This window comes from Nicotiana tabacum, chromosome 18 (assembly GCF_000715075.1).
Source record: "Nicotiana tabacum cultivar K326 chromosome 18, ASM71507v2, whole genome shotgun sequence".
NCBI classification, from domain to species: Eukaryota; Viridiplantae; Streptophyta; class Magnoliopsida; order Solanales; family Solanaceae; genus Nicotiana; species Nicotiana tabacum.
Window position 1 is genome coordinate 142,907,483 of NC_134097.1, and position 72,089 is coordinate 142,979,571.

Consider the following 72,089-nt stretch of genomic DNA (forward strand, 5'->3'; position numbering starts at 1 on the left):
ACCAAATATGTAATTGAGTATGATTCAAAACGTAAAGTTGTTGAAGGGAATGACATGATCAAGTTTTGGCATGATTTATTGATCCCAGTACCAAATACCACTTAGTTTTAAGGTTATTCTCTACTTTTAATCAATGCCTTAATTGCCAATAAGTTACTAATTTAATTCACATTAGTACCCTGGAATCAAGTTTTAGTATAATACAAGTTGTTTGTAATGGAAAACAATAGAAGGACTGAGTAGCTATATTTGGGATAGTTGAAAGGGGTTAACTACTGCACAAAGATAATTGGAGGTGGAGAGTTGACACAAATAAATAGTTGAAAGACCTCTTTGACACTTTTCCTTTAAAACAAGGGCGGAGCTAGGAATGGCAATAAGGTGGGGTAGGATGCGGGGCGGGTTGGAGCTTAACCGGCAAAATTTCAACCCCTTCCGCCTTGCATAGCAGTTTTTTCTATTTTCAATCCACTCCGCCCTTAAAAGAAAAAAAAATTGCTAAAAAATACAAGTTTAATATTTCACTTTTTTTTAGTTTCTTAAATCCCTCGTATGGATTAAATAATTGCAGAGTCATATTCTCCAGCCACACTATATTTTTTGCTTGCCTTATTTTGTACCGTCTATAGTGTTTTCATGGAATAATCCGCAACGAAACCCGCCCTGCCCCGCATTAGTCTTTGAAAAAATAGTTTTAATCCGCTCCGCTGCCACTGCCTCATTGTCATCCCTAGGCGAACCTAGAATATAGCTTAATGGTTTTATCGAACTTTGTTCCAATATTTAAATTGTACAAATTACTAATTTAGAATACAATAACTTCAAAGAACTACTATTTTAAACCCATAATTTTTAAATTCTAACTTCACATCCGCTAAAATATAACCCCTGTTGATACATGTATAACTGCATAGGAAGTGTAAATTATAGTAGCAATTGTATTGAAGTTTAATTATTAGCTAAAGAATAGTATTATTCATTTCAAGGAAAAAAATTGTTTCTTGCAACAATTTAGAGCACGTAATATTTTATGCATCAAGTATCGATGAAAATAAAGTATTCACAGTATCATATAATAACATATTAATTCTAAGTGATAATACATAATTGATAATACACTATTGATGCAATAAATATTAATAGATCTTTTTGCCTTTAAACATTCGGTATGTGAAAACTTAATGGCTCGATTTATTCAAATTAATGTTGCAAGAGTATTACTTTCACTTTTACTTCCCAATTTATATGATACTTTTTGCTTCCGAAATTCAAACTATATAGAGCTTGTTTGGACATAAGAATTTTTTCATTTTTTTTCCCGAATTTTTTCACTTTTTCCGAAATTCATGTTTGGCCATAATTTTTTTTTCCACTTGAAGATGAATTTTGGATTTTTTCGAAAATTTGAAAAACTTCAAAAAACTATTTTTCAAAATTTTTACCCAGATCACTCACAAAAATTCAAAAATAACCCAAAATCATATTCATGTCCAACACAACTCTAATTTTTAAATACCATTTTCACTTGAAAAAAATTTCACCTTTTTTTTTTTAAAATTTTACAATTCTTATGTCCAAACTCCAAACGCCCACATAGTAATTTCTTATCAATATTTTTTTTAATTATATTGACACGAGAATAATTGTAATTTATAATAGACTTTTTGTATAGTTTTTGAATATTCAAATTTAAAATTTTAAAATGTTGAATTATTAGTTCAAATATTAATTTAACTTAATTTCAGAGATGAAAAATATCACATAAATTGAGACACATTATATGTTGTCATCATTTGCTTCATTTATCCTTTTTCATTTTTTTACCCACAATTTTCTTTTTTCACCAACTTTCCAAATACATGCTTTAACCCCCAATTATTTTTTACATAATTGTCCACTTTCTGTCATTTTTTTCCTTTTCCTCAAAAAAACCTCTGCAAGATTTCCTATTTTGCATCTCTGAGTCTCTGACCAGACCCCACCCACTCCCCCTCATCACTCCACCCCCTCCACTCCACTCTCTTCCTTCACCCCCACTAGCCCCCCCACCCCCTAAACCCACCCACCCATCTCACTCTGTGAGCTGAAATTACTGTTTTTCTCTGTATTTTCATGTCTTCTTCCATTTTTGCTGCTGCCTTGCTCTGTTCTACTCATTTTTCATGTGCTCTGCTTCACCAGATTCAACCACTCTTCTCTGATTGCTTACACTATGGATTCCATTTGAGGGTTTTGTCCAATCTTGGAAGATGAATGATCAAAAGGTACTCAAAGACTTGACCTTTTTTGCATTAACTCTTCATTTTGAGGTGTGATTTTTCTACCCTTTTAAGGGTTTTTAAGAATTGGGAAATTTGATGCCCTTTTTACTGCAAATGTTTCCAAAAGGTACTCAAAGACTTGGCCTTTTCTTGACATAATTCCACATTTTGTTGTGTGATTCTTTAATCCTTTTAAGGGTTTTTCAAGAGTTGGGAGCTTTGATGCTATTTTAGTACGATGATTCCAAACACCCCAAAAAAAAGTAACCCAGTACACTAAGCTCCCATCCCGATAATAGACAAGGGTCTATTGTACTCAGTTTTACCCTGCATTTTTGCAAGAGTCTGTTTCCATGGCCCGAGCCTTGGCCTCCTGGTCACATAGCAACAATTTTACAAGTTATGCCGAAAACAAGAATTAATAAAAAAAAGATCTGCTTGGTGGGTTATGTGCTGTTTGTTGGGGTTTGGTAATCTTGACTAGCTAGGAGACTTTGATGCTAATTTTCAGAAGAAAAGGAAAAAGATAAAATTTTGCTGATTTTCTTTTGGGTTTTATATGGTCGTGCTTGGTGTTATTGAAATGAAGAGAAATTGAGGAAATCTTGAGTAGCTAGAAATGATGCTAACAGTATATTTTAAAGGAAAGAACAAAAAGATTTGGAGATCCCCACTTCGAATCCCCAGCTACAGCACTGAGTGATGCTGCATCTACTCTGGCATTGGTGGACTTGCTTGTGAGTTGTAGCAGGCTGTACGATGCAGTTGCACGGGAGCTGGCTAGGACACCACTAACAATTAGAAGCAAGAAAAACAAACAAAGACAAAAATGAGAAGCGGAGGATTTAAATGGAAAAGTCTTGTTTGTTTAACCTTGATTCTGTATGGTAGCTTCATGTGTTAGAGAAATGGGGGAGAATTTGTAAAAAAAAAAACACTACTCCTTTGCTTGTGTGCTTGTGGGCTATAGGAGGCTGTCTTGTGGAGTAATTGAGGTGCGCATAAGGACACCACTGTCGTAAAAAGGGGTAAAAAGCAACCAAAAAAAAAAAAAAGCAAAAAGAGAAACAAAAGTTCAATGACAAATTCTTTTTCCCCCCTTAACCTAGGTTCTCTATGGATATGGTAGCTTCGTCGTGTTAGAGAAATGATAAAAATTTGTAAAAAGCTAGAAGTTAATGGTGCATTTGCAGTCATCTGGTGTCTATTTCTGAGAAATGTCTCAACAAATAGCAAAGTTTAATTTAAAACGACACAGGTTCTTGCATAGGTAATCTATTTGATAATGAGCTGGTTTGCTGCTGGTGAATACCGAATGGACATAACCAACCATTTGTTTTAGATTTTAGATGAACTTAATAGTTGTTCTTCTTCTTTTTTTTTTCTGTTCAATGGAGCTTTGCTTTTATATTATTTGAATTACTTTTATGATTTTAGGTGACAAAAGCTATGACTGTATGGAATAAATAACTCTGAGCAAATCTTCTACAATTGGTGAATACTTAACTAGTTCATTATATACTTGGACAATTAGGCTTATTTAAAAACGTTAGAGATTGTTTAGCAGTGTAATCTTGATTCTGGATTATTGTTAATTATGTTTTGTTGTCTGGAGGAATTAGGATTCGAACAATGTAGAAAGACATTTTTTTCATTTTTGCCATGAACTATTAAGACTAAGTTGCAAAATTGTTCTGTCCATTTTATGTTCCTTCCCCCTTTTATGCCTTCCAATTTCTTGGTAGATTAGGTGACAATTAACTCTCTATTCTGAAAATTCCTTCGACTACCAATGCGACATCTCTCTCGAAATCAACAGCTTCACAGTTTCTACAATATCTCCGACCTAATCTGTCATACTTGTGTGAGTAGTTTACTGGCTTGTTCTTTTTATCCTTTGGGAATCCACTAGTTTGTTTATTAGTTACTGATTTGATATGAAATTGCTTTGATGCTATTAGGACATCTTCGCACTAGCAAAAATTGTGTTCTGGTTATGTTGCTTTGCATGCTTTCTGTGATTCTGTGTTTATGGTTTTTAAATACATTAGAAAGTGTGTAGCAAGGTAATCTTGATTCTAGATAAGAGAATTTATTTTTATTGTTAATTAGGTTTTGTGTTGTCTGGAGCAATTAGGACGTGAACAATGTAGAAAGACAATTTCTCGTTTTTGTCATAAACTATTAAGACTGGATTGCACAATTGTTCTGTCCATCATATATTCCTCCGTTTTTTCTTCTCTCTTTCATGCCTTCCAATTTGTTTGTAGATTGGGTGACAATTAATTTTCTATTCTGAAAACATCTCTCTTGAAATCAACAGCTTCCCAGTTCTACAATATCTCTGACCTAAAGTTCTTCGTAGTCATACTTATGTGAGTAGTTTACTGGCTTGTGCCTTTTCTCTCTTTTTTTCCTTTTCGGTAATCCACTAGTTTGTTTATTAGCTACTGATTTGAGATGAAATTGCTTTGATGCTATTAGTACATCTTCTTCAAACTTAGCAAAATTGTGTTCTGGTTATGTTGCTTCTTGCATCTCTTCTCTGGTGCTGTGTATTTGTTTTTACCAACTTTTTTTCTCTTTTTTTCATTAGGTGTTAATTTTTGGGTCATTTACGGAAGATGAGATTAAAACTTTGCAAAGCCAGCCAACAACAACTGATGTAGGGATCACATTTGGTTCTTTGGATTCTGCAACTCTGAAATCTGTGGGCCTTTTCAACGCTAAATTGACCGACCTTGATCATTCTAAGAAACCTCAGCCACCAGAGCTTGCTCATAAAGAGAATGTCGCCGAGGGTCATAGCAATATAGTGAAAACCATAAAGTCAGCAGGCAAAACTATAAAGGAATATGGTAGTTCTAGTTTTACAAATCCTGATTACAATAGGAGTGTGACAGATTCGAAAACTTTCCATGAATTACATCCAACAGTAAACACCCGAAGTGCTTATTCATCAGAGAAATCAAGCTTATCTGAATTGTCTAACAGTGTGGAAGACGTTAATTTGACAAATCAACTCAAAAACTATAACTTGCTGAATGGTAGACATAAGTCTTTAAATGGGTCTGCTGTGGTTTTCAGAAGTTTGTTAGCTCGAGGGTTGGTCAACTTGGGGAACTTGTGCTTTCTTAATGCAACTCTTCAGGCTCTCCTCTCGTGCTCTCCTTTTGTTCATCTCCTGCAAGAACTCAAAACACGTGATATATCACAGGTATGGTGATAACCTACTTATTAAAAAATCTTCTTAGTTATAACCTATTACAACCTTAAATTTCAAATTTTGGTTTTGCTTATTACAGGCTGGGTATCCAACTTTACATGCCTTTATTCAGTTCATATCTGAGTTTGGCATATTCAGTGATTCTAGCATGAAGAAAAAGGAAACAATATTTCCAGAAATTGGGCAGCCTTTTCGACCTTTAATGTTTGAATCTGTCCTACAAAACTTTACTCCGGATGTCCCAAATAGCTTGACCGGTAGACCGAGGTATGTTACTGACAGCATAAAAGCTATATCTTGTTTCTTACTTGATTATTCTTAGGTGCTCTGAGCAACATTTCCAGTTTTTCTCAACTGGATTCATTTATAAAGATGTTCAAATGAGTTTTTTTAAGTTGAATTGCACGTAGCAACTGCTGTTTGAAGAGAAATTTGATTGATACAATAATTTGATGGAGCGGTGGCCTGTATTTAATTTTCTGTATTTTTACGGTGGAATGGCTAATTACAGGCAGGAAGATGCTCAGGAGTTCCTCAGTTTTCTCATGCATCAGATGCATGATGAATTGCTAAAGTTAGAGGGTCAAGTACCAAATGGTATCGGGAGAAACTCCTCTGTGGTTTCATCAACAGATGATGAGGAAGAGGATGATGATTGGGAGACTGTTGGCCCAAGGAATAGGACTGCAGTTACTAGAACACAGAGCTTTGTCCCGTCAAAATTGAGTGAAATTTTTGGAGGCCAATTGAAGAGTGTAGTGAAGGCTAAAGGTAAACCGAACGCATGGCATTAGATCAGAATACCTTCGTATTTATTTAGTTATATATCTGCTTATGTGTTTGGATTTCATCTTGGTTGAGTGAAATGACACTGGTGATCATTGATCCACTACATTTTCTTATTTCTCTTTTGTTCATGTAAGTTGTTTACTGTTGGGGGACTCTCTTATCCATTTGTCTAATAGCTCTTATTCATTGCTTTAACAAGGTAACAAAGCCTCAGCAACAGTACAACCATTTCTTCTGCTCCACCTTAACATTTTTCCAGAGCCTATTTGCTCAATAGAAGATGCACTTCGGATGTTTTCTGCACCAGAGGCACTTGAAGGATATCGAACATCAGGAGCTGGAAAGGTACTCTATCATGTTATATGAATTTTAGAATCTCTAGATGATTAAGCATACAGGTATGTACTCATTCTGTGGGATTCACCCTTTTTAGTATACAAGAATATGAACATACTCTGGGATATACTTTTTTCCCCTAAAAGGGTTAAAAAGAAGAAAATTTATTTATTTTCTTCTGTTTTTAAGTGACATAAAGAAAACATATTAGTGCTTACTTTTTCTGGAAAAGTCAACTAGGAAATAATTATGCTTATGGTACTTTTGTTCTGCCATTTTCAAGAAATTCGGACTGTCGAGGTGGTGAAAAGCTACAAAAGTGTCCCTAAACATGCTATGTTTTTCGATAATGTAACAAATCTCAGGAGCACAAATGGTGAGCATTAGATGCACAATTGAGATTAGGACGTGTCTAGGAGGTGCGCTTGTGTGGGTTCTTTGTTTTGTTTTTCCCTTTAGATGTCTGGTATGTTCTCCGCAAAATTTAAGACTAAAAGGTGCGGTGATTATCTTATACGACAAAACAAGTGAATCATTACAATTTGAGATCTGGTTATATTTATGCTTGAGTATGTTATAGACAGTATAAACCAGAGTTCATGATGTAAGTATTATTAAGGTTTTCAGTAAGTGTAATACCTTTAGAAAGATAACGACAGTTTTTCTTACCATCATGAAGCAGCCAGCATTCAAAAATGTGATTTTTTTCAGATGGCTATGCTTTCCTTTTTTTCTGACATTGCTGTTAAATTCAAGTTATTTGTGGCTAGTTATTTCCAATTTTCGCAGATTGCTTTTTACGTGTTGGGGACTTAGACCCCTGACTGAAGTGTCTTTTCTTTGGATGTTAAATCTTGCAAATATCTTAGAGAATACTTAATGATTTTCTCAATTAATCATATCTCAGGCCGAAGTAGTCAGTGCCAGCAAGTCTGTTAAGATTCTGGAGCTTTCTGATATAATGGTGTTGCATTTAATGCGCTTTAGCTACGGAAGTGAAGGGAGCACCAAGTTGCATAAACCCGTGCACTTCCCTTTGGAGCTTGTGTTTGGACGTGAATTACTTGCCTCTCCCTCTTCCGAGGTGAGATTATCTCCTTGTTCTTAGAAGCGTGGCGTTGATGAGTGTATCTATTAAAGCGGATATTTCCATTTTATTACTACAGGTTAAGAGGTATGAACTCGTTGCGACGATCACTCATCATGGAAGGGACCCTTCAAAGGGTCATTATACAGCCGATGCCCGTCATCCAAGTGGCAAGTGGCTGCGTTACGATGATGTGTCAGTCACAGTCATCCCCAAAAGCTCGGTGCTGCATGATCAAGCGTACGTTCTCTTCTACAAACAGTTGTAACTTGTATTTGGTACTTTCAAGTTGCACTAAATTGGTTCAACAATGAAAAAAGAGAGATTAGGGAATATATTCTTGTACATGTATAAGAAAAGTTCAATAGATAACAGATGCAAATATAGGAGCAAAAGATGTAGAGGAAGAGAACCTATAATCAGTCACAACTCAGAAGAGCAATTTTGTGTTCGAGTTGATGTTCGAAAAAAAAGTAGATGTAGATGTTCGAAAATCCCCTCACCCCCGCCCCACCCTCGAGCACCCCCTTTTTTTTTACTCGGTTTTTACAGGACTGAAGATTGTATTCTATATTCTTGATGTGAATTACACTGGGAAAAGAAAAACGAGAAAAAATTATCGATTTTATTTTGCCTTTGAATGGAGGTTTAGTATATTTGGAATGGCCTAGTGATGGTGGATTTAAAGAAAGAAACTGTCTTGTGTTAGCTGCAGAATGATTGTATCATACTAATTATGCTAATTTGTTGTTGGTGAATAGCCTTGATGAATTGCAAACTATAAAAATCAGAGTAAATTCTGGGGAAAAACTAGTTCTTCTCAATTGTTACAGATTGCTCTTGGTTTGATATTAGAAAGGCTAGTTCTTCTCAATTGTTGAACTCAATCTACCCCTGAAATCATTATTATTTTCTGAAAATAAGTACATAGAGTAGAAGACAAAATACTGTCATTTTTTTTGGCAAGATAACACAATTAAGGTTTTAATAATGAAAGTAATATTATTAGTGATACAAAAAACAATGAAAGTAATATTACGAATAGTAATTATTACTCTCTGTTTCAACTTAGATGAAGTAGTTTGGCTCGGTATGGAGTTTAAGAGAAAAAAGGGAGATTTTTGAAATTTGGGGTCTTAAAAGCTTAAGGGGTAAAAGCTTTGTGGCTCCATGACATTTGTGTGGTTATAAGTGTTTCTTGTTAAGGGTAAAATGAAAAGTTTCAAGTTGAATTATTTCCAATAATAGAAATATGTTATTCTTTGTGGAACAATTTAAATGTGTCATCTAAATTGAAACGAAGAGAGTACTAGATTATAATTTATCTATGAGTTTCGAAGTCCCTGTTACCTTTATGCTGATCTTTTTTTGTTGTTCATTGGTCAATCATGCCAATTATTTGAAAAAGAAAAAAGGGATTGTTACACAAATATTCGGTTATTTTCAATATTTATTTTTTTAACTGGTATACATAGATTATACATTGGTTATACATATATTATACATAAAGCCGTAGGTGAGAGTCTATTTGATTTAATTCTTCAAGAAAGAAGTCGGACCAAGTAAACTTTGCACAATGTAACTGAAACTAGCATACAAAAATGGTAAAAAAATAAATCAGGCCAAGTAAACTTACAAAATGTAATTGAAACTAGCGTACAAAATGGTAATCTAATGGACATAAATGTTCGTAAAAAGTTGGGAAACTTTTAGAAACCACTATGTTTTAGTGGTTATTAGCTAGTTGTAGCTATTATTTACTATATTATTTTTTATAGCTATGTTTTCAGAGTTTTTAGAGTGTATTCCATTTATTTAAGCTACTGTATTCATGAATACAGTAGCATTTCTAGGCGTGAAACATGGGATTACAGCTAGACAGATTATTGTATTCGACTATATTCACGATATGTATTTGTGAATACATTAACGTAAATAGCGCAATTCATGGTCTATTCAGCTGTTTTTAAACGGAAAGTGAATCAATCAACGTAATAGACTCCTAATATAACTCAACAAACTCAATTATAACACACAAAATTTATATTTTCAGTTATAAAAAAGATTCTCAACCGAAAAATACCCCAAAAACATAGCAATCTTCAGAGAAAATATGCTGAATATTTTTTCCAGCCGATAAATACAACAAAAACAGAGCAATTTGAATACATATATACATCTGAATACATAAATTATACTCCCTCCATTTCAATTTATGTGAACCTATTTCCTTTTTAGTCCGTGCCAAAAAGAATGACCCCTTTCCTTATTTGGAAACAATTTACCTTTACACAAAGATTTATAGCCACACATAATATATGTGCCTCATTTTAGACCACAAGATCAAAAGTCTTCTCTCTTTCCTTAAACTCCGTGCCCAGTCAAATGAGTTCACATAAATTGAAACGGAGGGAGTATTAATTAAAAAAATATATTAATACATTCATTCATGGAATACAACGAGATAGTGAATACAATGAAATACATGGAATACAGCGAGATACATTGAAATACAATGAAAAAAAAAGACAATGAATATAATGAAATACATGGAAATACAACGAGATACATTGAAATACAATGAAAAAAAGACAATGAATACAATGAAATACATGGAAATACAACGAGATACATTGAGTTATATTAACAGGAAATTCAAGTTGCTCAGACCCAAACTCCATCATCTTTGTTCAAGAATAACCCTAATGTCGTATCGTCAAGAAGACCACGATTCTGACTCGAAACGCCACTGTTCCTGTTACCATAATACCCTCAAATGCGCTTCAAAAAACCTATTCTTTACAATTGAATTTGAATGACGCTTGTGGATTGGGACGGAAAACTCCAGATTGAACAGAACCCTAGAACAACAAAGAGAAGAGGACACAACATAGCACATTGAGTTAATTCAACTTAATAGGCTGTAATAAATCATAAATTACAAATTAAATCATCACACCTGTGGCATTTTCAACGTCCACATGAGTCTGTTTAGGGTTGTAAGGGTATTTTGGCGGCCTTTTCTGATTCATGGCCGTATCAAATATTGAAGCTTTTTGATTTTTGTCCATAGTTGTTGACTTCACTTCTCTCTCCATTCCAATCTTGCTAAAAAATTTCAGATTGAGAGTCAAAGCTGCTCGTTTCGATCTGTATTTGGGAGAATTGTGGGGTTATTCATGGAGAAAGACTGGAGTTGAGAGATAGAGGGTGGAGAAAAATCTGAAAAAATGAGAGAGAAAAATAATACAAGACATATTTTATGGCTTAAGAATAGGAGGTGACCATAAATAGATATTTGACTATAAAAATCAAGAGGTAGCTATGGAATATAATTTTTTAAAAGGGTATTTATTTAAAATAAATAAGGTATGAACCTTTGCTATAGGAGGTAACTATACCTAAAAGTTATCCTTGGGCCATCTTGCCCTGCTATTATATTCGGGCCAAAAAAGATAATAAATGAATCAATACTAATGAGTGTGTGGGATCCATGAAATCCTTCTTTAGTTAATTAAAGGTCTCGGGTTTGGGGTTTGGGAATAGATTCAAATAGAGAGCGTTCCCCTCTAATTATATGGTTCAAATCTAAATTAATAGTCTCTAACTTGTTTGGATTGAGGCATGGTTATTAGGGGTGTCAATGGATATTCGAAAACTGACTAAACCGATCGAACTGTACCGCACCGAACCGACTTTTAGGTTTCTTTTTAAGAAATCGTAGGTTCCTATATAAATCTATAACCGCACCGATAATAAGGGTAAGTTTTTTATTTTATAAAAATAAACCAAAAAAATACTGAATCGTACCGAATAAATTTTACATGTGGAAATATATTTATCTAGTAAGTTTAAAAATAATAATGCACTAAATTTTTCATTGGGCCTTTGAATTATGAAAACTATTACAAGCCAACAAGTAATTAAACTCAAAATACTAATTCCTAAAACATATTATGCTACTTCTACTTAAACTAAGTTATTTCAAGTATCTTTATTAGCAAGACACAAAGTATTCTAGCGATTATGAGTAGCAAACTACAATGTATTGAATATATTTTCTTTCATATAATTTAGATTTATCTTTTTGTATATTTAATATTCTATTGACTTTATTTGAGTCATATCTTGGTTAATATCTTTCTACTCGTGTGATTTATACTTTCTTTCCCTTTGCTTGGTTTCTTTTACGTTGTTGTAGAATAGTTGATGGATCTATACTCTAGCCATCTTTCATTTTTTTAACTCATCATCCTTTAAATAGTAAAAATGTGAGGTTTACTAAGTCATATAAAAGAACGTATGTTATTGCATTCTACTTCTACTGGTGAATTTTATATGATATTTAAAAAAATACCGAAATTAACCGAACCGTACCGATACCGAAGAGAAACCGACATGATGGGGACAGTTTCGAAAAGTCTAATTTTGGTTATGCATAATAGGATAACCGAAAAATTGGTATGATACAAATTTTATAAAATAACCGACCGAACAGAACCATTGACACCCCTAATGGTTATTGTATGCATAACAATCATATTCATTTATAAATATCCAACTATTTCGTAATATCCCTTCTTCAATCAATATCTAGATGTCAAATTTTAATACTGAAATATATATCTTTAAAGCACTATACCATACATGGTCATTCTTATACCATATTACTCCTTATACGATTACCACATGTCATTTATGTTTGACCAAAAAATATGAAGCTCTTTTTTAAACTAATTAAGTAAAAAGATAAGGGATTAATCCTAGTTAAAGAGAATAATCATAGGTCTAGAATTAGTTTATGTGGATAATGTGAGACCACGTTGAAATGGACTTAATGTAATACATAATAAATGTTGTTGTTATTAATGGGGTGAGAATAAGTAATAAATAACGATAAATAACACTAAATGTAAATAAAGATGATGATTCACCCAATAATGAAATAGGCGAATGATTCCTTCTTTTGGTAATGTTGAATGACAAGAATATGAGAGAATGTTATACACTTTCTCTGATCTGGTGGAAATGACAATGGATAGAATGTAAAGATCGAATCTCTCTCAGAAAGTTATTTTTTGTATTTATCTATAGAGCAGTTTCGTAAATAGTGAGCGCTACGTTGCTAATAGCGTGTAGCGACGCAAGGCGAGGCAGCTGCGCCTTTTTGGTCTGTTGCATTGCGAATCAGAAAAGCGAGCGCCTCTGCCTGTGTAGCGAGAGGAGCTGCGAGGCGTCGCTATTTGAAATAACAGAAGAAAAGTAAGCAATTATACTAAAACACAAAATTAGGGCTTGGGTTTCACTTCTTCTCCTTCAGTGACGAGCAGCGACCACTTCTTCTCCTTCAGCGACGAGCAGCGACCACTTCTTCTCCTTCAGCGACAAAATTAGGGCTTGGGCTTCATCTTCTTCTTCTTCCATCATCAGTCATCAACAGGTATGTTACTTTCTTTTCTTTTCTTCTTCTATTTCAGCTCTGGTCGACTTCACGTCTTCACCATTGCTGTCTTCTTTTTTCTTTTTCTTCTTTCTTTAGTGATCAGTTCTTTCTTCTTCTTGTCTTTTTTTTGCTATGTTTTTCTTCTTCTTTCTTTACTCTGTTTTTTTTCTTCTTTCTTTCTTTCTTTCTTTCTTTCTTTGTTCTGTTTTTTGACCGGATCTTTTTTTTGGGGTTCTGTTTTTTGAGATTCGACCAGAGGCAGAGCAGAGGGCCAGAGGCAGTAGCCTTTTTTTTCTCTGATTTGTTGCTCTGTTTTTTTAATTATAGACTTATAGTCTTATATAGTAGAATTAATTACATATTGACTTGATAATGTTTTTCTATAAAATAATATTGAAATGACGTCATCCGATAGTAGTAAAATGATATAGCTTGGAATTATGGTATACAAGGCTCAACAAGATCCGCAATTAAATGTATGTTTTGTGAAAAAAATATATTATTGTGGAATAACTCGTCATGACCAACATTTGATAGGTGGATTTAAAAATGTAGTACAATGTCCTTTTTGTCCGCCCGAGGTTAGGGAGGAAGTAAAAGCGTTTGTTGATAAGAAAAATGAAGCATCGGTGAATCTAATTGATGAAGGTGATGAAATGGATGAAGGTGGTGAAATGGGACCTCCCCCCCCACCCCAAACTCATAATATATCTTCAAATAGTTCTAGTGGGTCATCCACGACACGTGCAGTGACAAAAGGTCCTCTCAATCTTTATTTCTCGGCAAAACATCAAGAAAAGAGAAAAGGTGATTCTGGTTCAGGTTTAGAAGCCAAGAAGATTTTGAGGGGTCGTGGTGTAAGTGCCTTTGCAGTATGGATATACGATGCATGGCTTCCTTTCAACTGTGTTAACTATAAAACTTTTGATAAACTCATTGAGGCCGTAGGACAATATGGCCCAGGAATGAAACTTCCTAGCTATCATGAAGTTAGAGTAACTCATCTTAAAAAAGAGGTGAAGAAGGTAGACCAAGTTATTGAGGAGCATAAAGTGGAATGGAACAAGTTTGGATGTTCCATTATGATGGATAAATGGACAGCACAAAATGGAAAAATGATCATAAATGTGTTGGTGAACTCTCCAAGAGGAAGTGTTTTTCTTGAATATTACGATGCTAGCAACTCTTCTACGGATGGAAGCAAAATGTACAACTTGTCTAGAAAGACTATTGATAAAATAGAAAGGAAAATGTTGTACAAGTTGTTATCGATAATGCTAATGAGAATTTTAGTGCGGATAAGATGATGGAAGCTATATATCCACACATCTATTGGACTTCATGTATTTCTCATTGTATCAACTTGATGTTTGGTGACATATTCAAGGAAAAGCCATATTCTTCAGGTAACTTTAATATAGTTATCTTTAAAGCTTTAACTTTATTTATACCTATGTGACTATGTCCTATTAAGTATTAACTATAAAATTGTTATTATTACTTTACAATTTTCACTAAGGCCGTCAAGGTATATTCTTACATCAGTCAGAGGTTGTTGTTGTTGTTGTTGTTGAATTTGATGAGGAAATTCACAAATGAAAGAAATTTTGTTAGACCGGCCAAAATTAGATTTGCAATGACTTTCTTAACTTTGTATAGTTTTTACTTGCAAAAGAAAAACTTCAAAAATCTAGTTCTTTCACATGAATGGAAAGATAATAGATATGCAAAGGAATATGCGGAAAAAGAAACTGCCAAAGTTCTTATTTCTCCATCATTCTGGAATAACGTCGTTCGGGCTCTTAAATTTGGTGGTCCTTTGATTAGGGTGCTTCGTATGGTGGATGGGGAGAGAAAACCACCAATGGGCTATCTTTATGAAGTTATGGATAGAGCCAAAGAGACAATTGCAGCGTCATTTGAGGGAGATGTTAGGAAATATGAGATTTTTTTTGAGATTATTGATAACAGGTGGACGGATCAACTCCATCGACCTTTGCATGCAGCAGGTCATCTTCTGAACCCAGGATTATTTTACAAGAACACTAGAGATGACACTTTGGCTTTAGAGGTGTGGATTGGATACCATGAATTTCTTGAGAAGTTGGTCCCCAATTTAGCGACGGTAGATCAAATAGGGGCAGAGTTTGGTAGGTACTCACAAGTAGATGGCCTATTTGGTATACAGGCGACCATTAGAACAAGAGACATAAGGTCGCCAGGTAACTAACTTTAATATAGATATCCTTATAGATTTAATTTAATTTATTTGATTTATACTTATTAACTTTTAAAATATTTTTCTATAGTTGAATGGTGGATTCAATTTGGACATCAAACTCCAAACGTGCAAAAGTTTGCCATCAAAGTACTAAGCCTAACTTGTAGTGCATCCGGATGCGAGAGAAATTGGAGCGTACTTGAGCATGTAAGAAGCAGATTTATTATATTAATATATTGTATATTGTATTATTATTAGTATCTATTACTTAATCTAAACAACTTATGCGCAGATTCACTCCAAGAAAAGGAATAGGCTTGAGCTGTCGCATCGCAATGATCTACAGAATATTAAATACAATAAAACATTGAGGTGACGTTATGAAGATCGCGATACCATTGATCCAATTTTATTGGATAACATTGATGAGGCAAATGAACGGTTAACTGGAGCCCCCAAAATCATGAAGATGAACAAGTGTATGAAGGAAATGATCTTGATTGGGGTAGTATTTCTATGGCGGCTGGAGTTGAGGAGAATATCTATGGTCTTAGAGGGAGTTCTTCAAGTTCAAATTACAAGGGAAAGGGATTATCAAGTTCAAGCCGGTCCCTAATTGATGAAGACTCCGAGAATGAAGAATATGATAGCCAATATAATGCTAACATTCTTGAAGTTGTAGAATTTAAAAATCTTAAAGAAGAATAGATGTTGCTTGTTTAAGACTTTTTAGACTTTAGTTTATGAATCTACTATGACTATCTATTGAGTCTTTAATTTTTGAATTGATATATTATTAATATATTATTGTTATTGAGTTTTTAGTTATATGTATATAATATTTTGTGTTTTTGTATAAATTGTCGCTTCACATAAAAAAGGCGAGCACTTTGCTGCGTGCCTCTTGCCTCAGTGAAGCGGGCCCTCATCGCTATTTGTCGCCGCACGCTATCCAAAACACTGCTAGAGAGTTTACTTTTCAAAAGTGTTCTTATCAAATGGAATATCCCCATTTTTCTTTTGTCTTATCTCTCCTGCTATTTATATGGGATATTCCCAAAGAACCCTAAAAGGTACAACAGAAGGAATATTCAATGGAATATTCCCTTTGAAAGTTCCAAAGCTATACTAGCCATTATTTATGCACACGCTGCTCGACCTCGGCCCTGATGAACCACTCAGTGACTTGTTCTGTTGACCAATGATCGACCTCGGCCAAGTTGTCTATGATAAGTTACAAATCTAACGTTAATCACCTCTTCGTGCCGAATTTCTTCGGTCGGATTTTGACCCATGCAGTTAGTCCCTCAACTTATCGAGGTCGTCTTTTGGTCGAGCTCAATGAGTGGACTTCATCAATCACAGTTTGAGAAATTCCGATAGGGAGGTCGAGTGGTGAGAATCGCGACCAAGATGGTGATGTGGTATTTTGAGGGCCACACTTGATGACTTTGGTTCATAGTGACATTACAGCTTCACGCGTCCTCATTACGCATCTTTCCTATGTGTTGCATCCTTTCTCGTGTCCCTATCGTTTCGATCTTTGTGCATTTGACGGTTAATTGCCTCGACTTGGGCGCTGGTGTCCTCTATAAATAAATGGGGGAAACCTTTTGAATGAACCTTTACAGTTTCTAATCTTTTGAACCTGCACTTTTTCTTCTCTTCTTCTTCTTTCTGTGTTCCTACTTTCAGCAACTTTCACCATTATCATTTCTTTCGCACTTTCAGTTCATTCACATATACATAACAAAATATGACTAGTGCATCTTCCAATCCTGAGTTGACCTCTAACCCGGTTCCATTATTAGTGGTTATGCCCTCTTATGATGAAGGGGAAGCCATTGTTGCAGAGGATGAAAACTTTTCCACTGTGGAGGAAATCATTCCTCGTAATTCAGGCTCTAAGTCAGATTTCTCTGAGTTAGCTACGGATGAGCATGTGCTTGTGAAGTCGGAGATGGAAGCGGCCCATCTTGCCGAGCTTAGGTCCAAGTACAACATCCCTGCTCACGTCGATCTGGTCCCAGCTGGGAATGACGTGGTCCAAATTCATCTCCCTAGGTATTGCACATTTTTACGTGTACCCATTCCAAGTGGGCTATTCTCTTTCTCTTTCCCCGTTGGCGGAGGAATTCTGCTGTTACTACGGCATCTGTCCGGCCCAGCTCTCCCCCTATATTTACAAACTCTTTCTTATGTTTATAAAGTACGCAGAGCTGGCTAACCGGGTGATTTCTATCCATTATCTACTGCATCTTTTTGAGTCAAGCTTTCACAGGGGTATGATGATACACCTGCGCCACTATGGGATCAAGGGACTGGTGTTGAAAATGGACGATAAGGCAAATCATCGATTTTGGTTCAACTTCTTCTGTATCAAGACCGAGCATGTGGTGGCAAACCTAGTGGATTACCTAAGACGTAGAACTTCGCCCGTAAGTATTTTGCTAACTGTTTTTTTGTAGTTTCTCATCGGTGACTTAATCGATCTTCTTCTTTTTTTGTGCAGCCGAGAAGGATCCTCCTAAGTTGGCCGCCGATATTCGCGACTGGGTGACTCAAATTTTACCCCAAACAGTGGGGATCCGTGAGTGGTCGTCGTTCAACAAGAAGTTTGGGCGTAAACCTTCTTCGACCGGTGAGTTAAGTTTTGATCTTCAGTTACATCGACCTTAATACCGTCTTCTTTTTCATTTCATGTAATTTTTCTTTGTTGTTAGGTCAGAGGGTTTCAAGGAAAGCGAAGGCTCCCTACCCCACTTTTCGTCAATCGGGTGCCTCGATCGAGTCTATGCTCGCTGCGACTGTAGGCGAGTCTGCACAGACTGTTGCTCTTTCTTAGGCCCCGACCTTACGTAGGTCTGGTCGTTGGGCGACTGCCCCATCAGCGAAGACTCTGTCTTCTTGTATATTGTATTTAGTGGACGAGTTGTCACCGAGTAACGAGGAAGCAGTTCCGCTAAAAAGGCGGAGAGTAGAGGTCGGCGGTGCGGCAGTAGGGAACGAAGAGCCAACGAGGGACAATACCAAACTGGACACAGTCATCCCCGAAGGTGGCATAGTTTTGGACGTAGAGACTGCGTCCCCTTCAAATGTGGAGATTGATCCCTTGTTAGAGGTCTCCGTTGAAAGAGGAGGGCGATCAGAGGCAGCGGAGGTCATTCCGAGGAGTGACCCATCGACGTTAGAGTGGGCCGACATTCCTTTCTCTGTCGAGGAAAGGGCAAAAGGTGTGGCTGTGGATGGCTATGAGTTTGGGTCCGACATCGACCACGAAGAGGAAAGGATGTTTGATGAGGGGTTTACCCAGGTAGAGGTTAGAACAGAGGGATCTACTCGTTCTAAAGTCATTCCCTTGGATTGCAACTTGTTAACGAACACAGAGAGCATAGTCCCTTCTTTGGTCCCTCTTTGCTTTGACACCGAGAACAGGACTTTACGGTCGTTTAAGGATGTCGATCTGTCATTAGGCATATACGTAATGGCTTTGAGGGTAAGTTTGTATTTTTGTTTTTGTTCTTGTACCTTACGTCCTTTCTCCTTTTTGTTTTTACCGACTCTTTTTGGATCTTCCTTTTTCTCTTAGACTCTCATTTTGGAGATCAAGGGCGCCCGTCGAGAGGAGAAACAGAATGTCGTTTTCAAGAAATTAGTTTTGAAGTATCGCAAGTACCGTGACAAGTACCGGGAGATGCGCGACCGGTAATTTCCAGTCCCTTAGAGATGAGTTGGGGCAGATGGACGATGAGCTCGTGAGGTTCATCAGAAGATGCAGTGAGCTCGAGGGAGTGCTTAGAGCCAAGGAGGACGAGCTCGAAGTGAGCAAGGGGGTCGTGCCAAGTGTGTCGACCTTCAAGCTCAAGTGGCATCCCTGCGGGCAGAGCTTGAACAGAGCTAACGACTTAAATGGTAAGTTGATCGAAAAAGTGACAGAGTTGGAGAGGACTGAGGAGGCCAGGGCGGCGACTTTGGCGAAGGTGGCGGCATTAGAGGATACTATCCGTGTCCTCAGATCTAAGTGGGCGAATAATGCGAAGATGGCCGCGCTCAAGGAGGCGAGGTTTTACGAACGGATTGGTGGTCTTGAGAAAGAGATTTCGGACCTAAATGGGCAGATCGTCGTTCTTGAGGCCGAAAAGGTGCAGCTACTAGCTCAACCGTCTTCATCTCATACTTCCACTTATCTCGATGTTCCACAGGATTTGTATGAGAAATGGATTCATGCCGACTATCAACTAGCCATATTCAGAGGCTTGATGTCGGCAGGGAGGGCTTCTAAGGCTGAGTTTGAAGATGCTCGTGCTAAGGCGCGCGTAGCTCGGGTCGCTTGTGGTTACGATCCTGCTACACCGGGGCCTAGTGATGGTGAAGATGGCTTGGATGTGCTTGAGCCAAGTGCCTGGTATGATGACGAGTACTCTGATGGCGAGAACGATGGTGGGGACAATGTTGCCGAGTAGTACTTTTTGTAATCTTTTGTTTACTTTAGTGGACGTGAGTTTGGCCCTTGTAAGATACCTCTTGATTTGGAATGCTATTTTTGTTGTTTATTTCCGAGTCTTCCTTTTTTCCTTGACTATTTTTCTCAATTGATTGTTTTGATTAAAGGAATTGTGTCGGTAGGCGTTAGCTCGAATGTGATAGAGTGTCTTTGATTAGTTCGAGCAGAGTCACATGTTGACATAATTAGATTGAATGGGGTTAACTGTGAATCAAGTTCGAGCTAGACCGAATGTAGGTTGAATTCAAGCGAGGTCGAATATCACTCAACTAATTCAAACTAGATCGAATGTGTGTCTTAATTAATTCGAACGACATCGAATATGAGTTGATTCGAGCGAGGTCGAATGTTACTCGTAGTTAATTCGAACGAGGTCGAATGTGATTCGAGCGAGGTCGAATGTTACTCGTAGCTGATTCGGACGAGGTCGAATGTGAGTCAATTCGAGCGAGGTCGAATGTTGACTCTTAGTTAGTTTGAACAAGGTCGAATGTTACTTGCAGTTAATTCGAACGAGGTCGAATGTGAGTTGATTCGAGCGAGGTCTAATGTTACTTGTAGTTGATTTGAACGAGGTCGAACGTTTAACTCAATTATTTCAAATGAGGTCTAATGTGAGTTGATTCGAGCGAGGTCAAATGTTTAACTCTTAATTATTTCGAACGAGGTCGAATGTGAGTTGATTTGAGCGAGGTCTAATGTTTTAACTCTTAATTAATTCGAATGAGGTCGAATGTGATTCGAACGAGGTCGAATGTTTAACTCTTAATTAATTCGAATGAGGTCGAATGTGATTCGAACGAGGTCGAATGTTTAACTCTTAATTAATTCGAATGAGGTCGAATGTGAGTTTTTTGATTGGTGCCGAGTTAAAACTTGGTGGAGACACGCGAACATCATGTGTTTGTATGCTTTGCTTACATATATACATTGAAGAAGTTTACACATTTTTTGGGCTGGTATTCCAGTCCTAGTCTATCTAGTCCCTTTATTGTTCGACCTGGAGGACCATTCGAGGGGTCGATCAATGAACTTGCTAAGTAGTAATCTCACCTGCTCATGCTTAACTTCGAAATGTCCTCCTCGTCGCCTCATTAAAACCTCCCCGAGAAAACTCACTTGGGACAAAACTCAGGTGAGGGAAAAAGAGTATGGCTCGGAGAACAACTTTCCTTTGAAGTTGAAGTACTTGAGGTGGGCGATGTTCCAGTTGTTTGGTAATCGTTTTCCCTCCATTGTTTCAAGTTGGAATGGCCCTTTGCTTGTTGTCACCGTGATTTTGTATGGTCCATTCCAATTAGTCCCTAGCTTTCCTTCTCGTGGATCCTTGCTCGCCTGTGTTTTGACTTTGAGTACGTAGTCTTCGACTTTTGAGCAGTCTGATCTTGGCTTTTTTGTTGTAGTATCGCTCTGCCTATTGTTTGAGCGACCATTCTTATGTAAGCCATATCTCTTCTTCTTCAGCCTCGTCGAGGTCTTGCCTTCTGCTTTCATCATTTCTCGGCCCGCTCTCGTATGAGTACCTTAGACTTGGTTCTCCAACCTCGACCGGTATTACTACATCAGTCCCATAGACCGATGAGTACGGTGTTTCTCCTGTGCTTTTTTTCGGCGTTGTGCGGTATGCCCATAGCACTTCTAGCAACAACTCCGGCCATAGTCCCTTGGCATTCTCGAGTTTTTTTTCATGATATTTAATATTGACTTGTTGGAGGATTCCGTTTGCCCATTGCCCGTGGGGTGATATGGCGTGGAAAGTATTCTTTTGATATGTCATTTTTCAAAGAACTCATCAATCTTCTTCCCAGTGAATTGAGGTCCGTTATAATAATTGATTTCTTTGGCTAGGCCGAAGAGGCATACAATATTCTTCCATATGAAGGCGATAACTTCTTGCTCGCGTATCTGGGCGAACGTTCCTGCTTCAACCCATTTAGAGAAATAGTCAGTTAAAATCAAAAGGAATCGTACGTTACTTCGCCCTGCTGGGAGGGGGCCGACTATGTCCATCCCCCATTTGATGAAAGGCCATGACGAGTAGACTGAGTGGAGGTGCTCGCTCGCTTGGTGGATCATGGGGCATATTTCTGGCATTGTTTGCATTTTCTCACGAAGTCAACGACCTCTTTTTTCATTATGGGCAGTAGTAGCCTGCTCGTATAAGGCATCTGACAAGGGATCGATTGCCGGAATGAGCTCCCGCAGTGTCTTTCATGGACTTCGTCCAGAACGTGCCGCGTCTAGTTTGGGCCTAAGCATTTTGGTAGGGGGCGCCATACGTACTTTTGAATAAGTCATTGATGACGTTGTACTTGGCTTCCTGTATTCAAGCTTCTTGCTTCTTTTTTATCATCTAGAAGCACTCCGTCCTGCAAATATGTGGCAGTACGATTGCGCCAGTCCCAAGTTAGGTTTATAGTTCGTACCTCGATTTGATCGATCGACGGGTGGAGGAGAGTGACCACGTTCCCTTCTTCGATTATGCTTTTAGTAGTCGCTGCCAGTTTGGAAAGGCCGTCTATTTCGATAATTTGTGCTCGAGGGATTTGGTCGAGCTGGCATTCATCGAACTTAGGTAACAACTTGCAAATCTCGGCCTGGTATTTTTGTTGTCTTTGTTCCTTGATTTGGAAAGTCCATGTGACTTGATTGACGACGAGCTGAGAGTCGCACCATAAGACGACTCGCTTCGCTCCATACTTGAGTGTTAACTTTAGCCCTGCAATCACGACCTCGTACTCGGCTTCGTTATTAGTCATATTTGGGCATCTGATGGACTGGTGAATTACTTCGCCTATTGGTACCTCGAGCATGAGTCCAGTCCTGATCCCGATGCATTAGAGGCACCATTTGTATACAACACCCATAGGTCGTATATTTTGGGGGAAGTATGGGTGCCTTCTTTTTCGACTTCAGGCATTATATTTATGTTGAAGTCGGTGATGAAATGTGTGGAAAGTTGAGAAAGAAGAAAAAAGGTTTAAAATGAGCAAGAAAGAGTGACAATGTGTCTCTCTAACCCCTAAGAAATAAGTTAAATGACTCAAAAAGTCAAGAGAATGTGTGCTCAAATGAAGCAAATGAAGTGTTTAAGGGAAGATGGAACCTACCTCGACCAAATATTTCCTACGCTGAACCAAAAACCTTTACTATATCTCCACGAAAGCCCTATATGATCTTGAGTTGAATGAAGCTTACATTAGTGGTGACTCACATAAGGAGCAAGCTTATGGTACTTAGAGCTGGACTTGTGACCTTTCTGTGAGAGAGATGAGTATGTTTTCCACAATCCTCGTTCTGAGTGCTACAATCTAAAAGTGATGTTTGCCTAGGGAGAGTTGAGGAATATGAGTTTGGGTTCCACAATGACCAAAGTAGTAGAAAGAGTTTCTTTGATGGGTTGAGTCAACTCTTGATGCTCTTGTGTCGCACTAAAACCATGGTGCTTCGAAGGTCGAATGGTGTTAATGATTCATTTGTATTGAGGTCAATTGTTAGTCCTAATTGATGCTAGATGAGGTCACTTTAGGTCAGCTGAATTTTCATGGATTTACTCTTAAGAGGTGAGTCTTATTTTGTTTGCTTGAGGACAAGCAAAAACTTAAGTTTGGGGGATTGATAACTAGGGATTCTAGTTCATTTTACACTCATTTTTACTTGAGTTTTGATTAAAAATGTATACAAAATAGTCTCAAAGGCTTACATGTTGTACTTGTTTGCAGGGTTTGGTAAAAAATGTGACAATTAGTCAAAACCAGCTCAAAAAGGAGTAAAACATGCACTAGTACCAAGAACAAGTCCAAGCACAGTTAAAACAGATCCACTGCGGCCGCAATCCATTTAGTGTGGTCCGCAGTGAGGAGATTCAGAGAGGTGCAGTTTTTGGTAACTCAAGCACTGCGGCCGCAAACCATTTTGTGCGGACCGCAGTAGACTCACCACAACCTCACTTCATTTTGTGCGGTCCGCGGAGATGAGATTCAGAGAGTTATGAAAAATGGAGATTGAAGTCAGCGCGGTCCGCAAGCCATTTTGTGCAGACCGCATTGAAGCCACCGCGGTCGTTGTGCATTTTATACGACCCGCGGTGGACAGATTCAGAGAATGATCAATTAAGCCAAGAAGCCTCATTGCGGTCCGCGGTGCATTTTGTGCGGACCGCACTACCTCGTCGGGGGTATTTTTGTCCAGAAAATTTGGCCTAGTATAAATACTTTCTTTTCACATTTTAAGGGCATCTTTTGTAATCTACAAAAGGCAAGAGCACGTGAACGGCTGTATTAGGCTATTTTGAGTAAATTGTAGCTAGATTAACACTGAATCTTCTTTATATTAGCTTGTAATTAAATCATATGGGTTATTCTTCATCTATTTCTTTGTTTTCTTCCATTATTATGAGTAGCTAGACCCATTAGCTAGGGTTGTGGCTCAACCCTAGTGTGGGTATTTGATGGTCTTTTGATTTAAGGCTTAGATGTTTATGGGTAGTTGATATTTGGACTAATTTGTGTTTTCCATGTTGAATTAGTGGTTGCAAATACTAATTTGTGCCTATTTGACTTGGGTTCTTCTTGAGAAAGAGAACTTGAGTCTAGGAAAATCAGTCCAACAAGGAATTGAGATGTAATCAAGAGATTGATAGTCCCAATTAAAGAGTTAAACCTAGAGATAGTAATACCCGACTTGAGCCTATATTGCATGCACAATTTTGACACCCAATTGGTCTTGAGAAAGTCAATTAGGGCAAAGTCACTTAAGATACCGAGAGGTATAGAGTGAGCAATTTTGTGCATTGGCTATATCACAATCCCCAACATAACTTCTTTGCCTTAGGCTTTAGATCCCGTCAAGTATTCACCTAGGAGAAAGTCACCTCCCTAATGCCTCTTTAACTATTTAGAACACCCTACAAATAATCATTCTTAGTTTAATTTAGCTTATCATTAGCATAAATATTAGAAGTAATAACCAACCAAAAGATGATTGGAAGAGTAATTAAGAGAACTATGCATCGCTAGTTTAGATAGTAATCCAATTCCCACTTCTAGCTCCTTGTGGATTCGATCCCGACCATCTCGGGTAAAAGCTGCTTCGACCGCTCTCGACACTTCGTAGTGGTGTAGGGTTGGCTCCGATAAACTTTTTGGCGCTGTTGCCAGTGAGCTAACGGTTTTGGCTATCTATCTAAATAGTTTTGTGTATTGTTCTTCTTTCCTTCTATGTTACTAATGTGTGTGTGTCACAACTTCAGATACAAAATGGCAGCAAACAACGCACCTCTTGGTGATCTTCCACCGGGGGAGGAGGTAGATGACAATATTGATGATGAGGTTCCTATTGTACCTCAAGGAAAAAGTAGAGGCCGCCAGGCCAATGATAATGTTCCAGAACCTCTCCCGCCACCTCCAAGAGTAGCTCCTCGAGTGCTTCCCAATCAAGGATATGCAAGTGCAATTGTCCCACCCCGGATTTGGGTGGGCAATTTTCAAATTACAAATGTGATGCTGACATTGTTGGAGCAGCGAGGGTATTTCACGGGTGCTCCCCATCAAAATGCTTACAAATATCTCAAGGGTTTCGTGGATACCTGTTGGGGAAGCAAGCAAACTAATGTGTCAGAGGATGCACTTCGGTTGAGACTATTCCCTTTCTCACTTAGAGGGAAGACATTGGATTGGCTTGAACGACTTCCCAACCATTCCATCACTACTTGGGATGAGTTGGCGGATAAATTCATTGCAAAGTTTTTCTCGCCAGGGCACATGGCAGCATTGAGGGATGAGATCTTAGCTTTCAAGCAGGAGCCCATCGAACCATTACATGAGATATGGGAGAGATACAGAACCATGGTAAAGGAATGTCCCAACAATGATATGACTGAGGCAATGATACAACAGACATTCTACCGGGGCATTAACACAACATATTAGTGCATAGTGAACCAACTTGATGGGGGTAATTTCATGAAGCTGTCTTATGATGAGGCTTGTAACATTCTTGACAAGATGGCTGACACATCCTCCGCTTGGCAAAGTAAAGCCAATGTGCCACAGGGTGACTCCACGGTCACTCACTTGCACAAAGAGATACATGATCATGGGCAGGAGATAGCAGAGCTGACAACAACAATGAACCAGCTAGGAAAGACACAGTTACAGTAGGTTCAAAATCCACGCCAAGTAAATGCTATGGAGGGTGTCAACATGCTAGTGAACAAAAGAAGACAAAGAGGTCAACAGAACCAAGGGAGTTCAGATTAATATGACAATGATTGTGGTGGATTCCAAGATGATGGTTATGATAGACAGAATAAATAAGTGCAATATGTGAACAACTATCAGGGCCAAAGGGGCAATTCTTCCAACCAACAACAATGGATACTCCAAGGCAATTGGGGCAATCAACAACAACAAGGGAATAATAATTGGGGGAACAACAACCATAATTCCAATTGGGGCAATCAGAACAATAATCAGAACAATCAGGGTAATTGGAATGACAACAACAACAACAACTGGGGTGGTAACAACAATCAAGGTGGTTGGAATAATGGCAATCAAGGAAACCGGGGGCAAGGGTTTCAAAGGCCCCCAATGTATCAACAACCGAACAATCCATCCCCATTTCTATCCCAAGGTCCTAGTTCTTCCAACAATGAAATGGGGAGAATTGAAATGATGTTTGAACAAATGATGAAAAAGAATGCGGATTCTGATGCTCAGTTAGCTTCCCACAATACTTCAATCAGAAACTTGGAGGTTCAATTAGGCCAAATCTCACAATCCTTGAATACTCGCCCTAAGAGGGCTCTACCAAGTGATACGATAGTTAACCCAAAGGGTGGGAACAATCATCTTATGGCGGTAACTACAAGAAGTGGACAAGGCGGTGATGTGAATGCCTCCAAACAAAAAGAAATTTTGAGTGATGAAGTTGAGTTGCAAACAGAAAGTGAGGATTGATATCCAAGATGCCGAGGTGGAAACTCGGAATGATGTGAACCCGTCTAGGGAACACGTAATAGACATGCCGGAAATGGTTGTGCCTAAAGCCAAGGCTCCTTTGCCAAGGCTACCTCCACATTATCCTCAAAGGCTCGCAAAGCAGAAAAATGAGAATTAGTTTAAGAAGTCTATTAACATGATGAAAAACTTATCCATTAATGTACCTTTGGTGGAGGCTCTAGAGCAAATGCCCGGTTATGCTAAATTCATGAAGGACTTGGTGACAAAGAAAAGATCGATGGATTATGAAACTATCAAGATGACCCACCAAGTTAGTGCAATAGTGCACTCAATGGCCCCGAAGCTAGAAGATCCCGGTGCTTTTACCATTCCTTGCACCATTGGGAGTGCGGACTTTACAAAAGCTCTATGTGATTTGGGGACAAGTATTAACTTGATCCCCTACTTAGTTTTCAAGACTTTGGGTATTGGGCAACCGAGGCCGACTTCCATGAGGTTGCAAATGACGGATAGAACTATGAAGAGACCATTGGGTATCATTGATGATGTTCTTGTCCGGGTGGACAAATTTATCTTGCCAGCTGATTTGCGATCTTGGATTGTGAGATAGATTATAAGGTTCCAATCATATTGGGAAGACCTTTCCTTGCTACTGGGAAGGCCTTAGTTGATGTGGAAGCAGGGGAACTCACCTTTCGGGTAGGTGATGAGAAAGTGGTCTTTCATGTGTGCAAGTCAATGAAGCAGCCTAACAGTTCTGAGGTATGCTCCTTTGTGGACCTTATCACGGTAGTGATAGTTGATGATACTAGTGCAATGATCAATGTGGAGGACCCTCTAGAGGTAGTATTGTTGAATCTTTATGTAAATGAGGATGAAGGCCGAGTGAAGTGTGTGAATGCTTTGCATGGAATGGGCTCTAACTCTTATGAGCCTAGGAAACTCTTTGGATCTTGAGAATCGGAAGACCCCACCAACAAAACCTTCAATCGAGGAACCTCCGGTGTTGGAATTGAAGTTGTTGCCTCCATACCTCAGGTATGAATTGTTAGGCCCTAGTTCAACTTTGCCAGTTATTCTTTCTTCTTGTCTTACTAACATGCAGGTTGATGCCACATTTGCGGTGCTTCAAAAGCGAAAGAAGGCAATTGGATGGACCTTAGCTACTATTCGGGGGATAAGCCCCACATTCTGTATGCACAAGATTATTCTGGAAGATGATGCAAAGCCCTCCTTGTAACATCAAAGGAGGTTGAACGAGGCAATGCAAGAAGTTGTGAAAAAGAAGGTAATCAAGTGGTTGGATGTCGGGGTTGTGTACCCCATCTCTGTTAGCTCTTGGACTTCACCGGTGCAATGTGTGCCGAAGAAGGGTGGTATGACCGTGGTTACAAATTCGCAGAATGAGTTAATTCCAACAAAGACTGTAACCAGGTGGAGGGTATGCATGGACTATTGCAAGTTGAATAAAGTGACCCGCAAGGATCATTTTCCATTGCCTTTTCTTGATCAGATGTTAGATTGACTTGCTGGGCATGCCTTCTACTACTTCTTGGATGGGTATTCTAGGTACAACCAAATTTTGATTGCTCCGGAAGATCAGGAAAAGACCACCTTCACTTGTCCATATGGCACCTTTGTCTTTTCTAGGATGCCTTTTGGGTTATGTAATGCACCGACTACATTTCAGCGGTGTATGATGGCCATTTTCACTGATTTGGTGGAAGATATTTTGGAGGTGTTCATGGACGACTTTAGTGTTGTGGGTGACTCGTTTGATGAATGTTGAAAAATCTTGATAGAGTGTTGGCCCGTTGTGAAGAAACAAATCTTGTTCTTAATTGGGAGAAATGTCGCTTCATGGTTGAGGAGGGCATAGTTCTTGGGCATAAAATTTCAAAGCATGGTATAGAGGTGGACAAAGCAAAAATTAATGTGATTTCAAGGCTCCCTCCCCCCACTTCTGTCAGGGGAATTGGAAGTTTTCTTGGGCATGCGGTGTTCTACCGGAGATTTATCAAAGACTTTTCGAAGGTAGTGAATCCCTTATGTAAGTTATTGGAAAAAGATGTCAAGTTCGTGTTCGATAAAAGATGTATGCAAACCTTTGAACTTCTCAAGCACAAGTTGACTACCACTCCTATTATTATCGCACCCAATTGGAACTTGCCTTTTGAGCTTATATGTGACGCGAGTGATGTTGCGGTTGGGGTAGTCTTGGGTCAAAGAGTGAACAAAATGTTTCATCTGGTGTACTATGCGAGCAAGACAATGAATGATGCTCAAGTGAACTACACTGTGACTGAGAAAGAGATTTTGGCTATTGTGTTCGCAATGGAGAAATTTCGGCCATATCTCATGGGTGCCAAGGTCATAGTTCATACCGATCATGCCGCACTCCGGTACTTGATGATGATAAAGGATTTCAAAGCTAGACTGATGCGATGGGTCTTGTTACTTCAAGAGTTTGATTTGGAGATCGTGGATCGGAAGGGTAGTGAAAACTAAGTGGCGGACCACTTGTCCCGCTTGGAGGAGGAGGGGAGGCCTCGTGATGGCCTAGAGATCAATGATTCATTTCCTAATGAGAAACTCTTTTCTGTGTCGGTGAATGGTATGTTATGGTTTGCGGACATTGCTAATTTTCTTGTGACTGGAATAATCTCGTGTGAGCTCTCTTCTAACCAAAGGAAGAAGCTCAAATGGGATAGTTTGGACTTCTATTGGGATGAGTCGTACTTGTTCAAGATCTGCACAGATGGTATGACCCGAAGGTGTGTCCTGGAGGAGGAGGAGCAATTGAGTATCTTAGAGGCTTGTCATTCCTCTCCCTATGGTGGCCATCATGGCGGGGCGAGGACGGCTTCAAAAGTTCTTAGTTGTGAGTTTTATTGGCTAACTTTGTAAAAAGATGCAAGTGAACTTGTGAAGAGATGCGAAGAATGTCAAAGAGCGGGTGGAATTTCGAAGAAAGATGAGATGCCTCTCAATACCATTCTTGAAGTTGATATTTTTGATGTATGGGGCATTGATTTCATGGGCCCGTTTGTTAGCTCGTGTGGGAACACATACATTCTTGTGGCGGTTGACTATGTTTCAAAGTGGGTTGAAGCCGTGGCTTTACCCAACAATGAGGCCCGGAGTGTTGTTGCGTTTCTCAAGAAGAGCATCTTTACAAGGTTTGGCACTCCTCGTGGAATCATAAGTGATGAGGGGGGTCTTATTTTTGTAATAGAGCTTTTAACACTTTGTTTGCAAGGTATGATGTCAATCACAAAGTTTCCACTCCTTATCATCCTCAGGCGAGTGGCCAAGTTGAAGTCTCAAAAAGGGAAATCAAGAGTATATTGTCAAAGACGGTCAATGCAAATAGGACCGATTGGTCAAAGAAGTTGGATGATTCTCTATGGTATTATAGGACTGCTTACAAGACTCTGATTGGTATGTCTCTGTATCGGTTGGTGTTTGGGAAAGCTTGCCATCTACCGGTTGAGTTAGAGCACAAGGCCATGTGGTCTTTGAGGAAGCTAAATTTTGAATGAAATGTGGCAGCAAATCTTCATGTGGAGCAGCTTAATGAACTTGATGAATTCTGATTACATGCCTACTCTAGTTCGTCCTTGTACAAGGACAAGATGAAGTACCTTCATGATAAATATGCTCGTGGCAAGGAGTTCAAAGTGGGTGATTTGTTTCTCTTGTTCAATTCTCGGTTACGTCTATTTCCGGGAAAGCTTAAGTCGAAATGGAGTGGACCTTTTGAAGTGGTATTTGTGACTCCGGTTGGTGCACTTGACTTGAAGAACAAAAATGGGGAGGTTTTCAGAGTTAATGAGCACAAGGTCAAGCACTACCTGGGAAAAATTGATGACAGCCACGTGGTGGCACTGCTCCATCTAAAGTGATTTGATGGTAACCTGTGTCGTACCCGCGACGTTAAATCAGGCGCTTCTTGGGAGGCAACCCATGTGTCTTTCTTTTTTTGTTTTTCTTTGATTTGCTTTGTAGTATAGGATCTGCTTTTGGACTAACTGGTTGTGAGATATGTGTAGGATTGTTTTGATGCAGTGCAAGACCAAGTTGGAAAAAAAAGTGTGCACTCTCTAAAGTTTGCACTGCGGCCGCAGTGCATTTCTTGCGGCCGCAAAGGCCTTAGTGCAGAGGCAACATTTCAATGCGGTCCGCAAAGTGGATTGGTCAAAAAGGAAAGGTCTCTGAAGATTGCCACCGCTGACGCAACACTTTTGTGCGGTACGCTGTAGACCACTGCAGCCGCGAAGCATTTCTTGCGGTCCGTAGTGGAAATCTCCCCAGTGATTCATGTTTCTGAGTACCGCGGACCGCGATGCCATTTTGTGCGATCCACGGTGGGTAGGTACAGTGGGTCCCAAGTTCTTTTTCTATAAATAGGACCTCAGGACCTCATTTCAATCTTTTTGATCCTTTACTCTCAATAGTAAAAAGAAAATATTGTTCATCATGCCTAGCTGCAGGAATTCAATTGTTGAGTCTCATTAATCTACATTGCATCTCATTTCTGGTACTTTTAATCTTTCCCTAGCTTTTAAATGTGTTTTATTTTCTTTTTAAATTGTTAGTTCTACATTTCTTCTCCCCTTTTCTTTATTTTTTTTTTGCTTAAGGTTTCATAAGTTGTTTAGATTAGGACTAATTAGTTAAAAATACTGATTAACTACTTAGTGAGTTTATAATATGTGCATTTAGGCTTAAATTGAGCAAAATCTAAAACCTTAGGTTGGTGTTACTGGTTGTGGATTTATTGCGGTCCGCGGTGCTTCTCCACGGTCCGCAATGCCATTTTGTGCGGACCGCGATGGTGAAACTTCTGAAAGTTGAGAATTGAGGACCGCGGCCGCGGTGGATTTTGTGCCGTCTGCGGTGGCCATCATCAGAGAGTGGGTAGTCTGAGCCCCACCTCAATACGGACTGCGATGCTATTTTGTGCGGTCCACGGTGACCCCTTTGCGGCTGCATTGCATTTTGTGCGGACCACAGTCTGCTGTCTACAGCTATTTTCTTCTGTTTCATGCGATTATGTCTTTCACCGATTCTTCTGATATTAACATGCTTCAACTTAATAATTCCTTGCAGATAATGGTGAAATCACGAGGCGGAAGTGATAAACAAAATGGCAAAGGAGAGTCCTCCCGGGATAGGGGACGAGGCATGATCAGATTGACCTCACAAGCTCGGCAGGCAATCAAAGATACCAGAAAATCAATAAGGGCTGCGGATAGAGTTGTTTCCCATTCAGGAAGTGAGTATGTGCCCTCCCGGGAGGCATCCGACTCCGTGCTAGAATATGTTCCTGACTGGCCAGAGAGGCCTAGATTGAGAGATACACCTCCGGGCACTCCTACTGCTCAATCTTCAGTTGTTATTTCGTCTGAGTCGTCTTAGGGCTCAGCTGAGAGCGGTGATAGTGCCTCTTCCACCTCACCTACAGCTTCAACGCCCGGTGAGGATCCCGTAGAAGAAGGAGGGGGTGAGCCCCAAGTAGGAGGGGTGGCAAGAACCAGAAAACCAGAAGCGTGGCAAGATAGATTTGTGAGTGAAGTAGCATACCATAAGTTCAGAGAATGGTGGCCCAAGAGGAAGTTGATACTTGAGCGAAAATTTATCACAAAGGACCTTTTGCCTCACAACCCCAATGTGCTGAGGCAGTTCAGAGAGAGAGCAGGCTAGGACTATTTCATGGGCCACGTGGAGGATGCCAATGAGCACTTAGTCAAAGAGTTCTATACCAATGTTTCCCACATCAAAAAGGGCACTACAGTGACTAAGGTGCGAAATTTAAAAATAAAGTTTGATGGAAAAATGATCAATGACTACATGGGCTTCCCGGAGGAGGATGAGACATTGTACTTAGAGAAGGTATCTTAAGGGGAGGATGCCCGTTCGTGGTTAGCAGAGTACTTGGCAATCCCAGGTACCACCCCAACATGGTTGACAACGGGAGTAAAATTTTTGAAGAGAACCCTGAATTTCGAAGCAATAGGGTGGGAGACATTTGTATGCAACAGACTAGACCCCACCACTCATGAGAACTCTCTTCCTATATCCCGGGCTATTCTAGTAGCTTCTATCATGGCGGGGTACCCGATCAACATCGGGAATGTGATGTCGAGGGTGATCACACGAGTGGTCAATAAGGGTGATAAATCATACCCCTTTCCCAATTTCCTGACCATGTACTTTGAGGATCATGATGTAGAAAAAAGGAGATTCGATGTAAAGATGAAGCCGAAGGCCCCTTTTTCCTGGTACAGCCTATAGGTTGATGACAACCCCAAAGACAAAGATCCAAAAGGCAAATCCACTATTTCTACTGGCCAGTCTGAAGAGCCAGTAGTATTAGTAGTGGCTCCTACTCAGCCTCCTTCAGCTGCACCAGACATGGCCCCATGACCCTCCACTTCTATAGTTCCAGATATCCCCTCATCTGCAGCATACCCTTTGACTACCCACCGCTTGAGTCAGACCCTTGCCAGTATCAACAACTAGATGCAGGCAGTCATTTCTAAGCTGTCTGTACTTTCTACCTCGGTGGCATCCCAGTCGGTAGCCCCTCAGCCGCAAGTCCCACAGTCAGTGGAGGACACTCTTAAGGAGCTTCTGGAAAACCAGAAGAAGCTCCTAGAGAACCAGCAGTTGATATTGGACGCTGTTGGTGCACATGAAAAAGCATTGAAGAAGCTTACCAAAGAAACAAAGAAATTGAGAAAGACTCGGGCATCCAAGGAGTCGGTGAAAGAGTTGAGGGTGGAGGTGGATAAATTGAAGGTTGATCACTTGCCTTTGGACCTTTTATTGCATGACCCGGCTCCAGCATCCCAACCTGAGCTGGAGCAGGAGACAGAGAGGCCAGCAAAGAGGAAGAGGGTGATTCCCCGTGCTGATGATGTTGTGATAGAGTTGGAGGAGCCGCAGGGAGGTTCCTCTAGCCAGCCTCAGGCCCCAGTACAGGCCTAGGACCTAGTGGAGACACAGGTTACAGGGAGCCAGTCACAGGTTCCCGGGCAGTCCGAGGACCTAGGGACCCAGATGTCACACCTCTTTTTTACCTACACCCCGAAAGGGTATAAGGGAGTTTTTCTAATTAAAGTGACATAAATCGAAATGAGATTATTTATTTATTTTTAGAGTTGCCACTTGGAATATTTTAATTGGTGTCCCAAGTCACCGATTTATTTTAAATCTCAAATCGAAGAAACTTCGACTTTCCTTTTGAAGTCTGCGAACCAAAAATTCTAAGTAAGGAATTCTGTTAACACCAGAGAAGGTGTTAGGCATTTCCGGGTTCCGTGGTTCTAGCACGGTCGCTAAACTATTAAAATTGGCCTATTATCTGATTTTAATACATATTTTAGCCTATGGTGCATTTTTAACTCATTAACCACTTTTAATTACTTTTAGGAAGATTCAACGTTATTTCAAACACGCCTTGAATCACGCCACATGAAATGCACCCGCGATCCACGACATATTTTATTTAACGCTGTTGAGAATTGGAGTTGGGTCACATGAAATGCACACCCGAGTTTAAGGAAATTAATTTAAATAGCGCACTTAAGGAAACTACGCACTTTCAAGTTTGCGAGGGCCATGGAAAATTCACCTAATGGCACACCTCAATTTTAAAGAATTCATATTAATTATCTGATGGTCATGGGTTATCTAATGAAAATGGCACACCTCAAATTTTCTATAAAAGCTAACTAGTTTTGTGAGGGACATGGGCTTAGGGGTTTTATTTGGCATGGCACGCCTCAATTTATTTCAAAAGATTTTACTCAACTAAAGCAACCAACGGATGTTGATGAATATTTTTTATAGGTACATGAGAGCTACTCATTCTCACCCAATATATATATATATATATATATATATATATATATATATATATATATATATGACAACAAAAACAAAACACACGAAAGGAAAAGACAAAAAGAAAACTTTCCAAAAGTCTTAAGTTATTTAAGGAATTCACGTTACATAACTAATAATGGTTTGGTAAATTGTTTCAATAGCCTACTATTATTTAAACAACAACTATATTGTAGTGTGCTTAAACAATTAACCCCATTTAAACAAATGATACTGGAAAAACAAACTCAGGTACAAAATGGATTAGCCATCAAAATGTTTAACCATAAAAAGTGCTAAACAATTCAAAATTAAACATGAAACCAATGATAGCAACAGTACCTAATGCACAGAATTTTACCAACAAACACTCAACCTAACATGATTAAGATTTAGCTTAAAGGAATCGAAAAATTCTATGTTCTTATATCTCAAAGGAATCAAAATAATGCCTTATTACTTTCAATCCAAACATAAGAAAGAATGGAATCGAGTGTGAATTCCAACAAAACAATCACAGAGAAGATGGCCTTCAAAATTAATTACATCATTTTTGGACTGAAATCCATACCTCAATCAGCAATAATACATTGCGAAATTATCCCGCATAAAAGCAAAGAAAGGAGCAGGGAGCTCAGCGATGAGACAGACAGCAGCAGCAACGAAATTGACCAAATAAGGTGTGAAATAAGAGCGAGCTCCAGCAGCGACTCTATTATCAGCAGTAAAACAAATTAAAACAACTCAAACAGGGACTGAGATCAGCAAATCGGAGTCTAGCTATGCGGAGAACAACAAACCTATAAATAACGACACCTTTACAACCCGATTAAGCTTTGAAAGTTCCAGAGAATATAAAGCATGTGAAACTGAGACTTGAATCAACTTTGTAACTCTTTTTTGGTTCAGTTTTGTTGTTTGTTTCTAAGATTTTGAAATTTTGAAATTCAGATCAGGAATTCTAGAATTTTTAGCTGCTACTAGGGCTTAGGCGTGTGTAAGAGAGTGTGAATTGAGTGTGTATGAGTGAAGGGAGTCGTTGGTTTTGTGGTGTTTTTAGAAACTGAAAATGAAGAAGAGAACCCAGAAGGTCTGTCGTTCCCTCTTCTTTCTTAGAGGTCTGATGGATCTTTTCGATCTTCCCCTCTTTAATGTCAGGGGTTTAGGGTATAAAGAGGGAAAAAGGGTTAATGGGACAATGGTCTGGGCCTTTAAAATAGACTAAGGATTTAAATCAAATGGGTTGATCCAAGCTGGCCCAGTCCGATTTTGAGCTACAAAATGGCCCTTGTGCCTTTCTTTGTTTTCTTTTTCTTTTCTTTGATTTTAAAATCCGATTAATTAAAATCCTAAAAATTAAAAATTCTAAATTATCCATAAGTGTGAAATTAAACTAATTAGCTAATTGTAAACATTATAAACAACACTTAATCCTAAATTAGAGAAAAAATCTATAAAATTGTAAAAAATAAGTTTTTTTGTGATTTTCAATTTTTTTATTTTTTATAAAACAAGTAACTACCGATTAATCCTAAAAATGTACAAAATAAAGCCTAAATGCCTTGCGTGATATTTTTGGTATTTTTCATGATTTAAATAAAATAAATGTGCACAGACAAATAAAAGCAATTAACAAAAAATGCTACAAAAATCCACGAAATTGCAAACAATGGGAAAGATTTATTTTGTTTGAATTTATGGGAATAATTCATATACGGCAAAAATCACGTGCTCACAGCTGCCCCTCTTTGCTCGGAAACACGAAGAGTTTTCGTGCAAAGATAAAGTGAGCGTATACGAGCGATTTTTGCCCGCTGAATACTCCGTGGAAAACATTTTTGAAAAATTTGACCGTACCGTGCTTCCAAGGTTGTCTACATATTCATGGCTATAAAGGAATCAGGTCAGTGTAGTTCGGGAAGTTTTGGTAGCTGGAACTACCATGAAGCTGTGATTCCACTGTTGTTGTTGTTGCTGCTGCTACTGCTTACTGAACTCATTATTACACCATGTCAAAATAAAAAGAAGCTAGACTAGACTATGATCTATGCATTACAAAAATCTTATCTATATCTTCAAACTTGCTCTTATGGTTCTTGTTGCCTTGTTGACTTGTATTCTCCCAGCGAAATCCCTTTGTTGCCGACTTGAATTGTAATCTGAGATGTTTTCCCTTTTCTCCAGGTGGACGCCTGATTGCTGAACTCGAATTGTACTCTGAGATGCTTTCCCTTTCTCCAGGTGGATGCCTGACTGCTGAACTTGAACTGTATTCCTGTGCTCTCCAGGTGGGCGTCTGACTGTTGAACTTGAACCATATTACCATGCTCTCTAGGTGGGCGCCTGACTGCTGAACTTGAACCGTATTCCCGTGCTCTTCAGTTGGGCACCTGACTGCTGAACTTGAACTGTATTCTCGTGCTCTCTAGGTGGGCGCCTGACTGCTGAACTTGAATTGTATTCCCGTGCTCTCCAGGTGGGCGCTTGACTGCTGAACTTGAACTGTCTTCTCTTGTTACTTGACACTGTTTTCCCTCGCACCTTGAACTATTTTCCCTTAAAACTTGAACTGTCTTCCTTCGAAATTGTTTTCTTTTGAAACTTGAGTTGTCTTCCCTTGTTCTCCAGGTGGGCGCCTGATTACAACAAAACAAAAGAAATTTTCTTGCCCCAGTTTGATATTGGGAACATCTGTGAGTGTTAACAAAACTATAAATCACTTGCGCTACTGATGAAGAATGCAATGATGAGAGTAAAATTAATGACTCGACTAGGATGTGCGTTTCCTAAACATGATTGAGCTTGCGGAAAACTACAAACTAAGCTTGACTAAAGTAAAAACTGACACTATTCTCCAAGCGGGGCCCCCTGATTTCAAGAAAACTAAACATTGATAATCTTAAGAAAACTAAAAAAAATGACTCCTTTTTTTCAAATCTAGATTTCCCTTCTTTTTTTCAAAATATCCTAGGAGAAAATTCGGCAGACTAGGTTTTCTATCTTAGGAGAAAGATTCATCAGTCTAAGACGTTAATCCTAGGAGAAAATTCATCAGACCAGGTCTTCTATCTTAGGAGAAAAATTCATCAAACTAAGATTGCGATCCTAGGAGAAGATTCGTCAGACTAGGTTCCCTTTTTGTTATTTTAGGAGAAAGATTCATTAGACTAAGATTTTTATCCTAGGAGAAAATTCATCAGACTAGGTTTTCTATCCTAGGAGAAAGATTCATCAGACTAAGATTTTGATCCTAGAAGAAAGTTCATCAGACTAAGATTTTGATCCTAGGAGTAAGTTCATTAGACTAGGTCTTTTTTTGTATCTTAGGAGAAAATTCATCAGACTAAGATTTTTATCCTAGGAGAAAATTCATCAGACTAGGTTTTCTATCTTAGGAGAAAGATTCATCAGACTAAGGCTTTTTATCCTAGGAGGAAAAATGTGAAGATCAATGGCAAGATTTAATGCACAATAGCAAGACAAATAAAGGCAAAGATTTGAGAAACTTCCCTTTATCGGCTCTTCTCTTCTTTTCTTTTTGTTCTTTTTTTTAACCACTTCCTTGCACTGTTTTGTTCCTGTTTCACACAAAGAAAAATTTATCAGTTTTGAAAATGGTGGTCGGTTTGTGGCCTTGAGTCTCGGGCAGCTTGGCTTTTGCTCAATCAGCTTGAGTTGGTTTCAAGAGACTTTTGTTCTGCACCACCTCTGATTGTTTCATACCTAGTGCCATTTGTATTTGTGGCGCAATCAGCCTTATCCCAATTGGAGATCTTTTCTTAGGTGGCCTTTTCCGATATCTTGAATGACTTCCTGCTTTTGAGCAATTTGTCTGTCAGAGAGAATCACAAGTTACCCTTGCTTGCGTCAAGTAGGCTGACAAGAGTCTTTTGGGGGAGCTTTTGCATGAATCCTCAAGTCATGTCGACAGTAACAACCGAGTGTGATGGCCAAATTTACTTTATGTAACTGAACAGCTATGATTTTGAAATCTTTTCTTGCTTGTTTTGACGAGGACCAACTCAGAGTGAAGGACATAATGATGCAAAGAAACAAGTATTAACAAGAAATGCCCCATGTCGGAAGGACAGAAGGAAGAGTTTTCGTTCTTTTTCTTTTTAATAACTAGCCTTAATGATCATGACATGCATTTTGGACTCAACGACCTGATCTATCAAAATAATTCAATCCTCCCTTTTACTATTCTTATGACCTTTGAAGTCGGGCTTGTTCGTGCCAATCCTTTGCATCACCTTCATGACTTACTTTCGACTAGTGGTGCCCCGAGGAGTTTTCACCAACAAGTCTCTCTCATTTATTCATCTCCACTTATCGTCACCTTACAATGAATGTTAGGGTTTTCACTAGTAAGACTCTCTCATTTTTCTTTTTCTTTTACTTTTTCTTTCTTGTTGTGAACAACTTGACAGTGTTCTATGTTGCGTGACAACAGTTGCTCATTGCATGCTTCTCTTGGCATTCTTGAAGGCATATTGGGAGGTCTTTATTTGGAAGGTTTTAGATAGGGTTGGACAAAAGGGTCGGCATGAAGGCTCAAAGTAGACTCAAAATGAAGGGTTGTGGACTTACAATTCTTGGAATTGACTCTTTCTAAAATGAAATAAAATTTCTGCCCCAGTTTTAGATACTGGGGATTTTTGGAATTTTTTGTTTTTTTTTTTGAATTCTTATTTGGTTGGACCGAACCGTGAGGCTACCTACGTATCTTTTTTAAGGAATCAGGTCAAACGTAGTTTAAACATCTGACCTAACTAATTTTTTTCATTTTTCTTTCTGTTGTTTTTTTTCTTTTTTTTCTTTTGTTTTCAAAACAAGTTGCCCCAGCTCTTATTTTTTAGGGCGTGGACCTTGGACAAATCTTTTCTTCTTTTGTTTTTCACTTGAACTTTCTAAGAATTGCCCCAGTTCGTACTCCTGTGACATGAATTGTTTTTCTTTTATTTTCATATTTTTTTTGACTCTTTGACTCTAAACTTGATTCCAAAAGAGGGTAGTCAAAGAAAATAACACAGGTTCAAAAGGGGTAACAAAGGGTATAAAGTGTTTGGATAGCAGAAAAGGGCCTCCCAGCCTCGAGAACGCCAATTATAGTATTTTTTCGCGATCACAGTATTGATGAACATGTCTGTCTTCTTAGTGTGTCGTGGTCACAAGACACTTTCCATCCCTTAATGTCAAACTTTCCAACAAACTTCAATTGATTAAGCATCCTCAAGCCCGATCTTCACAATAATTTGAAGGTGAACCTTAGTTCACAAAGTACTTCAACTCTTTATTTATCCCCAAAAGTGTTTTTTTCAGTTATCCAACTCCAGATTAAATTAGTTTCTAAGATCTGGCCAAAATTTCCGCATGCATGTCATGTCATTAGAACTAGCGGGAAAAGAACTAAGCATGGAATAACACAAAAGGACAAACTGTATTTCATTGAGTAAACAACAAGACAAACAACCTAAAATCCGAGTTACAACCCTAAATAACCCGGCTAATAAAAATAGCAATAGAACAGAAAGACAAGACTTACACAAACAGAATGGAGGGATAGAAGGGTTTGACTAAATAAAACAAATAAAATATGGATCACAACCCTAAAATAACCCAGATAATAGAAAAACATCAAAACAAACTACCAAGATTCCTTCCTAGTGAGGAGGGAATGACTTTTCAATTGCTAAGCTTGACATTTAGCCACAAATTTGCTCATCAGAATCAGCAGAGCCTTCTCCAATTTCAAAATCACTAACTTCAGTTAGCAAATTCCCAAGAGGATTCTCATACCCCTTGTCACCACGCATCATCCCCACAAAGTGTGCATCATGATGTGTAGGTAAAGGATTCTGCACGATATTCTGGGTGTCACTGTCTTTGATCACAATCAGGTTTTCCTGGATCATCCTTTCTATTTCTCTTTTCAAATCCCGACAACTTTCAACATTATGCCCCTGGGCATTGGAATGGTATTCTCACCTTTTAGAAGGGTCAAAGCTTCTTGCACGGGGGTCCACATGATTTGGAGGAATAGGTGCAATCATGTCATACTGCTTTAATTTCTCAAACAAGCTTGCATAGGACTCTCCTATTGGTGTAAAATTATCTTTCAGCCTTTGTTCCCTTTTATACCCCCTAGCTTGGATGTGGGTTATAGGGCATTTGAAAATTTTGTGGAGGCTGGTGGAGATTTTACGGTGCTAGTGCTCGCCTTCTGGGTGTCTTGGTGGCCAGGCAACATACTGAGGTGCAGCAACAGAGTATTGAGAGTTCTGAAGTGGATAATAGTATTCAGGGGAATTATGGGAAACCTGATAAGGTTGCTCATACCTTCGAGATGCTCTCCTAGGACCTCTTCTCGACCCTGATGTCATCATGATTTCTTCGTGCTTCTCATTCGTGTCACTAAAATTATCGGACTCAATCGGGACAGCCTGAGTTGCGGCTTTAAAAACTGCTTGACTTATAATTTTGCCTGTCTTAAGATCATTCTCTACCATTTCTCCCATTTTGATTGCTTCCGAGAAGTATTTGCCAACTGCGAACATCATGTTTTGAAAGTAATCCAGCTCTTGCACTTGAAGGAAGACAGTGATTAGCTCGTGGTCATCCATGGGTGGCTTAACTCGAGTTGTTTTCTCTCTCCATTTAATGGCATATTCCCTGAAATTTTCACTTGGTTTCTTCTTCAGGTTTGAAAGAGAAATGCGGTTTGGGGCAATGTCGATTTTGTATTGGAACTGATTGACAAAGGCCTATGTCATGTCATTCCAAACGTACCAGCGAGATGTGTCTTGATCCAAAAACCATTCGGATGCTACTCCCGTAAGGCTTTCCCCAAAATAAGTCATCAGCAATTCTTCATTTCTTCCCGCACCTTTCAGTTGATTGCAATACCTTTTCAGGTGGGCTATGGGGTCTCCATGTCCATCATACTTTTCAAATTTGGGAGTCTTGAAACCATGCGGCAAGTGGACATCGGGGAACATGCATAGATCTTTGAAGGCAACACTCTTTTGACCTGCCAACCCTTGCATGATTTTCAACCGTTGTTCTAAGTTTTTCACTCTTTGGGTCATTTCTTCCTGTACCATCTTTCGGGCAGGCTTCTCAATGTTTGCAGGAAGATCAAACGAGTACGAGTGGTACTCAGGAGAGTGGTACTGCTCTTGTTGTATAGCAAATTGTGACTCATGACGAGGCTGTCATTGACCACTGGCCCATGCTTGACACATTTTGGTCATTTGTTGTTTCAGTATTCTATTTTTCCCAAACACAGTAGACTCTTGTTGAACCCTCTGACCCTGAGTCTTTTGAGCACTTGTAACAGCTTCGATGTCAATTATCATTTTTCCATGAATCTTGTGTTTCCAGCTTACCACAAACTGACCACCTCAACTTTCTTCACAATTCAAAACAAAACATGTTAAAATGGATTAAGTCGGTCCTTATTATTATCAATATTTTTTATTTCTTCATTTTTTTCATTTCTTTTTAATGGTGATTGAACCTGATATGGGTTGTCTATGTATCATGTAGGAACATGAATCAGATCTTGCGTAGTTCGGGAAGATCATGAATAAAGTAAATAAACTAACTTTATTTTTTTGAATTTTTTATTTTATTTTTCGAAAGAAAGACTTATAAAGAAGAAAGGGAACATTTTTGGATTTTGATTTTTCTTCAGCATTTTTGCAAAGAAAGACTTCTAAAGAAGAAAGATTTTTTTGAATTTTATTTTCTGGAATTTTGAAAGAAAAACTTCTAAAGAAGAAAGAAAATATTTTTGGAATTTTATTTTGAATTTATGAAAGAAATGCTTCTAAAAAAAAGAAAATATTTTTGAATTTTCTTTTCAATTTTAAAAGAAGAATGAAAATATTTTTGGATTTTTGGAAGAAATTAAAAGAAAATATTTTTGTATATATATATTTTTTTAAAAATAATTATGGTCTAAAAGAAAAGTTTTCTAAAGAAGAAAGTAATGGAAAATATTTTTGGATTTTTTGAAAATTGGGGTCTAAAAAAAGACTTTTCTAGAGAGGAAGTAAAGGAAAATATTTTTGGATTTTTTTGAAAATTATGGGCCGGAACCGATGAGGTTTGCCTACGTATCTCACATCCGGTGAGAATCAATCCCGCGTAGTTCGCCCGTTTTGACGGAACAAATATGACTTATTTTGAAATGACTTTTTCTCTTTTTTTAAAAAAAAATCGGCAGAGTTTCTGGATAATTCAAATACCTGCCTCTCTCTCTCTTTTCTTTTTTTTCCTTTTTTTTTGATTTCTCTTTTTTCCTTTCCCTATTCTAGAAGTCAGTCAACATGCAAGCCAAAACAGATAAATACGCAAGTAGCACGTAAAATGCATCAGGATGGTCTTTTCATTTCGGGTACACCTATCCTTGACAGACCCAACCCATGTGTTGAGTCTCCAAAGTCAAATGCACATAATGCAAACAAACGTTCCTACTAGGGATTCGGCATGAGGCTGAGTTATTCTAGGTTTAAAACCTGGTTATATTGTTCTAAATCTGGATTACCCGAGCGGACAACTCGAGCCACGAGGGGGAGGGCAGCGTACCTGTAACCAAAAGATCATCCAACTTTGCAACTTGTCTGAACCTCGTTCTATTTGGGATATGACACTAACAGAAAGAAGTCACGCCAGTGTGCACTCCTCAGAAGAGAGAAGAGAAGGGTTTCGTAGCAGTTTATATACAGTTCAAATAATATCAAAGCGATAAAAAGCAACATTTAGCACATTAGCCCAAACATGTAATAAAATCAGATAAATATAGCCAAATATAACAATTATTCTAAGCTCGAATTCTTGAACCTTGAACCAGAAGTTTTGGGTTCTTATCCCCAGCAGAGTCGCCAGAGCTGTCACACCTCCTTTTTACCTACACCCTGGAAGGGTATAAGGGAGTTTTTTCAATTAAAGTGACATAAATCGAAATGGGATTATTTATTTATTTTTAGAGTCGCCACTTGGAATATTTTAATTGGTGTCCCAAGTCACCGGTTTATTTTAAATCCCAACTCGAGGAAACTTTGACTTTCCTTTTGAAGCCTGCGAACCAGAAATTCTAAGTAAGAAATTCTGTTAACCAGAGAGAAGGTGTTAGGCATTCCCGGGTTCCGTGGTTCTAGCACGGTCGCTAAAATATTATAATTGGTCTATTATCTGATTTTAATACATGTTTTAGCCTATGATGCATTTTTAACTCATTAACCGCTTTAGTTACTTTTAGGAAGATTCAACGTTATTTAAAATACGCCTTCAATCACGCCACATGAAATGCACCCGCGATCCACAACATATTTTATTTAACGTTGTTGAGAATTGGAGTTGGGTCACATGAAATGCACACCCGAGTTTAAGGAAATTAATTTAAATAGCGCGCTTAAGGCAACTACGCACTTTCAAGTTTGCGAGGGCCATAGAAAATTCACCTAATGGCACACCTCAATTTTAAAGAATTCATATTAATTATCCGAGGGCCATGGGTTATCTAATGAAAATGGCACACCTCAAATTTTCTATAAAAGCTAACTAGTTTTGTGAGTGCCATGGGCTTAGGGGTTTTATTTGGCATGACACGCCTCAATTTATTTCAAAAGATTGTACTCAACTAAAGCAACCAACGGATGTTGATAAATATTTTTGATAGGTACATGAGAGCTAATCGAAGCTAGTTGCTAATATATATATATATATATATATATATATATATATGACAACAAAAACAAAACACACGAAAGGAAAACAAAAAGAAAACTTTCCAAAAGTCTTAAGTTATTTAAGGAATTCACGTTACATAACTAATAATGGTTTGGTAAATTATTTCAATAGCCTACTATTATTTAAACAACAACTATATTGTAGTGTGCTTAAACAATTAAGCCCATTTAAACAAATGATACTAGAAAAACAAACTCAGGTACAAAATGGATTAGCCATCAAAATGTTTAACCATAAAAAGTGCTAAACAATTCAAACTAAACATGAAACCAATGATAGCAACAGTACCCAATGCACAGAATTTTACCAACAAATACCCAACCTAACATGATTAAGATTTAGCTTAAAGGAATCGAACAATTCTATGTTCTTATATCTCAAAGGAATCAAAATAATGTCTTATTACTTTCAATCCAAACATAAGAAAGAATGGAATCGAGTGTGAATTCCAACAAAACAATCATAGAGAAGATGGCCTTCAAAATTAATTACATCATTTTTGGACTGAAATCCATACCTCAATCAGCAATAATACATTGCGAAATTATCCCTAATAAAAGCAAAGAAAGGAGCAGGGAGCTCAGCGATGAGACAGACAACAACAACAACGAAATTGACCAAATAAGGTGTGAAATAAGAGTGAGCTTTAGCAGCGACTCTCTTATCAGCAGTAAAACAAATTAAAACAACTCAAACAGGGACTGAGATCAGCAAATCGGAGCCTAGCTATGCGGAGAACAACAAACCTATAAATAACGACACCTTTACAACTTGATTAAGCTTTGAAATTTCTAGAGAATATAAAGCATATGAAACTGAGACTTGAATCAACTTTGTAACTCTTTTTTGGTTCAGTTTTGTTGTTTGTTTTTGAGATTTTGAAATTTTGAAATTCAGATCTGGAATTCTAGAATTTTCAGCTGCTACTAGGGCTTAGGCATGTGTAAGAGAGTGTGAATTGAGTGTGTATGAGTGAAGGAGTCGCTGGTTTTGTGGTGTTTTCAGAAACTGAAAATGAAGAAGAGAACCTAGAAGGTCCGTCGTTCCCTCTTCTTTCTTAGAGGTCTGATGGATCTTTTCGATCTCCCCCTCTTTAATGTGAGGGATTTAGGGTATAAAGAGGGGAAAGGGGTTAATGGGACAATGGTCTGGGCCTTTTAAATGGACTAGGGATTTAAATCAAATAGGTTGTTCCAAGCTATCCCAGTCCGATTTTGAGCTACAAAATGGCCCTTGTGCCTTTCTTTGTTTTCTTTTTCTTTTCTTTGATTTTAAAATCTGATTAATTAAAATCCTAAAAATTAAAAATCCTAAATTATCCATAAGTGTAAAATTAAACTAATTAGCTAATTGTAAAAAATTTAATCAACACTTAATCCTAAATTAAAAGAGAAAAAATCAATAAAAGTGTAAAAAATAAGCATTTTTTTTGTGATTTTCAATTTTTTTATTTTTTATAAAACAAGTATCTACCGATTAATCCTAAAAATGTACAAAATAAAGCCTAAATACCTTGCGTTATATTTTTGGTATTTTTTATGATTTAAATAAAATAAATGTGCACAGACAAATACAAGCCATTAACAAAAAATGCTACAAAAATCCACGAAATTGCAAACAATGGGAAAGATTTATTTTGTTCGAATTTATGGGAATAATTCATATAGGGCAAAAATCACGTGATCACACCAGACTCATGATCCTATGCAGACGGAGGGCCAATAGGGAGTTTCTCTGTACTCTATATCTTTTATTGTTCTTATTTTGGTTAGTTAGCATTGAGGACAATGCTAGCTCTCATTTGAGAGGGTAGACCCTATTTTGGATGATTTGGGTCGTATATATGACATTACTTTCTTTTTATTATGCTTTCTTTTTACTTTTGGTATGTACATAATTTAACCATTTTAGTTCACTTTTCGCACTTTACAACTTTAGTCTGTATATAAAGTTACTTTTTGATGTATATATTCATTCCCCCTTATGTATATTCATCTAAATCCCCTCTTGTACATATTCATTCTACTTTCCGCATTTTTTCTTTCATAGCTTCTTATTTCATTTTGATAGCTTCTTATTTTGGGTTTTGCATTCAATAAGCCTTTGATTTTTTTAATGTCATAGTTCTTTCCAAAGGTGTAATTCGTGTGAACCGGGTGGCTCTTCCCGGTGATGGATGGCATGACAACCTTCTTAAGGGTTTGAGTCCGTTTCTTTTGCTTTTTGTGTAAATAGTAGCTAGTTAGTAAGGGTGCTTCAAACAAAGCTTCACTTGGTCCTAACACATTTGTCTTTGATCCTATGGTCAAAAATAAATTATTGTGTTTAGGATGGTGAAAGTTGTCACCTTGAGACTCTTATGTTGGCCGATAATCATCAAGTGATTTTTTGGGACCATTCATGTTGCTCAAGTCTTATCTAAGGTTATTGTGGGCCCCCGACTCTGTCTCTTTAACAACCCTATATCTTGTGTGGTGAGAATTTGAATTGCAAGTCCAAGTCCCGAGCCATTAGTCTAGAACTTGCCCTAAATGTTTGTCTAGGCAAAATTCTAAGTGTAGTTTGACTTGAGATGTGATTATAGGCTCTCCTTGATCCGATTGATGTCTTGAAAACTTCCATAGCCTACCAATGATAATATCCCTAGTCAACCCTTCTGAGCCATAGGCCTTTTTTCTTTCAAAAATCACGATACAAGCCTTTACACGTTCTAAAAATACTCTCTCTTGGCACCTAATCTTTCCTTAGCACAAGGCAAAAGCATATGTTTGGGGGGAGAGAGTAGGAATGCAACAAAGTGGTAAAAGGTACAAAATGAAGAAAAGAAAAGGCAATGAAAAATAAAGAAAATCAAAAAGTCAAAAAGAATGATCAATGTAGAAAAAAATGAAAGGATTCAATAAAAGTAAAGAGATAAAAGGTGTGGAAAGTTGAGAAAGGAGAAAATAGGTTTGAAATAAGCAAGAAAGAGTGACAGTGTGTCTCTCTAACCCCTAAGAAAGAAGTTAAATGACTCAAAAAGTTAAGAGCATGTGTGCCAAAATGAAGCAAATGAAGTGCTTAAGGGAAGATAAAACCTACCTCGACCAAATATTTCCTACCCTGAACCAATAACCTTCACTATATCTACACAAAAGCCCTATATAATCTTGAGTTGAATGAAGCTTACATTAGTGGTGACTCACATAAGGGGAAAGCTTATGGTACTTAGAGCCGGACTTGTGACCTTTCTTTGAGAGAGATGAGTGTGTTTTCCACAATCCTCGTTCTGAGTGCTACAATTTAAAAGTGAGGTTTTCTTAGGGAGAGGTGAGGAGTATGAGTTTGGGTTCCACAATGACCAAAGTAGTAGAAAGAGTTTCTTTGATGGTTTGAGTCAACTCTTGATGCTCCTGTGTCGCACTAAAACCATGGTGCTTTGAAGGTCGAATGGTGTTAATGATTCATTTGTATGAGGGAAATTGTTAGTCCCAATTGATGCTAGATGAGGTCACTTTAGATCATCTAAATTTTCTTGGATTTACTCTTAAGATGTGAGTCTTATTTTGTTTGCTTGAGGACAAGCAAAAGCTTAAGTTTTGGGGATTACACTCATTTTTATTTGAATTTTGATTAAAAATGTATACAAAATAGTCCAAAAGACTTACATGTTTGTACTTGTTTGCAGGGTTTGGTAAAAAAGATGACAATTAGTCAAAACCAGCTCAAAAAGGAGTAAAACATGCACAAGTACTAAGAACAAGTCCAAGCACAATTAAAACAGATCCACTGCGGCCGCAATCCATTTAGTGTGGTCCGTAATGAGAAGATTCAGAGAGGTGCAGTTTTTGGTAATTCAAGCACAGCGGCCACAAACCATTTTGTGCGGACAGTAGTAGCCTCACCGCGACCGCACTTCATTTTGTGTGGTCCGCGGAGATGAGATTCAGAGAGTTATGAAAAATGGAGATTGAAGCCAGCGCGATCCGCAAGCCATTTTGTGCGGACCGCATTGAAGCCACCGTAGCCGCGGTGCATTTTATGCGGCCCGCACTGGACAGATTCAGAGAATGATCAATTAAGCCAAGAAGCCTCATTGCGGTCCGTGGTGCATTTTGTGTGGACCGCACTACCTCGTTAGGGGTATTTTTGTCCAGAAAATTCGGCCTAGTATAAATACTTTCTTTACACATTTTTAGGGCATCTTTTGTAATCTACGAAAGACCAGAGCACGTGAACGACTGTGTTAGGCTATTTTGAGTAAATTGTAGCTAGATTAACACTGAATCTTCTTTGTATTAGCTTGTAATTAAATCATATGGGTTATTCTTCATCTATTTCTTTGTTTTCTTCCATTATTATGAGTAGCTAGACCCATTAGCTAGGGTTGTGGCTCAACCTTAATGTGGGTATTCGATGGGTCTTTTGATTTAAGGCTTATATGTTTATGGGTAGTTGATATTTAGACTGATTTGTGTTTTCTATGTTGAATTAGTGGTTGCAAACACTAATTGTACCTATTTGACTTGGGTTCTTCTTGAGAAAGAGAGCTTGAGTCTAGGAAAATCAGTCCAATAAGGAATTGGGATGTAATCAAGAGATTGATAGACCTAATTAAAGGGTTAAACCTAGAGATAGTAATACCCGATTTGAGCCTATATTGCTTGCACAATTTTGATACCCAATTGGTATTGAGAAAGTCAATTAGGGCAAAGTCACTCAAGCTACCGAGAGGTATAGAGTGAGTAGTTCTATGCATTGGCTATATCACAGTTCCCAACATAACTTCTTTGCCTTAGGCTTTAGATCTCGTCAAGTATTCACCTAGGAGAAAGTCACTTCCTTAGTGCCTCTTTAACTATTTAGAACATCCTACAAGTAATCATTCTTAGTTTAATTTAGCTTATAATTAGCATAAATATTAGAACTAATAACCAACCAAAAGATGATTGGAAAATTAATTAAGAGCATTACGCATCTCTAGTTTAGATAGGAATCCAATTCCCACTTCTAGCTCCCTGTGGATTCGATCCCGACCATCTCGGGTAAAAGCTGCTTTGAACGCTCTTGCCACTTTATAGTGGTGTAGGGTTGGCTCTGATCACATGTCTGCATGGGAAAAAACAATAGGTCTACATTACTTTTTAAGAATTGACGGAATTTACCTGGTTCTTGGAGCTTGTGGCCGATGAAAGCTTTCTTGTTGTGGTCATTATCATCGAGTTGGATGGGGTCGAGGTCTTCTACAGTTGATCTTGTGGCTACTACGACTTTTGGGTCTTTGATCATACCCTTCTCATCCTCGCTCCCGGCCGTGCGAAGCAAGAGGAAATAGGTATAGGCTGGATCAATAAAAGAAAGGCTCGACCTCAACCCTATTGATTGCTATGTTTCTTTAGCTTTACCCTTCAATTGTTGGGTATATGTACAGTCTTGGGTGACGTGGTAGCATTCTCGAGCAATCCGTTGTTCTCCTCGGATGCTGAATACCCCCTAAGGGGTGGGAAATTTGATGACTTGATATAAGCTGGAGGGGACGACTTTCATGGCATGTATCCAAGGTTGACCTATGATGGCGTTGTATACCGTATCCTAGTCCATGAGGTGGAACGTGGTCTCCAAAGTGATGCTGCCAGCCAGGACGGGCAGCGTGATTTCTCTAGATGTCCACTCAACTACATTGTTAAAACCCGTCAATGTGATACAACGTGGCACTATCCTATCCTCAAGCTTCATTTGTGCGAGAACTCGAGGGTGGATAATGCATGCTCTACTCCCATCATCAACCATAATACATTTTACATCAGTATCTAAGATGCATAAAGTAATGACAAGGACATCATAGTAAGGGATATCCAAACTGTGGGTATCCGACTTATCGAAGATGATACTTCTTCGAGTTCGTCGTACCGTTCATGAGTGATCGACTGTTTGAGTTTGTGGGTGGTAGTGAGTTTCATGTTATTGATTTATGCATCGTCGGCCCCTCAGATGATCATTTGAATGGTTCGAGCTGGGGAAGGTGATTTGTGTGGTCCCTGGTGCTATTCACATCCTCGAGCGAAGTTGTCTCTCCCTCGGTCGCTTATAAATTCTTTCAAGTGCCCTTGGTGAAGCATGTTCACAACCTCTTGTCTTAGGGCGATACAATCCTCGGTTTTGTGACCCCTCTCCTGGTGGAATTCGTAGAGGGTATTTGATTTTCTGGTGCTTGGGTCGGATCTCATCTTCTGCGGCCACTTCACTTTTGGGTCGAGTTTCTCCGTCGCGTAGACTATTTCTGGGGGGAACACATAATTTGTGAGTGGATAATAAGGGGATATACTTCTCTCACTTTGGTGAGTTCCTATTTGTGGCCTAGATGGGCTTTCGTCATGGCGGGGAGGCGGCATTAGGGTGCCTCTGACGTAGGGCTGATGTCTTTCCCGATTAGGTCGGGGTCCTGCTAGATCTCTCATGTTGTCATTTCTCCGGTCCTTTCTAGACTCTAATTATACCGAAGTTAGCCATTGGGTCGGCCCATTAGATCATCTTCGTCAGCTCGAACTTCGGCGCAATAAGCATTGTGTATTTCGTCCCAAGTGGTCAGGGGATATTTCATGAGGCAACTCAGTAGCTTTCTGGTCGCCCTCGAACCGCCTCTGTTCATCCCGTTTTGGAAGGCTGCCACGGCCATTCCTTCCGATACGTTTGGTAAGGTCATCCTTAATCGGTTAAATCGAGTTAGGAAGTCCCTTAGTCCCTCTCTAGGTGATTGTTTGATGGCAAATATGTCATTTACTCTTGCCTCCGCCTTTTTTGCTCTGGCATGGGCTGTTACGAACTTGTCAGTCATCTCCTCGAATGTTTCAATCAAATATGCGGGCAGCCATGAATACCAAGTCAACGCACCCCTAGTGAGGGTTTCGCCGAACTTCTTCAATAAGATGGAGGATACTTGCTCTTTGGCGAGGTTGTTTCCTTTTACTGCTCAACAAACCGACCGGCGTCCCTTCTTGGTAGGAGTTTTGGGGCTCCTGATATTTTGTCCACCCTTTCTTGATGTTCTTTCATTTGGTCGTGGAGCCTTTTGTTCTCGTTCTCCATCTCCTCCATCTTCCCCAAAATGGCTGTGAGGGTGTCGTTACCTGCATCACTAACATTGTGAGTAATACCTGTTACAAGGGGGCGTGTTGCTCGCCTGTCGCTGACGCAATGCAAACTCTTGCATCTTCTATGTTTGGCCTTTGAGCGTACTTGTCAAGGATGTTGGTCGGCGTGTTTGTCAACCATGCCTCGAGCAACTTCTTCTCTGTTGGTGGTGCCTCTTCCGTTGCGTACGTAGAGGCTCCTTTACCGTGTGAGGTTGTGATACTGTCATGAGGGGGGCGAGCTATTTCGGCGGGGAGATGCATTTGGTGTTACATCCCCACCTTCCGTTTCATCTACTTCGTTGATGGTGTTAAGGAGATTAGTGGTGAGGTCGTCTATCGCCTTCCTCTTTCCCTCTCCATTACCTGTCATGTTAGATTTGTGTGCACAAGAAAGTGTTGTATTTTTTTTAAATAGATCTAGAGGAAACTAAAAGTTTAACTGAAAAATTCTCAAAGACGGCGCCAAATTGTTTGACCAAAAAGTATGAAGCTCTTTATTAAACTAATTAAGTAAAAGGATAAGGGGTTAATCCTAGTTAAAGATAATAACCCTAGGTCTAGAATCAGTTTACGTGGATAATATGGGACCACATTGAAATTGATTTAATGCAATACATAATAAATGTTGTTGCTATTAATAGGGTGAGAATAAGTAATAAATGACACTAAATATAAATAAGGAAGAAGATTTACCCAATAATGAAAGAGACAATTGATTCCTTCTTCTAACAATGTTGAATGACAAGAATATGAGAGAATATTATACACTTTCTTGGATCTGGTGAAAATGATAATGGATAGAATGTAAAGACCGAATCTCTTTCACAAAGTTGTTCTTTGAATTTATCTAGAGAGTTTACTTTTCAAAAGTATTCTTATCAAATGGAATATCCCCCTTTGTCTTTGGCCTTATCTCTCCTACTATTTATATGGATATTCCCAAATAACCCTAAAAGGTACAACAGAAGGAATATTCAATGGAATATTCCATTTGAAAGTTCCAAAGCTATGCTAGCCGTTATTTCTGCACACGTTGCTCGACCTCGGCCCTGATGAACCACTCAACGCCTTGTTCTGTTGACCACTGATCGACCTCGGCCAAGATGTCAATGATAAGTTACAAATCTAACGTTAATCACCTCTTTGTGCCGAATTTCCTTGATCGGATTTTGACCCATACAATTTACCGTTACATCTTTTTCTAAAATTAAAAACAGTAGCGTCCGAACTAATTTGCGTGCACCTCAGTTATTTTCGCCACATAACTGCTACATCTACCATCATAGATATCACGTAATGTAGCATCCGAACTACTTTGCGTGCACCTCGATTATTTTCACTGTATACCTGCTATCTCTACCATCATAGTTATCACATAATGTAACGTCTGAACTAATTTGTGTGCACCTAGATTATTTTTACCGCTTATCTGTTATTTCTACCATCATAACTATCACATAATGTAACGTCTGAACTAAATTGTGTGTATCTTGATTATTTTCACTATATACATGCTACATCTACCATTGTAGCTATCATGTAATGTCCACCAAAATTTAGGCTGATGAAAAAAAAAAATCTTACAACACGTACAAAAATACAAAATTCCCTTATTTACAAAACATAATTTTCATTAATAACACATTTTTCTCGTCGAAGTAAAATTTTTATAATGATCTATTAGATTTTATCACAAGGAAGAAAGATGACATGTAAAACCAAACCTTTATGCTTTTATCTTATCGGTCAAAAAGGCAAATAATCTTATGCTTTCGGCAAAGTGAGATCCCATAATGAATAAGAACCGTGGGTCCTACGTGTCACTGACGTAATAATGACGTGGCCGATCACGTGACCATTCAGTTGCAAGTTGGAGGTGCCCTGATAATTGTGCCACGTGAGAGAAATGTTTGTACGTGTGGGGCCCTTGCCAATGGAAGGGGCAAAATAGGAATTTGAAAGAAGTGAATTGGCTATAAGCTGTCAAAGCAGGGAACATGACACGTGTCGTGCGTAGAAGAAAGTGCTTTGGGCCTGTTGCGAATCTCATTTATATTATTTTTAGAAAGCAGAAATAATTTAAATTGAATTAAGGGAATAAATGTTTATTTATAATATGAAATTATTAAGTTGCATATTGTCAATTACACATATTAACAGAAATTACTATATTTTCAACATTTACCAAACTTAATCTTACAAATTAATGATTTTGAACTCGACTGAAAAAATCTGTTTACACTGTCCTCTATCCTTTTTTGAATACATAATCATAACGATTCTTATCATTTGAAGAATCAAATTAACTTTTTAAATCATTTTTAATACTTATTTTAATTATTTATTAAAGTAAGGGAATAAATGTTATCTTAAAATTTTAAGAATATGAACTATTAAGTTGCTTACTATCAATAAAAGACGGGATTTTTACTTTCTTATACCATATATGAAACCTTATTACCCTTAATGTTTAAGGTTTGTGTTTATTACATTTCAGCATACCAAATTACCATTTATATACCATAATTAATTTAGAGGTATAATTAATTGGCAGTTTTTTACTCCTTAATTAAAGGTGTCCATATATCTCAAGTTTCTCTCCCCCCTTAATTCCTATATATCTCACATTTCCCTCTCCCCTTAATCCCACATTTCAAACATATAAAAGCATAGCTGGAAAAGTTTATTAGAGAAGCACATACGACCAAATCATTAACAAGAATTTTTGGAACAAATTGTCATAAAGATATGTAGTAAAACTATTCAATAATAATTAGTAAAGAGAAAAACTCGACCTTATTGTTAGAAAAAAAGGCGTGAGATCGCTATATCAACCTAATTATCTATGTTGGGTTGACAAAAAAAAAAGAATAATTAAACTTGCAATACATATCCGTTCAGTTCAGCCCATTGAAGAAAACGTGAAATTGGAAAAAGTTTGAGCGATTGAACTTATAAGACAACCAAAATAACATTTGCAGAATGTCAATTGTATGATCCATTTAAACCTATTAAACCACTGCACAGTGTCTTGAACATCAAAGAGTATTTTGAAATTACTCCTACTAATTACACTAACCTGTGATTTTCATTGCTTATTCACCCTCACCCTCACCTACCCACCCTACCAAAGAGAAAAGGAGGGTACCTACACTAACATTTTTTTCCAAATAAGATTGTAGTTTAATTGTAGTATAAATGTAGTAATTTTGTAGATACCCTTAAAAACAATAAAACTTTATACAATACTTAAACTGATTTGTAGTTTATTTGTAGAAATTTTATCTACAAGATATCTACAAATTGGATACATTGAATTTTAATATTCCAATTCTCATTTCAATTGTAGCATAATTGGCATTTTCGACATAATTGTAGAAGATTTGTAGAAGTTTTAGTCTTCCCAATCTACAATTTATCTATAATTTATCTACAATTGATCTACAATTTCTGGAAATATGTCTTCTTCTTCTTCTTCTTCTTCTTCTTCTTCTTCTTCTTCTTCTTCTTCTTCTTCTTCTTCTTCTTCTACTTTCAATCTGAAATTCAGTCAAAACCAAGTATAATCTTCACCAAAACCCCTCAAAATTGAGATATAAACTCCTAAACATATTCCGAATTATTTACAACAACACTCAATCCAAACAAATAATGATTTTTGAAAACCCAAATTTGAATTCAAAGCTTTCAAGCTTTTTAATGGCTATCAATGATGGAAAATATATGAAAGAACAATTTTTTTCAACTTTGAGTTGTTGAAACTCGAAAATTTGAATTGTTCGTTCTTTTTTTTTCGAGAATTTGAATTGTAGTTCTGGAGAAAAATACGCAGATGAGAAATTTCCTTTCCCTTTTTGAAAATTGAATTTAATGTAGAATCAATTAACACCAAGATTCTCTCCTTAATTTTAGCGCGTTTTTAGGGAATATTCTGCTCTTTTAATGTCTAATAGTCGAATGGTATATAAATTGTAGTTAAAGTGTGGACTGAGCGGGTAATTAACAAACTATGCACATTTAGGGGTAATAAGGTTTCATATATGGTATAATAGAGGACACTATTAATTAGGAGTTACCATACTTTCAACATTTACCAATTTATTCTTACACATTAATAATTTTCAATTTTACGCAACTGAAAAATTTGTTAACATTGTCCTCTATTCTCTTTTTCCCCATAATTTAGCAATTCTTATCATTTGAAGAATCAAATTGACTTTTTAAATTCATTTTTATGCTTATTTTAATTTTTTATTAAGTATAAATTAGAATGCTTAATATGGAATTTAAGTATAACTTAGGTGTAATGTTTCAATTCCACCAAACATTTTTTTTTCCTTTTTTTCTTTTTTCTTCTTCACCTTATTATTTACGAGATTACTTCATTTCAAAATATATCTAAAATTTATTTTTAATTTCTTAATATAATCATTTGATATATGTTGCTCAGTGGTCCAATAGTGCCGCTTGATATTCAAAGAGGGAAACGCTTTTTAACATTAACTTTTTTATTCTTAAGGGCTCGCTTAGTATTTCTTTTATCCCATGAAAAGATGGAATAATTAATTCCGAGATAATTAATCTTGAGATAACTTCTAACGACCCTAAAATTTGAAATTAAACATCGGTTTTGGGGCAATATTTGGATTATGAATGAAAATTAAATAAGTAGACTTTCGTATTGTGGACTTTTCTGTCTTTTCTTATTTATTTATTTATTTATTTATTTATTTATTTACTTACTTAATCTAAGTGATATTTTCAGCTAAAAAATGCACAGCTCTCACTCTCAGCAATCAGCAATGGTGCCGACACTTAGAAATATTAGCAGCCAAGCAGATTCTACGGTATAATGTCACGTCCATTGTCGTCTATTTGATGATTTTTTTATTTTATTTATATATTTTTTTGAATTTTTAATAATGGGTGGTTTTTGGACCACGTGTTGTTTATAAGTCTATAAATTTCACAACCTTTTTTTTTGCCGCTCCTTTTATTTTATTGCAACTAGCAATATGATATAAATATAATTGTCATCATAAATTGTTGTATTGTTAACTGAATGTAGTTTATATTCGTCATAGAACTTATCATTACTGATATGATATTTCATGCTTATTTTTTCTTGCAAAAGTAATACTACCTCAAATCTCTCAATAACACATTCCTATATAACAATCATACATATAATAACAACAACCATATTTATAACATAATATTTTTTGTAGAATTACCCTTTTATTATAGCCATATATAGAATCTTTACGATTACTAATAATAATTTAAAAATACGCACATAATCTTTTTCACTAAAAACTTGCATACGATATAAGATTTGAAGATTTGCACGTGATGTCTTTTTTATTAGACAAATTCCAAAAAATATTTGGATAGAAAATTTAACTGTTAAGCTCTTAGATTGTCTTCTAGGGAAAACTATTAGATACCTTTTTTGCTGAAAATTTGGACATGAATCTTCGTCAATTCAAGCATTACATCGCTAGTAAGATAATGAAATCTACGAAACAAGCTACAATTACAAAAATCTTCCATCAATCTTAAAAAATATTTTAGTAGGTAGCTTTTGAATGTCTCTCTTAGAGTTTAAATCTTTATACTTTTATTTATGAATTTATTAATAATGTATTAGCTTTTTTCAATACTTAACTAGTAAAATATGTATATCTTTGAGATTTTAAACTTGAATAATTTTCTTATTTTTTTATATGTAACATTAAAAAAGGAAAAATAATTAATTTTGGATAATTTTTATTTATAATAGCCAAAATATATTTAAACGTCAAATGTTGTTATAGGTGTATAACAACTATTCACTATAAAAATCAAATAATATTGCAACAAACGAAGCTGTCATAGAGAGAGTTGGTGTAATTAAATATTGTGTCATTTGACGTGAGATAAAACGTTATATAAAAGTTCTTATGCTAGCAATAAAAACAATACATAGAGTGGCTTGGTTTGGTAATAAAACTAAAATTTTAATACAAATACATGATTGTGTGTATACAAGAAATTTTTGTAATTTTGAATTTATTTTGTTAAATAAAAGTGGGGGACAAATTGCAAGTTGCACCTTTTTGGTCGGTGGCTTCTTCTTGTCAAGTCATTTCACTCAAATCTTTTCTTTCTATTGGGAGATAGATCTGAATATCTGACATATACAAAAGTTGAAGAATTTTCACAAATCCGTTGAAATGGCAAACACACTATTTATATTTTATATTTAAAAGAAGAACAAAATGAAAATTCCATAAATGTCAACAAAAGAAAAGTGAAGAAATAATATTTTATGTTATATTTCTCTTTATTTTATTAAAGTGTACGTGAAGTTAGAAAAAAAAGGCAGTCTAGCATGGTGCATGAAGCATCTCGTATTCACGTAGGGTCCGAGAAGCGGTCGCACCTCAAGTGGATGTGTCGTAGGCATGGATAGAGCTGGAGTGCCAAGATCAGGTTCGGGCAAACCCAGTAGCTTTGGTTCGAACCCTATATTTGTCTTAAAAATTCATGAATATATATATATATATATATATATATAAATTATTAATTTAGAACCCAGTAACTTAAAATGATTAGAACTTCGAACTTTGAATGTAGGTATACTATTTTGATACAAGCATTAGTGGGTGATTGCACGGCTCGAACACGTAATTTATATATTACATGAAAATAATTTTATCGTTGCTTCAAGGTTCCTTTCTAAAGAGTATGTGAAATATTCTTTTATATTTGGGTTGAATCATATTTGCATTTTTCTTTTAATTTATAGGAGTAGCTAAAGCAAGAGAGCATGCGATTAATATGTGAATTTTAGTAAAGAACCCTCAAATGAGTTTGGAGTCAAGTTTTAATATTAAAAAAACAGTTAATGAATAAGCTAGATATTATATATAAAGTTTTTTTAAGGGAAAGGTGGGCCATGGGCATTACCGCCCGTTATATCCCTATCAAAAACTTTAGAAAAGCTTTCAATTTTCCTAAGCTATACGTGGATATTAGAATCCTACGATAATGACTTATTTTGATTATGACAACTGATTAAAATATATGATATTATCTCTTAAGCGTTGTTGTACAACAAACTTTTTAGAAATACCAATAAGGAGTGTGGTGTCTTCGTCCATGAGTTTCAGGTTTGAGTCTTGAGTATAAATTTGCTTTTGTTAGAAAACACTTTATACTTTACATTACACCCCTCGCAATGCCGTCTTTCCCCGAATTCTACTTAAACGCGAGATGCTTTGGTGAAAATAGCACGGGCTAGCCATTTTTCATAATGGTAATCGAAAAATAGACAGCATTTACAAAGTCATTAAAAAATAGTCACTGTTTTGGTGAAACACGAAAAGTTCAAGTATAATATCCGGGATTATGGAGCTCCATAATCCTGCATATTATACTGAAACTTTTCGTGTTTAAGCAAAACAGTAGCTATTTTATAGTAACTTTGTAAACCTTGGCTATCTTTCGATTTTCTTTCCGAAAAATGACTAGTTCATACTATTTTCACATGGTTTGTGCACCGGGTTACCGGGCTAAATTTTTTTGACTTTACCCCATATATAGACTATTCTGTTCGAATTTAATCGGATCCCAATATTAATACCGAATACCATGTAACAAACTATATTTTTTTTATATAAATAATTGGTATGGTCAAGCCACCACTTGACCACTATAGGAAATGCTTGCTACTTTAGCATGCTTAATTAAGCCTTGATAATAAAGACGGGTTTTGATAGTGATATTCAATTACTCATGCTTTTTCCTTTCTTTTATTTATACTTTTTAGGAAGTAACTACAATAACATGCCAACATTTCAAATATATATCAAAAACGGTTTTTTATTGTCATTATATTTGGGTATATTTTGGTTCATCGTCATAAGAAAACGCTCTCTTCTCTTCGCTGCTAGATGCTTCTATTTCTTACTCATAGATCATAAATTAATATATTATTAGGTGAGAATGATGAATTCTCCTTTTTTTTTCTCTTGAGAATATTGATCTTTAATAACATGAAGATAATTGATGGGAATCTTGGAGCAACAGTAAAATTGTCTTCGTATAACCTATGTGTCACGGGTTTGAGCCGTGAATCAGTCACTAATACTTGCATCAGAGTAGGTGCCTAAATGACATCTCTTGTGGTGCGACTAGAGGCGGAGCTATTATTTACCCTCAAAATCGGATAACAATTAAATTTATAAGCGATTTTAAAGATGCACAGATTAATATATATGATACAAAACGATAAATTGAATTATAATGAACAAGTAAATATATAGTAAATTCAAACCATGCAAGGAGGATGACTACAGCCTTAGTGTAACGTTCACCCTCAATCCGGGCTCACAATGACCAGTATTGATGAACAAGAAAAGGCTTTTATAGCAGTAAAAATAGTAATGTATTTCTTAGGAATGCGTGTTACAATGTTTCTCATGAATTATCACACCTCCTTTATATGGCTGAATACATATGGAGACACTTAAAGTTGGCACAATTTTTCATTTAGACACCTGAACTTAGGGGTATTCCTAATGAGCACGTGCATTACACGAACTTTGTTCCAATTTAACACTTTTTGCTGAGTTGGCACATAGAGTGAGTTTCACCCCATATAGGAGCGTGAAGAGCCCAAAAACAGATTTTTTTTCTTCTTTTTTGGTCTTTTTTATTTCCTTCTTCTTCTTCTTCTTGTTTATGTGCACCACCATTTCCATCATTGCCTCCTCCACTTTCTCATCTTCTTCTTGTGATCATAATCCTTTCCTTAGCATCTGCTTCACACAACAAGAATGGCGCCCCATTTATTTGGTTGTTGCAGCCTTAGAGTATTTCAACAAAAAAGGATAGGATATGGATTGGAGTATTTCAACACAATCCATTTGGCTGAAAATTTCATCGCCACCAACTGCTCCGCCACCCTCCTCTCTAACCCCATCGCCGAACCCTTCTTCTTCACCCCATTCATCTCTAGACGTCACTCATCTTCAGGAGCAGCCCCCTATTAATTAAAACTAAAATGAGTCCGAGTTATTCATTTCAAATCGAAACACCATTAATAGGTTCTTAAAAAGCTTGAAGGTTTAAAATGGGTTACTTGATTTGATGAAATATTATGAAATTAATGTTGGGGTTGCCTTCAGGTCGTCTTGGAGAATCTTTAGATCAAGTTATAACAAATTTGGAGGAGTTTCTCTTAAAAGTTTGGATTAAAATCTTGGTTGGAACAAGAACACACATGAAGATAGTGAAGAACACCAAGAACACACATTAAATAGATTTAACATAGTTTTTCCTTCTTTTTTTTAACTCAAAAAGATATATATCCTCATTTTATTCGTCATTCGACACATCAGCAACGAGTGTATTGCACACACTTTGTAAGTTTCACTGATAGTCAAAAGAGTGTCTAATTGGAACAAAGTTCATGTAATGCACGTGCTCATTAGGAATACCCCTAAGTTTAGGTGTCTAAATGAAAAATCGTGCCAACTTTAAGTGTTTCCGTATGTATTCAGCCCCTTTATATAGTAGAGGAATCCTACTATAGGTACAATTACATAAAAGGTAAAAAAAATCTTATGTTTAACTGATTGTCGGTTCTTTATCGATACGTGCCGAGATCCACGCCGTGATCTCCGGACTGTCGCGGACGTCACGGCCTTTTGTTGATCGTGTTTGATTTCCTAACAATGTTCCCTGAAATCTTTTAGGATTAGGTCCGGCTTCGGATCATGATTCTGATAATCTCGAGGGTGGCCGTTGAGCCCCCTAACTCTGACTCGATGAGACCCTTGCTTCGATTCTGGACCTTTGTCATAGTGTTTTGAGCTTGATTTATCCTATTGGAGATTGGGGTGCATTGCGAACCCGATTTTATCGTATACAGATAGTCCTCATTTTTCGGAGAGAAAACAACGAGAAATAATATGAGATCCTCGATACGCCTTGATAGAAACGACAAAAAACTTGAAACATCTCGTCAGTCATGTCATAATGGCATTAAATGCGTATGAGCCGCCAGTCGGCTGTCCCTGTACTCGAAGAGCCATATAACCCCTATAAATATCCCCTTCTTTGTCCATTTTTCACTTCATGCCAAATCTTCTACCCCTCATAATCTTAAGATTTCTCCTTTTCATACTCTAGCATTTCTACCCCCGTTACTCGAGGTTCTTCAGTTTGTTGCAAAATCCTCACTCATCATCAACTCAAGTCAACACATCTGAGCTTTAAACTTTCAATCTTTCTCTATCTTTTTCAACCTTTCTTCCACAATATTGGCAAAACCTCAAAATTTGTTCCGCAAAAGGATGTTCCTCCTTCTTCGCGACTGACCATTGAGGTCGAGGAGACTGTTCCTGATGTGGTTGTTGATGAACAGGTAGAATAGCCCCCTTGAAAATGTTCATTCTCGGGGGTTGTTCGGTCACCGATGACTTCAATGTTGAGAAGCCTTATTCGGTACAGAGTCGGGGTGAGGAGGCCTCGAGATACATTTACTCAATTATCGAAGAAGTCCTTCCCTCGGTCCGAAAAGTCTACAATGGGCCGAAGAAGACATAGTAGTCCCCGACTCCGATGAGGCCATTACCACCCAAGTTGAGGGATATCTAAGTGTTTATACTTATACCTTTACATTGGGCCACGTGGACCTGGTCATCTTAGACCTCTGCAGAAGGTATAACATATGTCTTAGCCAAATTTACCCATCATTGTGGAGGGTCGTAATCATCCTTCGATTCTTTGTAAACAACATTGATGGATGCTCGTTCACCATCGATCATCTGCTCCTCTTGTACAGTCTCCGAATTTTTCGAGGAGAGGGATTGATAAAGCTTATACGTCGGGCCAGCAAAGCCCAATTTTCGAGCATCGACGAGGGCCAGGATCGGGGTTAGCAAGGACGCCTTGTCCGGGTGAGGTTCCAACCCGGTACCTGCTGAGTGGAGGCCGTTCCCAGAGAGGTGGAACGTATTACGTAAGCATGACTCCCTTTAAGAGTTGATTTCATGTTTTATCTTTCTTTTTATTATCGGTGTTTGTTGTGGTGTTGCCCTTGCATGAGTTTCGAATGCTATCCCTCGGCTCAAGGAGTGGGTCGAGGGTATTATTTCATAGATGCCCTACTCCGAGCACTTATGGCGCAAACTCTCGAAAGGTCATTGGGAGGCTCGTTCCCATAGTAAGGTTCCTTCCCCTAGTAGGTCGTATTGAGCTTCTTCTTCTAGCATTGCATTCTTATTCCCTTTTATTTTCCTTCGCATATTTGCCTAAGAACGTCGAGCTTAGGCCTCCGGTCGGGGACGAGGACTTGCCTGTTGAGTCTTTTGCCCCGAAGCAGGCCAGAGAGAATAAAATGAGGAGGGCTTCGAGTTCCCTCGAGCTCGGAGAAAAAGTAAATGAAAATGAGGCTGGTCCGTAAGCCAAAGGAGACCTCTAACTCCCGAGTGCTTGACTCGAGCCCGAGGAAGATGAACTCTTTATGGCCTACGAGCCATCTTTGCCCGAGGAATGGGCGGCAACCAAGGGGGTAACGACGGAGGCTAATCCCTCTCAAGTTCGTTAGGCTGATGCAGTAGTGAGGGTTGAGAACCCTCAAGACGCCGGATCTGCCCCGCCCGGCATCATAGATATTCCGGAAAACCTTCGCTCACATAATCAATGTTCGATGAAGCCCGAACGACGAAGGAACGATCTAATGAGGGGGTCCATGGAGCGGACAATCCCTTTCGAAGCTTCTTTGACGACGTAGACTCATCCGCCCCGGAGGACTTCACCGGATTGTGCGACTTAGAAGTGCCGAGGAAAAGCCCATCCTCGGGGATCGGCGAGTGGAACTTAAGTCCGAGGTTGGTCAACCGATTCCCAGCTTCGAGCACGGATCCTCGTCGGAAGCCATCAATAATTATCAGCATCCCGGAGGACGCCCAGGTTCTCTCTGCCCCTGTCGGGATAGCTAGTTACCTCTTGTGCCTGGTAACCGAAGAAGACCAGGCAAAAATAAACGAGGTGGATGCGACATGCTTGTTCAACGAAGCACAACAGGGCGTTGAACCGGTAAGGTGTTACAAAACTCTTTTATTTTTCAAACACAATTCTTGATGATTCTAAGCACACTGCCTTTTGTTGATCGTGTTTGATTGCCTGACAACGTTCTCCGAAATATTTCAGGATTAGGACCGACTCCAGATGATGATCCTGATATTCTCGAGGGTGGGCGTCGTGCCCCCGAACTCTGACCCGATGAGACCCTTGCTTCGATTTCGGCCCTTCGTCGTAGTGTTTTGAGCTCGATTTATTCTATCGAAGATCGAGGTACACCGTGAACCCGGGTTTACCCGTATACAACTATGTTATCAATGTGAGGGGTCGCCGGCACCTAGAAAAGTTCGGCAAGATTTTCATGAATATATGTACATGATTTAAAAAAATACTAATATATTAGCAGTGACACCTTGTAAACAAAGTAGTTTTTCGTTGAAAGCAAAAGTGCATTCCCGACCTTCAAATTCTGGGTTCGCCTCCGGCCGTACGACCCTTCTTCGGATCCTGCATGAACGCGAAATGCTTCGTGTACTGGACTAAATCTTTTTAATAACTTGAAGTTAATTTCGACCCCCTAGGCATGTTAAGACCCCGTGATAGGTGCAAAATGAACATGTAAAAGAGATATTTCAATTGTATCAAGTGTTTAAGTTTATTTTACTTAGGAGTGTACTTATAAAAATAAGAATGACTAATAAGGACAATAAAGATGGAAGTTTTCATTGGTCAAATCAAAGTCAAAACATATATTGCTATAATATTTGGCGCATGAGAGCCAAGACGGACTGTGTAGCTATGAAAGGGACCACCCCACTTCCATTTTAAAAAATAAAAACTATAGTATATATCACAAAATGAAATAAAAATTAATGAGGATACGAATATTCGAAATTGCCAAGCTGTATAAATGGCCAAGTAATTAACACACAGATTCAACATGTAAAACAAAGTTGATTAATTATTGTCTCTTTCCCACCCCCCACACCCCCACCCCTTCTTTGATTTTTATTTTTTTTAATGTCAGTTTATTGATTATTTTGTAAAAGGAGATAAATGGTTGAACCGAATTAATCGAACGTTAAAATTAAACATTGTGTAACTAAAATTACATGTATATCGTTTAAAGTAAAAAAGAAGAGAAAACAAACCAATTTGGATTTGGTTTATATATATTATTATTATTTTACGTAATCAATAATTTCTAAAATGTAATAGCATATTAGTTACTATATTTACTAGAATACAATTAAATATGTATTAAGAAAGCCTACTACTATTTAACTATTGGAGATTTTACCATACTTTTTGTAGCTTGGCTTAACGACACTAAATAATTTAAAGTATGACTAAGCTACCCCATCATAATTAAACATACTTTCTCAGGTATACTTTGTCTTGTAGTTGTTCCAAATCTAATGGTTAATACTTAATCATAATTATTCTCTTCCATTTAACGCAATTATAACTCTGTTTAAGTCACTTTCTCTTAGTATATCTCTTTTTCATATTTGGATATAAATAATATCTTATAGTAGTAATCTATAAACTATCATAAGAGGGTAAGAATGAACATTCAGGGAAGTTAATATAGGGCCCGTTTGGCCATAAAAATATTTTTACTTTTTTGGGGAAAATTTTGATTTTATTTCGGAATCAATGTTTGACTATGAAAATTTCAAATTTCAGTTGAAGATAAATTTCGATTTTTTCCGAAAATTTGAAAAATTTCAAAAAATTATTTTTCAAAATTTTCACTTCAAATCACTCACAAAAATTTAAAAACAACTCCAAATTATATTCATGTTCAAAGACAACTCTAATTTTCAAATATTATTTTCGCTTGTATTTTCTTTATTTTTTTCGAAATTTCACAATTCTTTTGTCCAAACGCCCACTTAGTCTTTTTATAGGTGAATTTTGTGTGTTGGTAAAATTAAGAGAAAGTAATCAGAATAAGGAAATTTGGTAATACAAGTTTAATTTGTTTTTAAGTGGAACATGGAAATAAATTATTGGCATGACAAGTATCAATCCTATTTTTCAAAAAGTAACAAAAGGATAATCAAACTATTTTACATTCCCTTTTTAATGCCTAATATAAGAGAATGAGTAAGAGAAGAACCTAGTGAGCAGAGGATTGTATCTACATTTGTACAAGGCAGCAGCTCTCTATAAATGAGCTACCATTCAATTGGCAAACTAAAATCTAAAGTCATAATTATATAGTAGATCATTAGGAGGGAAATAAATCCCACTTGGTTTACAAGTAATAATTTGATCAAGCAAGTAAAATAAAACACTTTTATGCATATCTCAACTATGCTGGAAGTAAGATGTATTAGCACTAGTAGTAGCTCTTTTTTATTTATTTATTTATTTATTTACGTGGTGTCTGATACCTACTTTGGAGTCTCTACTTCAAGCTTGGCAAGAGGAGGGCCGTATGGTCTCTGATACCTACCTTGGGGTCTCTCCTCCAAGCTTGGTGAGGGGAAGGGCGTATGGACCACTCCATTCAAAGTATCACAAAAGACTATTGCACCTAGTAGCAAAGCAAACCATTAGAACTAAAGTCACAAGTTGCATGCCTTCAGAGTCGATGATCTGTTCAACTCAAGATCCTCTCTCTAACTTGACGAAGCGCATGAGCAATTTATCCTTTCTCTTTTAGGGTTAGAACTTACTGAACAACTACCTTATTTGATTTTCATGACTTTTTTCATTCCCAATTAATGTTCGAAACAGAGACCTTTGATTACGCATTGAGGAATCTTATCCATTCTACTACATTTTTTTGTGGCGCACTAACAATAGTTATTATTATTATTATTATTATTATTATTATACCAGTGTAATATACAACAATGAAAACCCAATAACAACAATAATAACATGTCTCGCATATTCCTACAATGTAGAATCCGTAGATGGTAATATATACGTAGACTTTATTGTTATCTTGTGGAGATAAAAAAAATATTTTCGATAGAATCTAGGCTCTATACTTCACATTTTCTTTCTATTTCATTTTTTCCTTAAATTTATTGGAATATGGTGTGTGTTGTTTGGTGGGAGAGGGGGGGTCTAGGGGTGGGTGGTTCAAGGGGGTAGTAGGGTGTGGGGTGTGTGGAAGACATAAGAAAGAGGGAGATAAAGAGAAAGAATAGTACAGCTATGGGGGTGCATTCTATTGTCTTTTGTACTGTCTAGTGAAATGTAATGAAACATTATATTTTTTCCTCACTTTTTAATGCTTAGCTGGAATTAGCGGAACACAGCTGTCACTATGGTACGGTCCGCAGCGTAACCGCACCTTCCAACGTCGCCGTTTTTCCACATATTTTCCTTTTTTCTTTCTTCTGAAATTTGCTGTCTTTTACCTACCGACCCCCAATTAGTAAGTTCCAAATGTCCATTTTGTCCAAGACTTTTTAATTAATGACACTTTAGTCCCTCCTTTTCATTTGATATGAATTTCATCAAAGTGGAATCACTTTGTTGATTCTCTACATAAAAACTTGTGGGCATGAGAGGGACCAACGATTGATTTGGTGAATTTACTCAATTGCCCTCTTTTTTATTCACTTTATATGGTTGGATGAAAATAGAACATTTTGTTATAAATGCAACCTACTCCATATAAAAGAGTAATAAAGTTACAAATCCTTTACATAGATTTGAGTGAGAGATTTCATTAAATGTACAAATCTTGTACATAGATTTGTATATGGAATTATTAGCCGACGGCATTAATTTAGATTAGGTTTAATTTGGTCTACCCTATTTATTTGGATTTATTAAATTACTTATAATAGAAAATCTAATATGGGGATATTCAGTGAATAGAAATCTTAAGTAAAAAATTCAAATGTGAGGTTTAAAATGAGAAAAGTTCAACAAGATAATAATCGCAATTAATTCAGTAATCAAGATCTATTCAATTTTGTAAAAAAGATTACAGATACATATATGTATTTTATAAATTTATAAATTTATAAATCACTTATATAGATGTACATTTGAAAGCGTCAATTTAAATATTTATTCAAAAAATTATGTTAAAATTGTGCCGATGTTACATTTTTGGATCTCTTATCATATCAACATAAGGACCGTATGATATATTTGGTGTCAATTAACAAAAATCTCAAGTAAGGGGCTCAACACAAGTTAAAAAAGAATAAGAATAAGCATAATCATTATATCATACTCTTTATAATTTTATAAATTTACATCAACTTATTAGGAAAAAACTCATCTTTATTAGAGTCAAAAGTATTAAATTTAAGCCGTATCTTAATTATTAAAAGTTCAAATATAATCGTGTATGTATAACTATAATAATCCATTTAACTAATATACCTAGTTTAAATTGAATGACAAGATACTAATGATTTGTAGTAAAAAAAAATATACGTAGATCTCGAAGCGTAATTTTTATATTGTCAAAACTTACGTCAATGTTTGAACAAGATTCACATGCTTAATTTGTTCAATTGGTACAATAATTTAAGATTATTTAAACTACTTATTCATTATCCAAAATGTAACCTTTAATCATATTCAAACTCAAAAAAAGAAGAAGAGAAAAGCTAGTCATACCCCTTTCAACTATGAAGGAAAATAGAGAGTCAAAAGTAGTAAATCTTTAAAACTTTTCTAAAAGAACAAAATAAAAAACATAAGGTAATAATTATGTAAATTTCAAAGCACATATATCAACAAAATCTTCATTATTCACAAGTCAATAACTTAATCATATGAAAATTCAAATCAAACAAGTCAAAAAGACTAGTCACATAGCTTTCCACTATTAAGGAAAAAAGAGAAAAACAAAAGTCCCTATCACAAAAGTTAGTCAAAGTTTAATCAACCAAAACTTTTCAAAAAATTAAGGTAATCCAAAAATTCCAACCCAATGGCAAAACCGTAAATACACATCAACATGGTGCCTTAACTTTAACAAAAACTCCAAAATCTAGTAAATTCTTTTTCCCTTTTCACGATAATAGTCAAAAAAGAAGCGCCACAAATCTGTCATTTCCTAACTTCATCGAGGGTAAAACTGTCTTTGTAAACCACCTATAAATATCGGAAGTTCGCTTTCACCTACGCCCCCTACACACACAGTACAAAAGCGCAACACCGCCCTTCTTTCTCTCTCTCCCCTCACTCTTTCTCTCTCTAGTATTTTTTTCAAACAACTGGTCGCCTGAAAAACATCCGTCAACGTCGGCGTTGCCGGATATTGCCGAAAACCTCGCCGGAGAATATTCCAACGGATAAACTGTTTTACAGTTTCACTTTTAAGCAAAATCTCCGTGCTTCTGGCCACATCAGTAGAATAACGGCGTTCTTAGCCGTAGACGGTGTCCGGACGGACCACAGAATAGGCGGTGACAGTAAGTTTCAGTTATCACTATTGGTAACGACATCACTCACGGCGTTGATTACCGGAAAGTACGCCGTTGTTTTAGTTTTGGAAACACTGAGCTGTGTGTGTATTGTGTGTGTCATCGGGAAAAGGAAACGGCTCTATTCCGTCAGACGACGCCGTTTAAGTGATTTTTATCAGCGAAGGTGTTGTGTTTTGATTAAAAGGAGGGAGTTTTAAATTAAAACGGGGTATTTGACTGGAAACGGTGTCGTACTTATACAAAAAAATGATTTGACTGATTTATTCTCGAAACGGGAGAAAGGCAGAAGAAAAAGCACAAATAAAAAGAAAAATAAACGGTGTCATATGGGGAGGTTAGGGGTGGGGATAGCGGCGGGGTTTGCTGTGGCGGCGTGTATTGTGGCGGCAGCTATGGTGGGTAAGAGGGTAAAAAGGAGGAGGAAGTGGAAGAAGATGGTGAAGGTTCTAGAAGAATTGGAAGAGTCGTGTGGTACACCCGTGGGTAGGCTAAAGCAAGTAGTGGATGCTATGGCTGTTGAAATGCACGCTGGACTTGCCTCTGAAGGCGGGAGTAAACTCAAGATGTTGCTTACTTATGTTGATAAGCTCCCAAATGGGTATACATATTTACAATAAAGTTTCAACTTTGGTTTTCATTCTGATTGCATTTCGTAATTGTTTTTGGTTTTGTATTCTCCCTCTGTCCATTTTATGTTTGACTGGTGACTGGATTTAAGAAAGAAAGAAACACTTTTGAGACTTATTTCTAAAACGAAGCAGACATTCGTGATAGCTATAAGTCATCTCATCAAGGCTAAAATCAAAATTTTAAGTTGTTTTCTATAGATAGAAATGTGTTAAATTCTTTCTCAATATAGAAAGATGTTAGACTAAAAAGGTAAGCATGTCACATGAAATAGGACGGAGGGGTATCACACATTTACTAATTCACTCGGCAACTACTACAAGTACGGGAACTTTAGTATATCCATGCCATGTTTTTCTCTTGTGCGAGACCAGTAAACCATCCTTTTGGCGGAAACAATTTGATTTGTGCTGATTGCTTAGCTGTTACGTTTATAAAAATTCATACGGACAATTCCATATGCATATAAGTTCTTCTCTTGTCTGTTTCCTTATGATTAATTTGTTCTTAAATCCATTCATTAGCCACACTTGCTTGTGTACTGCTAGTGGTAACCGTAATATAGACAAAATGTTGAGAGGCTTTTTTTTGTGGGGCGGGGGGGAGGGGTGTTACAAGTGTGTGCATCTGCAAGGAGGCCGTGTGTTAAAGATTTTGTTATGTGGTATGTGAGAGATCTTTTTTGTCTTTTATGGTTGGCTAGGGTGTGCATGGTTTTGCTATTTTGGATGGATTATGTGGTTAGAGTCGTGAAGTACGAGGAACAATGCGATGCCCTCTTTGTTCAACTATTTTGATCACAATAAAATTTGGGAGAAATAGCAGTTAATTTGTTATTTTCCTTCTGTCAATTGATGGACTCTATTTTTAGTTCCTGCTGGTTTATTAACTATGGCTGAGTTTTTTCTTTAATTTAGCACACTGATACTCTTTCATTGCATGAGACTGGCACAATGTCTTTGACTGTTTATATTTGTTTTTCTATTTCTCTCTTCTTGTGTCTCTCTTGGGGTTTTCATGAGTTTATTCGTTAGAATTATATAGCGAAGGTTGTGCACTAGGAGAAATTTCAGGTAATTACTTTGTCAAAATTTGAGAATGCTTCTTGATTAAAAAAGGAAAAAAGAAATTGAGAATGCCTTTGTTTGTGAGTAGTCTGAAAAGGACATGCAGTTGCTAGTTTAAAATGCTTTTGGTTAATTAAGACATAATGTGGCTTTTGAGATGTATATGTGATGCATGAGTCCAGTGATAAGTTTTGCGATGCTAAACAGATATGCTGCTGTTGTGCAGAATTTAATAATATTGTCACTAAGGTAAGTAACTAGCCAATGTGTTCATTGAGTAATTCAATGTTAAATATTCCTTAAAAGTTAGTGTTCACCATAAAGATGATTCTAATTTAGTGCTCTGTATATACGTATCATTTTGCCTTTTGCTGATTTTCCAAAGAGTTTTTTGGGTAGATGATATTGGATAGCAGGTTCACTTTGATCGATGATTATAGTCACTAGATAACGACCTTGAAAACTGGAGTAATTGATTCAATCTCATTTTGCTTCTCCTGCTTGTTTTTGTTTCCTTATATAACCTCTTTGATTTGCATGTGCACTTGACCAAGGAATTTTCACTTAGTAATCATCATGAAAATTAACCACTGGAATATTACTAAATAATCTTCTTCTTTTATTGTATATTTATATGTATCTTCCATTTACTCCTTGAGCGTTTACTCCATAGGGATGTTTTTTAAGACATGAGGACGTAGTAATAGGGAAAGACTTACTTATCATGCCCTATAAAGGAAATTGGAAAAGAATTTTCTTCAAGAAAAAATTCAAATGTACATCAAAAGACTGAGCCTTTTCAGATTGAATTGCCACTTGAGCTAGTGAAATACATTCCTTGCTATAGCCTGCAGTTATAGTGTTTGCTGACAGGTGGATACTCTATTAATTATCTCTAATGGTCATATTCTTTTTGTTGTTTGATAACTAACCTTGTGCTTATGTTTTTTAGGAGGGAAAAGGGAACATATTATGCTCTGCACCTTGGTGGTACGAATTTTAGAGTCTTGAGAGTCCACTTAGGAGATCAAAGGTCTGCTATTCTTGGACAAGATATAGCAAGACAACCCATTCCACAACATCTAATGACTAGCACAAGCGAGGTGGCCGAGTTTGAGCCTCTAATGTTCTGTTATCTTTCTGCAATTAACAAAATTACATTTGATTTGGTAGAGATCAACATAGTCTTTATCCTTTTCCCTGTTATTATGTGCAGGATCTCCTTGATTTCGTTGCGTCATCATTAAAGAACTTCATTGAAAAGGAAGATGATGGCTTGGAGCAGCCTTCACCCAGGAGGAGAGAACTTG

The 72,089-nt window shown here is 37.4% G+C and overlaps 2 protein-coding genes and 1 long non-coding RNA gene across 3 annotated transcripts in view; 2 read left to right on the forward strand and 1 right to left on the reverse strand.

Moving 5' to 3' along the window:
- Positions 1 to 1,919: 1,919 nt before the first annotated feature.
- LOC107777366 (ubiquitin carboxyl-terminal hydrolase 24) lies at positions 1,920 to 8,351 on the forward strand. The gene is made up of 7 exons (XM_016597375.2): positions 1,920 to 2,264; positions 4,858 to 5,478; positions 5,567 to 5,754; positions 5,999 to 6,258; positions 6,476 to 6,621; positions 7,520 to 7,696; positions 7,779 to 8,351. Exons 1-7 carry the CDS (start codon positions 2,250 to 2,252, stop codon positions 7,965 to 7,967), a joined length of 1,596 nt encoding a protein of 531 aa, XP_016452861.2. The 5' UTR covers positions 1,920 to 2,249; the 3' UTR covers positions 7,968 to 8,351.
- Positions 8,352 to 10,131: 1,780 nt separating this feature from the next.
- LOC107831465 (uncharacterized) lies at positions 10,132 to 35,890 on the reverse strand. The gene is made up of 4 exons (XR_001658374.2): positions 35,523 to 35,890; positions 35,294 to 35,434; positions 10,659 to 10,849; positions 10,132 to 10,560 (listed from the first exon to the last, which is right to left on the reverse strand). It is a non-coding gene; the product is annotated as an uncharacterized LOC107831465 (long non-coding RNA).
- A 32,898-nt stretch (positions 35,891 to 68,788) lies between these two features.
- Positions 68,789 to 72,089, forward strand: part of LOC107780856 (hexokinase-3) — a 6,171-nt gene continuing 2,870 nt past the window's right edge. Inside the window, exons 1-3 of the mRNA XM_016601459.2 lie at positions 68,789 to 69,683; positions 71,732 to 71,882; positions 71,996 to 72,089. The exon at positions 71,996 to 72,089 is cut by the window's right edge and continues 89 nt beyond it. Coding sequence (XP_016456945.2) covers positions 69,412 to 69,683; positions 71,732 to 71,882; positions 71,996 to 72,089 — 517 coding nt within the window. The 5' untranslated portion in view covers positions 68,789 to 69,411. The remainder of the gene's footprint in view (positions 69,684 to 71,731; positions 71,883 to 71,995) is intronic.

What these genes read in the sequence shown, in the direction of transcription:
- LOC107777366 (XM_016597375.2), top strand. An exon ending in AAACACGTGATATATCACAG is followed by an intron (nt 5,479 to 5,566) that starts GTATGGTGATAA and finishes TGCTTATTACAG; the next exon opens with GCTGGGTATCCAACTTTACA. An exon ending in GAGTGTAGTGAAGGCTAAAG is followed by an intron (nt 6,259 to 6,475) that starts GTAAACCGAACG and finishes TGCTTTAACAAG; the next exon opens with GTAACAAAGCCTCAGCAACA.